We start from the raw sequence: 72,089 nt of genomic DNA on the forward strand, positions 1-72,089 counted from the left end.
ATTCTGACTGGTGTGAGGTGGTATCTCATTTAGGTTTTGATTTGGATTTCCCTGATGCCGAGTGTTGTTGAGCACTTTTTCATGTGTCTGTTGGCCATTTGGATATCTTCTTTGGAAAAATGTCTGTTCATGTCTTCTGCCCATTTCTTGATTGGATTATTTGTTCTTTGGGTGTTGAGTTTGGTAAGTTCTTTAGAGATTTTGGATACTAGCCCTCTATCTGATATGTCATTTGCAAATATTTTCTCCCATTCTGTCGGTTGTCTTTTGGTTTTGTGGACTGTTTCTTTTGCTGTGCAAAAGCTTTTTATCTTGATGAAATCCCAATAGTTCATTTTTGCCCTGGCTTCCCGTGCCTTTGGCGATGGTTCTAGGAAGAAGTTGCTGCGGCTGAGGTCGAAGAGGTTGCTGCCTGTGTTCTCCTTTAGGATTTTGATGGACTCCTGTCTCACATCTGGGTCTTTCAACCATTTGGAGTCTATTTTTGTGGGTGGTGTAAGGAAATGGTCCAGTTTCATTCTTCTGCATGTGGCTGTCCAATTTTCCCAACACCATTTGTTAAAGAGACTGTCTTTTTGCCATTGGACATTCTTTCCTGCTTTGTCAAAGATGAGTTGACTATAGAGTTGAGGGTCCATTTCTGGGCTCTCGATTCTGTTCCATTGATCTATGTGTCTGTTTTTGTGCCAGTACCATACTGTCTTGATGATGACAGCTTTGTAATAGAGCTGGAAGTCCGGAATTGTGATGCTGCCAGGTTTGCTTTTCTTCTTCAACATTCCTCTGGCTATTCGGGGTCTCTTCTGGTTCCATACAAATTTTAGGATTATTTGTTCCATTTCTTTGAAAAAAGTGGATGGTATTTTGATGGGGATTGCAATGAATGTGTAGATTGCTCTAGGTAGCATTGACATCTTCACAATGTTTGTTCTTCCAATCCATGAGCATGGAATGTTTTTCCATTTCTTTGTGTCTTCTTCAATTTCTTTCCTGAGTATTTTATAGTTTTCTGAGTACAGATCCTTTGCCTCCTTGGTTAAATTTATTCCTAGGTATCTTATGGTTTTGGGTGCAATTGTAAATGGGATCGACTCCTTGATTTGTCTCTCTTCTGTCTTGTTGTTGGTGTTTTGGCCAGCCTGCTTCTTAACCGAGGAAGTAGAGTTGTTGGTTCGTTTTGGTTTTTGTCTTTGTTTTTTTTTGTTTGTTTGTTTTTTAAAGATTTTATTTATTTATTTGACACACAGAGAGAGAGAGACAGTGAGAGGGAACAGAAGCAGGGGGAGTGAGAGAGGGAGAAGGAGGCTTCCTGCTGAGCAGGAAGCCCAATGTGGGACTAGATCTCAGGACCCTGGGATCATGAGCTGAGCCGAAGGCAGACACTTAATGACTGAGCCACCCAGGTGCCCTGGTTTTTGTCTTTGAAACAATGAATTCCAACTGTTTAAAAGAAAGAATATTGGTGAGGGGATAAGGTGGGGAGAGGTTAAGGCAAAAAAAAAAAAAAGAAAGAAAGAAAGAAGAAGTAAAAGTGAACAACAATCTGAATTTCTCTCCCAAAGTTCCTCCATTGACAAGGCATTCCTGACACTTTTTCAAAAACTAGCTTGTGGGGGGGGGGGGGGGGGGGGATAGGTAGGGGTTGAAAATGAATGCCGAACTTCTTGGGAATTGTGGAAATAAAAATGTGGGCAAACAGAGCCCAAGAGAACCTAAAGTTGTCTTCAGACTGTGAGGTTTCCAGATTTCTCCAGTTGGCTAATGAATACATTCAAAACCTTTTCTACATAAAACTGAAAAAATCATCAGGGCATTATACTAATCCACTTACCCTATTTTAACTCTTCAAATGTTCCCAGAGCCTCTGATTTTCTAGTGCAGAGAAAAGTCAGTGGAAAATTGCTTTTGAGGTGTCTTTTGTGCAATAATCTTGGGCAGTACTCACCTTGCCATGTCCTCGTGTGCACCTTGTAAATTGATTCCAGACTGCTTATTCAAAAACCCAATCCCCTTAGAAACCAGAAAGGAAATGAATAGAGGTGAAAGCCCATTTTACTAGTATTCAGGTCAAAACCTTCATTATACAAATATGTTTGTCCTTCAGTGCCTTTTAAGTCAGAAATATTCATTATGGATTGGTGTTAATCTCATATTTCTGCAATATTTTTTATGTAGATGGATCCCCAAGTTGGAGTTGTCTCACCCTTAATGACAAAAAAGAAAAAAAAAATCACTTCCTCTTCCTGCACCTAATAAAGGTAATTTTATTACCTTTCTTCTTTCTTTTCTTCTTTTTTTTTTCAGCAACACTTCCTCATAGTGTTTTCTGAAGGTTTATTAACTTTTTATATGGAAAAATGTGGAATGGAGGTGGTATTATTACTTTATGGGTCTTTGATCAGAGCTTTCCCCCCAAAGAATGCCTTTTGTTGGAAAATACTGAATGAGAGAAAAGCATGAGGCTCTACAGAGCCATCATTTAAGTATCATGCTTACATAGAGCCTGTCAGGAAATGGGTACTGCCTGTTTTCTTTCTAGAGGAGGAAAATAAAAGGAGTTTGAAACATAATCACCACATATCACAGTATTACCAACTTTTGAAGTTGGTGATAACTTTTGTTAATCTGGTTCATTGGTGAAAATACTCCTCACACTAGAATATGAGCAAGAAATGCTCAATGCCTTTGGTGTGGGTCTGAGATTCCCATAGGACCGTCCTTGTCTCTCCCTGTATCTTTACATCTTGAGTCACTAAAACCCTCCATGGGCCACCTGGTCTACCCTGGTTTCTGAGCTAATTCACAAAGCATCAGTCCCCCTCACTCCCTTCCTGTGCCAAATTATGACAGTGAGGCTGGAAATGAACTCCTGCTGTGAACAGGTCCAGTGGCTGGTGGGTCCCAGTGTTCTCCTGTGAACGTCAGAGTGCCCACATGGCCCCCCTTTTGGGTATGAGCCAGGAGTCTCCAATGAGTCTGGTCCTCCAGTCCCTGATAGGCCTTTAATCCCTGGCTCAGGGTCTTATATGTCTCCTCTCCCAAGGGTGATCTCTTGAACATCTGGTTTTCTTGCCTTCCCCGCATTGTTTCTCCTTTCTCTGCTATCAGCCAGTAGTTTAAGCCAAAATGCTATGTTCATAGTTTGTGTGGATGGGTAGTTGTGACATGTCAGCTCCAGCCCTAGCAGTTAACATGTGGCCCAAATCTGGCAAGTTGGTGTTTTGAATGCTTTGGCCATGGTGATTGGCCATGTGAGATGGCCATGAGATGACCATGTGACAAAAGTTGGTCCAATGAGAATCAGTCCTGGGACTTGGCTTAAAATTGTTGGTAGGAGGGGCGCCTGGGTAGCTTAGTCGTTGAGCGTCTGCTTTCGGCTCAGGTCATGATCCCAGGGTCCTGGGATGGAGCCTCGCATCAGGCATCCTGCTCGGCGGGAAGCTTGCCTCTCCCTCTCCCACTCCCGCTGCTTATGTTCCCTCTCTCTCTATGTCTCTCTCTCTGTCAAATAAATAAAATCTTAAAAAAAAAAATTGTTGGTAGGAGAAGCTCTTTTCGCTATAGCATTTCTCAGCCATGACGCAATTGACATATAAGTCCAGATAATTCTTTGTCGTGGAGGGGTTGTCCTGTGCATAAGAAGATGTTTATGGCCTCAACTCCCTAGGTGCTAGGAGTGACTCCCCCACCTCCAGTTGTAACAACCCCAAATTTCTCTTGACACTGCCGCATGCCACCAAGGGGAGGGGATAGCCAAATTGTGCACCATTGACAATCACCGCACGACCTGGCAACTGAGATGTGTGCCCAAAGCTGCTAGGAACTTCATGTGAAGAACATGTAGCTGATGGACATGCAATATACAGGAAGGTAGAGCCAAAAGAAGACACGGGTTGTTACCAAATGACCTTCTCTATGCTCCTAAATTTGTTGTGCTCCTGTGCAATAGGTTAGTTTTACTTTCCTTTGGGACTGAGAACAAGATGAAGATGCCCACTCTCACCACTTCTATTTAACATTGTACTCTGTAAGTTTTAGCCAAGGCCAATCATGCAAGAACTATGAGTAAAAGGCATAGAGATTGGAAAGAAAAAGAAGGTGTCGTTTTCAGACAATATAATCTTCTAGGTAGAATATTCTAAGAAATCTATTAAAAAACGTATTAGAACTAATAAGTAAGCTTAGTAAGCTTGCAGGGTAAAAATCAATATACAGATTTCAATTGTATTTCTATTACTAGCAGTGAATTTTACAAATTATAATTTAAAACAGTATTTAAAACAGTATCAAACATGAAATTCTTAGGGATAAGTTTAACAAAATACATGTAAGACCTGGATCCTGAAAATTATAAGACCCAGATAAAAGGAGAGCTATATTAGATTAATGGTCAGAAGACTAAAATTTATTAAGATATCAAATCTCTTCATGTTGATTTATAAATTCAGTGCATCCTAATCAAAAGCCCAACAGGGTTTTGTTTTGTTTTTTTAAAGAAGTTGCCATGTCAATTCTAAAATATATATGGAAATGCAAAAGATCTATAATAGCCAAACAATTTTACAAAAATTGGAGTTGGAGTACTGGTACTACCCGATTCAAGACCTTTTATAAAGCTATAGTAATAAAGACAATGTGGTACTAGAATAAAGATTGATACATAGATCAAAATTACAGAATAGGGAATCCAGAAATATACCAAAATTTATGTGGCTAAATGATTTTTTTTTTTTTTAACAGAGGTGTCAAGACAATTCAAGAGGAAAGGATCATCTATTTAACAAATGGTTCTGGAACAATTGGATATCTATAAGTCAAAAAGAAGGAAATCTCAGTTATGTAACATTGTATACAAAAATGGATCATAGATCTACATGTAAAACATAACACTATAAAATTCCAGAAGAAAACATAGGAGAAAAGCTTAGTGATCTGAGGTTAAGCAAACAATTTTAAAAATAGGACTTGAAAAGCATGAAGTATAAAATAAGAAGTGCTGAGTTGGATTTCATTAAATTAAAGGTGTTTACTCTTTAAAAGACCCCATTAAGAAAATGAAAAGGCAAGATACAGGTTGGGAGAAAATATTTGCAAAAACATACCAGCTAAAGGACTTGTATTCAGAATACATGAAAATTTCTTTCAACTCAAGAGAATACAAGCAACCGAGTAAAAACTTGGCAAAAGATTTGAACAGACAAAGAAGATATATGGATGGCAAACAAATACACGAAAAGATGCTTAAAACCATTGTCTTTAGGGAAATATAACCAAAATTAAATGATGTACTATCATATACCCACCAAAATAACTAAAATTAAAAAGACTGATAATACCAAGTATTGACAAGGGTGTAGAGCAACTGTTAATCTCATTCATTCTTGCTGGGAATAGTATAACCATTTTAAAAAAGAGGTCACCAACTTCTTCAAAACCAGGTCATTACTTTAGGAAATAGCAATTCCATTCCTAGGTAATTGTCCAAAAGAAATGAACACATATATCCACACAAAGATATATGTGAATATTCTGTTCAGTCTTACTAATAAGATCCGCAAACTGAAAATAACTCAGATGTCCATCAACAAGTGAATGGATAAACAAGTTGTGGTATATCCATATAATGGAATAGTATTTAGTAATTAAAATGAATGAACTAATGATACATGGTCTAATACTGCATTATACTAAGTTAAAGAAACACACACACACAAAAAAGACTATATACTTTATTTATATAATATACTGGGAAAGGGACAATCCTAGGAATATAAAGCAGATCAGTGGTTGTCAGAGGTCAGTAGATTGAGGACATTGACCTCAAGGGGTAATGCGACAACTGCTGGAGTAATGGAAATGTTCTGTATCTCTTTTGGTGGTAGTTACATGACTATCACATTTGTAAAAACTCATCAAATTGTACATCTAAAATAGATACATTTTAACATACGTGATACTATCTCAGTGATGCTACCTTTCATATATTGTATGAAAATGGGAAGGATGCTACGAACCAGGGGTCAACAAGCTTTTTCTGTAAAAGACCAGAGAGTAAATATTTTAGCTCTTGCAGGCCATACAGTCTCCATCACAATATTCAACTCTGTGTTTGTAGTGCTAAAGCAGGTATAGACAATAAGTAAATGAATAAGTATGATTGTATTCCAATAAAACTTTATTTAAAGACCCTGAAATTTAAATTTCATATAATTTCCACACATCATGAAATATTACTCTTCCTCTGATCTTTTCCCCTACCCATTTAAAAATATAAAAGCCATTCTTAGCTAGCAGGCCATATATAACAGACGGTGGGCTAGATTTGGCCCACAGGCTGTAATTTTCCAACTCCTTCTATAAACATGTGTTAGTAAAAATACAACAATTATAATGACTATATCAAAGAGGTGATGGTGCAGATAACATTTCTAATACTCCATTCATATTTACCTGTTAGAGATCTGTGTAGACTAGAAATAACAAACTTTATTTTTACTTATTCTTCAATAAGTTTCTTCAATAGTACATGTTTGTTTGCTATATTAATATTACTTTTAGAGTAGTGGCCTTAAAAAATCAAGACTTATTCTTGATTAAATAAAGTTCAACTTGCAAAACTTGGCACATACATATAAATTCATTTTCTCTTGTAAAATGACATTTCTGATGGCTTTAAATGACACTTCAAAGTTTTAATAAATGTCCAAACCCTATTCTTCCCACCCCCATCTGCTCCCTGCCTCTGTCTAATTCATAAGGTTATAATAGAGTCTTTCCACTTGCTCTACCTTCTAGAATGTTCTTCCCCCACATAACATCACTGTCTTTAGGTCTCTGCTCAAAAATCCTCTTACTGGGGGACACCTGGGTGGCTCAGCCAGTTAGGCAGCTGCCTTCGGCTCAGGTCATGATCCCAGGGTCCTGGGATCGAGTCCCACATCGGGCTCCTTGCTCGGCAAGGAGACTGCTTCTCCCTCTACCTGCCACTCGCCCTGCTTGTGCTCTCTCTCTCTCTAATAAAAAAAAAAAAATCCTCTTACTGGGGTGCCTGTGTGGCTCAGTCGGTTAAGCGTCTGCCTTCAACTCAGGTCGTGATCCCAGGGTCCTGGGATAGAGCCCCATGTTGTCGGGTTCCCTGCTCAGCGGGGAGTCTTCTTCTCCCTCTCCCTCTGCCCCTCCCCTTACTCGTGCTCTCTTTCTCTCACTCTCAAATAAATAAATAAATAAATATCTTTTTAAAAAAATATCCTCTTACTATCAGAGTCCTCAGTAGTAAGCCCCTCTCCTTGCCCTTTTACTTGGCTTTCCTTTTTTCCATAGCACTTACTACAATCTGTCACACTTTATGTTTACTTGTGTATTTGCTTATTTTCTGTCTCTTCTCAATGAGCTCCATGTAGGCAGAGACTTTGCATTTTTCAATATGTAATCCCAGTGCCTAGAAGAGTTGCCTGACAAATAGAGGGTGCTCAATATGTGATTTGATGGATGAATAATCTGGGAATGCAAAAAGGGGTATGTCTTTCATGGGAACTTCATCCAAAAACTGCCATGTAATGAGCAGAAAATTATACTAAGAACCACTGTCCTGGGACATCCAAGGATAGTGGGAGAAAACACCAATTCACACCAGGCAGATGACCATGCCAGTCAGGAAGGAGAGTAGGTCACACTAAGAGAGTGTGGCACTCATATCCCTGAGGACCCCAAATAGAAAGATAATTTCCTTACGAGGTTTTGAGCAACTGCCATATTGGAGAACATTCGGTAACCATGTCATCTGCTGAAAAAGTAATGGCCATGAGTTTTCCTTCCCCTTAGCTTTACTAAACTTCTAACATTTTCTTGTTAAAAATTATTGTAAATAAGGAGAACAAATTGTCTAGCAGGAGAGTATTTCCCAGGTTTCAGAGAGGAGGTTTGAATAAAGAATGGTGTGTTCAGTTCCCAGAAGGCAATTCAAGCCTTCTGAGTTACAGATGCCCATAGTACAAAGGTTATAATATAGCATATTTCTTCATAAAGTACACTTCACTGTCACAGAACTGCAATGTCCAATGTAGAAATCTATGTCTTTGAAGTTCTTGACATATAATGTTGACATTTTCAGACTCTCAGTTCCATGATGGGAGATTAGAATGATGGTAGTGAACAAGAATGACCTATAGAAAGACATTTTCTGAAGTGGCAAAAACATTTTTTTTAATGCATGGAGAATTTTTCTTTTAAACGATGAGTTCATCATAAAGGAAAAAAAGAGAAAACATGCAAATAGATTTTGATTTTCTTTACAAAATCTCATAGGAACTAACAGACAAAAACTTGGAAAAATTTGTGTTTGAGACATCTTCCTTTTTTGTTACAAAGTTGAAAATATTCTCATGGGAAGAATATGGTCCGTATTTTCTTAATACTTAATAATTGTGTCACAGTGAATCTGATGTTGACATATAACAATTAGAGATGGCTTAATTTGAATTCAAAGATAGTTGTCTATATAATACTTGTTTTGACTCTTGGCCTTGGAGGTAAACATTAATGAGTTCTCTTTCCTCTCTCTCTATGCCAAATATGATACTTATTTGATTCTAAGACACAATTTTTTTTGCATTTCAATATTTCTGAAATCAGAATATTTATATAATGTGTGGCATCTCCCAATTATATTTGTCAGCATGTTTTCTTTCTTTGTGGTACGTAAAACCATCTTGCATTGCACCGTCGTTACCATCCTAGATTCCCTGAAATAGGGTATGCATGAAATATATTTTATTATTTTTATTTTTATTCTATTTCCCATCAGGAACCATTTCTCCCCACCCCTCAATTCCTCATGAAGCTTATGGCAAAGCCCCTTACAAAAGAAAGGCTTTATACTGTTGATTCACTGGCTCCCTAACAATGATTCTTTTGCGATTATTAAGGCTCAGAACTTCTAAGTGGATAAGATTTGTCTTATATTTTCAGAACCTATACTTTTATAACTCACATGAACAAAGTTATTATTAGCAAGCACCTGTTTAGCATGAGTTGCTGTGAACGTCTCAGCCTTGATGTAATTCCCTTTCTTGGTTTCCCTTTCTTTCTGTAGCCAGAATCCTCACCTACTGATTGCTTGGATAATAAGTCTGAATTTAGTCCAGGATTTGGCTTAGGAAATGATATAATATATATGTCACATTCTACACATGTTTGGCTACTTACTCTCTTGCAAGGAGGATCAGCACCAATTAAAACGTTTAGGGTGGTGAGCCAGTGTTGAGAGCACCTTGCTTAAGGACCAGGCCCCCAGAGAGGAGGTCAGATCTCATGGGAAGAGCATGGGCTCTGGAGCCAGGGAGACCTGAGTTTGAATCATGCCTCTGCCACTTCCCAAGTGTGTGAACTTGTATGCAAATTTGGAACACAAATATCTACCCTGCAAGGTTATTATAAACACTGGATGTGTGTGAAGTGTTTGGCTTTAGGAGGAGCTTGAGAAATGGTGGTTAACAGTAGGGTTGATCTTTGAACAATGTGATGGTTAGGGGCGCTGACCCTCCCCCCCAGTCAAAAATCCACATATAACTTTGACTCCCCCCCAACTTAACTACTGGTACCTTATTGTTGACTGAAGGCCTTACCGACAGCATAAAGTTAATTAACACATATTTTGTATGTTACAGAGGTTCTGTATGGTACTCCTATGATAAAGTAAGCTAGAGAAAAGATAATGTAATTAAGAAAATCATAAGGAGGGGCACCTGGGTGGCTTAGTCTGTTCAGCATCTGCCTTCAGCTCAGGTCATGATCCCAGGGTCCTGGGATCGAGGCCCGAATTGGTCTCCCTGCTTAGTGGGGAGCTTACTTCTCCCTCTCCTACTGCTTGTGCTCTCTCTCACTTGCTCTCTCATGAATAAATAAAATCTTTAAGAAAAAATAAGCCATAGGAATAGAAAATGCCTTTATAGTACTGTGCTGTAAAACAATCCATGTGTAAATGGACCCATGCAGTTCAAACCTGTGCTGTTCAAGGGTCGACTGCATTGTTCAAGATCTCATATAAGAGGGTAAACCCAGGAGAAATTTGAGGTTGCTGCACCCTTTAGCCTCCCCCAATGTTCTTGTCTGTTCATTTTAGGTGTCAGTGTTCTGATATTTATACCTTTGCCCTTCCATAATCTAGAATCATAGAAGTCTAAAATTGCCCTCCGCTGAATATCTCTGATCACCTATTTACCTCTCACCAGGAATTTAACGTGACAAGCCAAGCTTGGGTTGGAATTCTGGCTCTGCTGCTCACCATCTTCAACACTGAGTGTGTGCTTAAGCTGGGCTCTCCAGAGAAACAGACCAATAGGATATATATGTATACAAACACATATATGAGATACATAAAAAGATTTATTATAAGGAATTGGCTCATGTGACTATGGAGGCTAAGTTCCAAGATCTGAAGTGAAGTTAGCAAGCTGCAGACCCAGGAGAGCCATTGGTGGTATTCCAGTTCAAAGGCCGGTGGGCTCAAGACCCAGGAAGAGCCAAGGTTTCAGTTCAAATCGAAAGGCAGTAAAAAGCCTATGTCACCAACTGAAGGCAGCCAATTAGGAAAAATTCTCTCTTACTCAGGGAAGGTCAGCCTTTTTTGCTCTTTTCAGGCCTTCAACTGACTAGACAAGGTCCACCACATTAGGGAGGACAATCTTGCTTCACTCAGCTATTGTTTTAAATGTTAATCTCATCCAAAAACACCCTCACAGACACACCCAAAATAATGTGTGACCAAATATCTAGTCACCATGGCTCCGTGAAGTTGACAGACAAAACCAACCATCATGATCTGTCTGCATCTCACTGTCTATTTTGTAACAAGGGGAGAAGAATCATGTTACATATGGAATTGTTATCAGAAGAAAATGAAACCAGGGGCGCCTGGGTGGCTCAGTTGGTTAAGCGACTGCCTTTGGCTCAGGTCATGATCCTGGAGTCCCCGGATCGAGTTCCGCATCGGGCTCCCTGCTCAGCAGGGAGTCTGCTTCTCCTCCTGACCCTCTTCCCTCTCGTGCTCTCTCTCATTCTCTCTCTCTCAAATAAATAAAATCTTTTAAAAAAAAATAAAAATAAAAAATAAAAAAAAAAAGAAGAAAATGAAACCATACATTTGAGGTTCTTGGTATTCAATAACGGCCAGTTTTCACTCTCATTTTCCTTCTATATTCAATAGTGTAGGCATCTGTGAGCAGGCCAAGGGGCTATCTTGGACTTGTGTTTTTTCCTTTGTCCCCCAAACCCCATTACACTCATGTTCCATTCTAGCTCAATTCTACCATTGAAACACAAATGTCAACAAGTCGCCTCCATAATTAAAGTGGTCCTTCTCCTGTAAATTTCTTTGTGGCATCTAAACATCAGATGGCCAGAGAATAGACCCAATTTTACACTTGGGGAAGAGCCTGTCCCATAAACGGTTGTATCTGTGTCCATCGCACACTGTTTTCTTCCTGGTCTTGATGTTCCTTTGTGAGGCATGGCAAATCAGCTGGCGGAAACAGTCAGCCTTGCCCCAGCCAAGAAGGGATTGTGAGCAGGCCAGCCGCCCTGCCTTGCCCTTCACCTCTCTTGCTCTGCAGATCACTTGAGCAAGATGAGCTGGGTGGTCCACGTGCTCAGTGTTGGGTGAGTGCGGTCATACGTCACTTCAAAGCCACTCCGTATTTTCTTCCTTGATAGCCCAGTGGGCCTTCTGATTATATGATTACCACATTTCCCCTCTGAATTGTTCCCTAACTTCCTTTCTGTTTCTTTCCACTATTAACGATTTACAGATTATAGTGATGTCTTTCTGGCGTGTTAAATCTTGAGTAAAATCAATATGGCTATGCTATTGCCCATCAATTTAATCTTAAGTGAATTGAATCTTGTTTTCATATGAGATGGGGTAGGGATGGGAAAGACCGCAGAGAGAACAAGAATGACTAACTATAGAGTGCTGGTCTGTGTGGTCCTCAGTCCAATAATACTCTTCACTTGGACCTTTGCTGGAGCCCCTGTAGACCTAATTCCTGGTGTTCAGCTCATTTTCAGGTCCATAGACCTATTCACTTTACCAAAATCAAAAGAAAAGGAGCAGTGGGTAGCCAAACATTTGACTTTTCCTAGTAACATTAAAATAACCACAATCCCTGCAAGAAAATACCCTTGTTTTTGTATCAATGCAAAGTAATTACAGATCTTGAATTTAAATCCAAATCATCCTGTCTCTCATAGTATATGCAACCCAACTGCACATGTTTCTTCCCTTTGGGCCCTTTTTGGAGAATGTGACATACACAGCTAAGGCTAACAACTGTTGTCAGAAAAGCAGCTCATAATGAGAAAATTTGGGCTTTTAGGAGACTCCTGGTATGCAACTTCTGCCTTCTTCCTACTTAAAATATAAACATAAAGGCTGAAGATAATTTTGATTAAAAATCAAAACAAAAACAGTCTCTTGGAAAGGAGTTACCCTTTGGCTGAATGAAATGGCCCTGCTTCTGCAAGCCAGTGTTTTCTGCCTTTTGTGGTCCCGGCCCCAGGGTAAGTAAGGTGCTTGGCTCCAGGTGTTGGCCTTGTGACTGGAATGGGGTGGTGGCGGAGTGGAGGGTGAAGGTCAGGGACAACACCACAGCTTTCTCTCCCCGACACTCTGAACAGGCAGGTCCCCCTGAGAAGTCTTTCCTGCCAGCAAAACTGTGCTCTCAAAAGACTTGACTCCCCACTTGCATTCAGGAACTCATCTATTTTGTTTCAAGAAAACGGGCCATATGGTATTCGTGTTGACAACGAGTCTTCGCTGTTTCCAGCACACAGGCTCAGAAAGTGAACCTTACTGCTGTAAGTGCAAAGGTCAAGTGTGAGGACTCTGCTTAGCAACTTCTGAAAGTTGAAATTGGCTTACAGGAGGAAAACAGGGTCTGGCCCAGATGAAACATCGAGTAATGGAAGGTGTGTAAAGGACACATTTAACCCCACGAGGACTAACCTCTGTGAGCAGCTTCCCTTCCCCACTGGCATTTACCCTGAGGATAGATTCTCTATGAGGATTCTACCTACCCAGGGTCTATGGAACAATCTTTTCACTACACACACACATGCACACACATCCTAAACCACATCAGGCACATCCTATGCTGGGTCAAATGTCCCATCCCTAGATGCCCTAATCCATGGCTGGCCATTTCTTCCCAAAACACCTACCTCCAAGCCTCTGCTGGCCTGGCCATTGCTTCTTGATTTTAATTGATGATTCAGAACTCACCATCTTCCATGGTCTGCCTGTGTTTTGCTCAACATAATTCACATAGCAGTTTGTGAAACCCTACTCCCTTTCTAACAGGGAAAAGAATTGTGTATCAAACAGATACATGCAGAGATGGCAACATCTAGCCTAGACAGCTCATTCAAATGGCTAACTCTAGCTAACTCATTCATTCCTTCATTCACTCACTCATTCATTCATCTATCAAATATTTATTGAAGCCAGACTTTGTTGTAGCTATGAGAATACAAGAGCAAACCGAATAGTTAAGGTCCAGGCTTTCAGGCAGGTGATGTTCACTTGGGGGATGCATAGTCAGAAACAAGTACACAAAGAAACAAGGACATTTCAGATTTTATCGGGATTACCGCTATGAATAAAACCCATCAGATCAATGTAGTAAGGAGGGAGAAAGGATTACTTTTTTAAAATCTTTTTTCCTTTTTTTTAAATGAACATTAGTTAAAAAGAAAAAAAATTCTTCCATTTTCTGTGTGTGTGTGTGTGTGTGTGTGTGTGTGTGTAGAGTAACAAGACTTGAGATCTACTTTCTTAGCAAACTTCAAGTATACAATACAGTATTATTAACTATAATCACCATGCTATACATTAGATCCCCAGACCTTATTCCTGTGTTTGTACCCTGTGAAAGTTTGTACCCTGTGACCAGTATCCCCCCCATTTCTCCACCCTCAACCCCTGGAAACCATCATTTTACTTTCTCACTCTGAGTACAACCTTTTTTTTGATTCTACATCTAAGTGAGATCATACAGTATTTCTTTCTGTGTCTGGCTTATTTCACATAGTGAAATGTCCTCAGGGTTCATCCATGTTGCTCTAAAAAGTAGGATTTCCTTCTTTTCTATGGCTGAATAATAAATATATCATAAGTTGTTTCCATATTTTGACTATTGTGAATATTGCTGCAATAAATATGGGGATGCAGATATCTCTTCCATATTCTGTTTTCATTTCTTCTGGATATATATATGGAAGTGGAATTGCTGGATCATATTGTAGTTCTATTTTTAATGTTTTGAGGAACCCCTATACTATTTTCCATAATGGCCACATCAATTTACATTCCCATCAATGGTATACAAGAGCTCCCTTTTCTTTACAACCCTAGCAAACACTTGGTATCTCTTATCTTTTTAACATTAGCTATCCTAACAGGTGTGAGGTTACTCATTGTTACTTTGATTTGCATTTCCCTGATGGCTAGTGATGTTGAACATCTTTTCATGTACCTGTTGGCCATTTGTCTATCTTCTTTGGGATGTCTTTTCAAAGTCCAGTTTTTTATTGGGTTGTTTTTCGGCTATTGAGTTGTATGAGTTCCTTATATATTTTGAATATTAACTCCTTGTCATATATATGACTTGCAAATATTTTCTTCCATTTGGTAGGTTGCCTTTTCACTGTGTTGCTTGTTTCCTTTGCTGTGCAGAATCTTGTGAGTTTGATGTAATCCCACTAATTTATTTTTCCTTTTGTTGCTTCTGCTTTTAGCATCATATCCAACATATCCTTGGCAAGACTGGTCAAGAAGCTTTTTACCCATGTTTTATTTCAGAAGTTTTATGGTTTCATGTCTTAACATTCTAGTCTTTAACCAATTTTTAGTTAATCTTTGTGAGTGGTTTAAGATAAGGGTCGAGGGGCGCCTGGGTGGCTCAGTCGTTAAGTGTCTGCCTTCGGCTCAGGTCATGATCCCAGGGTCTTGGGATCGAGCCCCGCATCAGGTTCCCTGCTCTGCGGGAAGCCTGCTTCCTCCTCTCCCACTCCCCCTGCTTGTGTTCTCTCTTTGGTTGTGTCTCTCTCTCTGTCAAATAAATAAATAAAATATTTAAAAAAAATAAAAAAAAAGATAAGGGTCGATTTCATTCTTTTGTATGTGGATATCCAGTTTTCCCAACACCATTCATTGAGGAGATGGTCCTTTCCACATTGTGTATTCTTAGTGTCTTTGTTGAGGATCAGTTGACATATATGTGTGGCTTTATTTACGGGCTCTCTATTCTATTTTATTGATCTGCGTGTCTGTTTTTATTCTAGTACCATACTGTTTGATTTTTATAGCTTTTAATAGTTTGAAATCAGAAAGTGTGATGCCTCCAGCTTTGTTCTTTTTCAAGATTGCTTTGGCTATTCGTGATCTTTTGTGGTTCCCTAGGAATTTTAGATTTTTTTTCTATTTCTTTGAAAAATGCCATTGAAATTTTGATAGGGATTGCATTGACTCTGATGATTGTTCTGAGGAATATGGCATTTTAATAATTCTAATTCTTCCAATCATGAACACAGGATATCTTTGCATTTATTTCTGTCTTCTTCAATTTCTTTCATCAATGTGTTATAGTTTTCAGTGTACAGGTCTTTTACCTCCTTGGTTAAATTTATTCCGGAGCATTTTATTCTTTTTGATGCTGTTGTAAACAGGATTCTTTTCTTGTTTCTCCCTCTCTCTCTCTTTTGAGAGTTTGTTGTTAGTGTATAGAAATGCAACTGATTTTTGTATATTGATTTTGTATCTTGCACTCTTACTGAATTTATTAGTTCTAACAACTTTATAGTGTAGCTGTCAGGGTTTTTATTTATAAGATCATGTCATCACCTGCAAACAGAAACAATTTAACTTCTTCCTTTATAATTTGGATGATTTTGATTTTGATTTTTGATTTTTTTGCCTAATCACCCTGGCTCAGACTTCAGTATTATGTTGAATAGAAGTGGTGAATGGGCACTCTTCATCTCAGAAGAAAATCTTTCAACTTTTCACTGTTGAGTATGATGTGGCAGTGGGCTTATCATATATAGCCTCTATTATGTTGAAGTACATTTCTTCTATGTCCAATTGTTGACAGTTTTTCACATAAGAGGATGTTGAATTCTGTCAAATACTTTTTCTGCATCTATTGAGATCATATGATCTATGATCATATTATTTTTAGCCTTCATTCTGGTAATGTGATATATCGCATATTTTGATTTTGTATGTAAAAACCACCCTTGCATTCCAGTGATAAATCCCACTTGACCATGATGTATGAATTTTTCAATGCGCTGCTGAATATACTTTGCAAGTATTTTGTTGAGGACTTTTGTGTCTATGTTCATCAGGGATATCAACCTATAATTTCTTTTCTTGTATGGTCCTTATCTGGATTTGGCATAAGGGCAATGACTGGTCTTGTAAATGAATTTGGAAATGTTCCCTCTCATCAATTTTTTGGAAGAGTTTGAGAAGATCTGGCATTAATTCTTCATTTAATGTTTGGTAGAATTCACCTGTGAAGCCATCTGGTCCTGGAGTTTTCATTGTTGGGAAGCTTTTGATTATTGATTCAATCTCCTTACTCATTATTGGTCATTTTAGATTTTCCATTTCTTTGTGATTAAGTCTTAGTAGGCTAGGACTTTATTTCTTCTAGTTTTATTAGCAGATAATTTTTCATAGGAGTCTCTTATGATCCTTTGTATTTCTGAGGTACAGGTTATAATGTCTCCTCTTTCATTTCTGATTTTATTTATTTCAGTCTTCTCTCTTTTCTTCTTAGTGTGGGTAAAGGTTTGTCAATTTTATTTATCTTTTTAAAAAACCAACCCCTAGTTTCATTGATCTTTTCTATTGTCTTTCTAGTCTTTATTTCATTTATTTATCCTCTAATCTTTGTTATTTCCTTCTGCTAACTTTGGGCTTAGTTTGTTGCTTTTCTAGTTCCTTGAGGCATAAAGTTAGATTGTTTATTTAAGATATTAGTTTTTTTTTAATGTAGGCATTTATCACTATAAAATTCCCTCTTAGAGCTGCTTTTCCTGCATCCCATTTCATCTTCTACTAGGCTACCTAATTTTTTCATACTAAATTTTAGCATGTTGTATTTTCATTTTTGTTTATCCCAAGATACTTTTTGATTTCCCGTATGGTTTCTTTTTCCATCTGTTGGTGGCTCAGGAGTGTGTTGTTTAATTTCCACATATTTGTGATTTTTACATTTTCCTTCTGAGGTGCCTGGGTGGCTCAGTCAGTTAAGCCTCTGCCTTTGGCTCAGGTCATGTTCTCCAGGTCCTGGCATCAAGCCCCATATCAGGCTCCCTACTCAGCAGGGAGTCTGCTTCTCCCTCTTCCTCTACACCCCCCCCCACCATGTGCTCTCTCTGTCTCAAATAAATAAAGAAAATCTTTAAAAATTTTTTTCTTTCTGTTACTGATTTTGAATTTTATACCATTGTGGTCAGAGAAGATACTTGGTATGATTTCAATCTTCTTAAATTTGTTAAGACTTATATTGTGGCCCAACATATGATCTATCCTGAAGAATGTTCTGTGTGTGCTTGAGAAGAATGTGTATTCTGCTGCTGTTGGATGAAATGTTTTACATATGTCTGTTAGGTTCATTTGATCTATAGTGTTATTCAAGTCCAGCGTTTCCTTATATATTTTTGCTGGATGATCTATCCATTATTGAAAGTAGGGTATTGAAGTCCCCTACTATTATTGTACTACTGTCCTTTTCTCCCTTTATCTGTTAGTATTTGCTTTATATATTTACATGCTCCAATATTGGATGCATATATATTTATAATTGTTATATTCTCTTGATGAATTGAGTCATTTATCATTACATAATCACCTTCTTTGTCTCTTGTTACAGATTTTGGCTTAAAGTCTATTTTGTCTGACATATATACAGCCATGCTGTTCTCTTTTGGTTACCATTTGCATGGAAAATCTTTTTCAACCCTTTAATTCCAGCTTTATTATGTGTCCTTAAAGTTATAGTGAATATCTTAAAGGCAACATATTGTTGGATTGTAATTTTTTTCTTATCCATTTAACCACTCTGTATCTTTTGATTGGAAAATTTAATCCATTTACATTCAAAGTAATTACTGATAGGTAAAGACCTGCTATGGACATTTTGTTAATTGTTTTCTTACTGTTTTTTAATTCCTCTGTTCCTTTCTTTCTTTTTGCTGTTTTCCTTTGTGGCTTATTGATTTTGTTATTGTTGTCATTTGTGTCGTTTTTATTTAAATTCTAGTTAGTTAACATATTGTGTAATACTGGTTTCAGGAGTAGTTTAGTGATTCATCACTTACATATAACACCCAGTGCTCATCACAAGTGCCCTCCTTAATCTGCATCACCCATTTAGCCCATCTCCCACCCACCACCCCTCCATCAACCCTCAGTTTGTTCTCCATCATTAAGAGCCTCTTATGGTTTGCCTCCCTCTCTTTTTTTCCTCCTTCCCCTATGTTTATCTGTTTTGTTTCTTAAATTCCACATATGAGTGAAATCATATGGTAGTTGTCTTTCTCTGACTGACTTATTTTGCGTAGCATAATATACTCCAGCTTTATCCATGTCATTGCAAATGGCAAGATTTCATTCTTTTTGATAGCTGAGTAATATCCCATTGTGTATATATGTGTATATATAAATACCACATCTTCTTTATCTATTCATCAGTTGATGGACATGGACATTTGGGCTCTTTCCATAATTTGGCTATTGTTGAAAATGCTGTTATAGTCATCAGGTGCATGTGCCCCTTTGTATCAGTATTTTCATATCATTTGGGTAAATACATACCTAGTAGTGCAATTGTTGAGTTGTAGGGTAGTTCTATTTTTAACTTTTTGAGGAAACTCCATACTGTATTCCAGAGTGGTTGCACCAGTTTACATTCCTACCAACAGTGTAAGAGGGTTCCCCTTTCTCCACATCCTTGCCAACATCGATTGTTTCCTTTGTTAATTTTAGCCACTCTAATAGGTGTGAGGTGGTATCTCATCATAGTTTTGATTTGTATTTCTCTGATGATGAGTGCTGCTGAACATTTTTTCATGTGTCTGTTAACCATTTGCATGTCTTTGGAAAAATGTCCATTCATGTCTTCTACCCATTTCTTAACTGAATTATTTGTTTTGGGGTTGTTGAGTTTGATAAGTTCTTTATAGATTTTGGATACTAACCCTTTATCAGATATGTCATTTGCAAATAACTTCTTCCATTCTGTATTGCCTTTTAGTTATATTGATTCACTTTGTTGATTACCTTCATTGTGCAGAAGCTTTTTATCTTGAAGTCCGAATAGTTCATTTTTGCTTCTGTTTTTCTTGCCTCTGGAGATGTGTCTAGTAAGAAGTTGCTATGGCCAATGTCAAAGAGGTTGCTGCCTGTGTTCTCCTCTAGGATTTTGATGGTTTGATGGTTTCCTGTCTCACATTAAGGTCTTTTATCCATTTTTTAATTTATTTTTGTGTATGGTGTAAGAAAGTGGTCCAGTTTCATTCTTCTGCGTGTTGCTGTACAGTTTTCCCAACACCATTTGTTGAAGAGACTTTTTTCCATAGGATATTCTTTCCTACTTTGTCAAAGATTAGTTGACTATATAGTTGTGGATCCATTTCTGGGTTTTTCCTACCACAGTGCTATGAAACTTGAAGTCAACCACAAGAAAAAATTTGGTAAGACCACAGATACATGGTTAAAGAACATCCTACTAAAGAATGAATGGGTTAACCAGGAAATTAAAGAAGAAATAAAAAAATACATGGAAGCAAATGAAAATGAAAACCCACTGGTCCAAAATCTTTGGGATGCAGCAAGAGGGAAGGAAATGTATAGTAATATGGGCATACCTCAAGAAGGAAGAAAAGTCTCAAATACGCAGTCTAACCTGTCACCTAAAGGAGCTAGAAAAGGAACAGCAAATGAAGCTTATTGATTTTTTTGTAGTGGTATGCTTTAATTCCTTTCTCTTTATCTTTTTGTATATGCTAGAGGTTTCTTCTCTGTGGTTTCCATGAGGTTTATATAAAATATAGTTATAACAGTCTATTTTAAACTAATACAAACTTAACTTCAGTCTCCTACAATGTACACTTTTACTCCTCCCCCACCACATTTTATGTTATTGATGTCACTTTTAACATCTTTTTATATTGTGTATCAGTTAAGTTATTATAATTATTTTTAATACTTGTGTCTTTTAACTTTTATACTAAACTTTAAAGTGATTTATATACCACCCTTACAGAGTTAAAGTATTCTAAATTTGACAGATCTAAACTTGATAAAATATATTTACATTTACCAGTGAGTTTTATACTTTCATGTTTTCATGTTGTTAAATAGTATCCTTTCATTTTGACCTGAAGAACTCCATCTAGAATTTCCTGTAGGGCATGTCTAGTGGTGATGAACTTTCTCAGCTTTTGTTTGTCTAGGAATGTCTTTATCTCTTATTCGTTTTTGAGAATCGTATTCTTGGTTGTCAGTATTCCTTTAGCTGACTAATTTCAAATGACCTGTCTTTGAGTTTGCTGATTTTTACTTCTGTGTGATTGAGTCTGCTTTTAAAGTACTCTATTGAATTTTTCAGGCTGTCTTTAGCTCTAAGATTTTGGTTTTGTTCTTTTTTATAGTTTCTTTTTTTTTTTTATTAAACTTCTCAGTTTGTTCATGCATTGTTTTCCTGATTTTGTTTAGTTATCTATCTGTGTTCTCTTGTGTCTCATTGAAATTCTTTAAGATGATATTTTGTATTCTTTGTCAGGCAATTCATAGATTTCCATTCCTTTGGGGGTCAATATTGTAGCTTTATTAGTTTCCTTTGATAATGTTAGTTTGCCAGATTCTTCATTACCCATGTAGCCTTGCATCAGTGTCTATGCATTTAAAGGGGCAAACACCTCTTTCGGTCTCTATAGACAGGTGAAGACCTTCTCCCGTTGGATCCCTGGGCAGATGGAATCACCTCTGGGATTGCAATTGAACAGAGTTGGAGCTCGATCATATGGCTGCTGCTGGGTCTGCAGTTGGTGAGTCTGTTACCAGGGGCTCAGGCAGGCATGGATTCTGTCTGGCATCTGGGTGGATGGGATTGCCTCAAGGACCTTGGGCAATTGCTGGGACAAGAGTCAGCTTCAGGGTCCGCAGACAGCAGGCCTGTTACCAGGTGTGCAAATGGGTATGTTTCCTGCTGGGTCCCTGGGAAAGCTCCCAACAGGTCACTAGGCAGGTCCCTGGGCAGGCAAGATCAGTCCCAGACCACAGCTGAGGGTCTGGGACTGATCACAGGGCTGCTTCAGGGTCCACAGTTGAGACAGAGGTCTACAGTCCTACCTCCAGAGCTACAGACAGGTGTGCCTCTGCCAGGTCCCTAGGTGGACAGGACCACTCCCCCAGACCACGGATGAGAGGGGCTGGAGCCGGGTTAGAGGGCTGTTTCAAGGTCTGCAGCTGGACTGAAATTGGCGAGTGTGCCTCTAGGGGCATAGACAAGAATGACTCCCTCTGGGTCCCTGGTTGGGAAGGCTATCCCTGCCTACAAGTGAGAGGAGTTGGAGCTGAGTTACAGGGCCTTTTCAGGGTCTTCAGACAGACTGAGGTCAGAGGGCCTGCTACAGGGGCACATGTGGACATGTCACTGACTGGGTCTTTGGGTGGGAAGGATTGTTGCCAACCTGTAGCTAGGAGGGGCTGCATCCAAGTTACAGGGCTGTTTCAGGATCTGCATTCTGACCTGGATCCCAAACTCCCACAAATTCACTTGTGTCAAGTGATTGTTGCTGAGGGGGGTATGAACAGGGGACCTCCTGTTCTTCTGTCTTGCTGATGTCCAGGATTACTGTAGATTGGGCATCTTGCTGATGTCCAGGGGAAGATTACTCAAGGTAGTGACAGTGGGCTAAGAATGAAAGCAAGAAGGGTCTAGCCAGATACATTGTATGTTGTCCACTGTAAAGGAAGCAGATGTGGGAAGGAGACAAATGTTCCTTTAGTATAATAATGTCATGGTTATTTTCTCTTAATAAGTAGGGTCAAAATCATACAAGTAAAAAGAATATTCTTGCCTTGTGTGAGATCCGACTGTGATTTGTTTATAACAGTTAATATGTGCCGTTAAGGAACTGGGGAGGATTCAGGCCCCAGCCTTTGCTGGTGCAGAGAGGAGTGGAATGAGATCACCCGTATCTTATCCCCCGCCACGGCACTAGAATCTGCTGCTCCCCTGTGGGGGCCAGCAGAAGTGTGGGCAGCCGAAGACCTCCATTAACATCTGGCGGCAGGCAGAGGCTGCAGAATTTGCAAGATAGAAGGCCCAGAACAACTTGTTCCTGAGGGAAGGGGAGGGACATCCCAAAGGAAGGTGAAAGGGAACCAAGGGGAGGACAGCACTACCAAAAAGAGAAAATGTTGGGCAGGCTGTCTACTAAAAGGAACTACTTAAACCTCCTCAAAACCATTGTGCTTCCACCTGGAGAAAATGGGAAGAGGAGGGGAGGGAAGTCATGTTTGGAGACCTGAGTGAGCGGGAGCTGGAGGGGGGGTTTGATGGGCACAACCGTCTGCCTCTACCAACCGGTGGAGTGACCTACACACTAGGACAGGAGACCCAGAGGGAAGCAGTGCATCCCTTGACTCATGCGAGGGGACGGGGAGAGTCCCCTGCGCCATACATATGCCCTTGCTCCCTGCTGCCTGAGCAGTTCTGGCCAGGGCTCAGGGGTCTGTGGTGAGTCTGTCACTCAGGGTTCCACACAGCAGGAAGGGGGCTGAGGGTGCTCAGAACCCTGGCTGTGCTCGACATCGCAAACCCAAATGTTGTCAAGAGGCCATGGAGTCCATGGTCACCCTCTTGGATCCAGACCCCCACTCTGCCATTACTTAGCTCTTGGTCTTTTGTAAAGTACTTCCTGAGCCTCAGGTTCCTTCAGTGTCACTAGGATGATGACAGCCCCTGCCCCCAGGGGTGCTGGGGGGGATTAAATAAGAAAGGACCTGTGAGATACCTAGCATAGAGCAGGTGCTCAACAGATGTTGCCTACTACCGCCTTTAGGAAGAGGGAATTCTTGTCATCTCCAAAACATCGACTTCATTTTCATTGCATTGTCGCTGATATCAATAGAGCTCCTGAGATTAAGATTGATGGATTGAATACAGGATAGCCAGTTAAATTTGAATTTCAAGTAAATGACGAATACTTTTTTAGTTTAAGTGTGTGCTGAATATTGCACAGGACATACGCTAAAAAATTATTTTTTATCAAAAATTCAAATTTAATTAGGCATCCTGTATTTTTAGTTGCTAAATCTGGCCACTCTACCTGTGACACAATTCATTTCAGACAGGCTCTGGAACATGGTCTCCCAGCTGGATTCACTAACATTATTCTTCTGTGCGGGGTCGGGGGTGGGAGGGACTGAGTCTAGCGCTGCCCAGATAATTGAGCAGATTATCAATGTCCCCAGAAACCAAGAGGGCTGGACATTCCGTTCAGGCTTTTCCTGGACACATACCTTCTTCTAACCAGAACCTTCTTCATCACTATTATGCTTGCCAGTGGGCGGCCCTTGTCATGCTCTTGTAAGCAGATATTTCCCAAGTTCACTCCTCTTCCATCTTTCATTTTTCCATCCATCCTTCCTTCCTTAACTATCCCACAACTGATTTCTCTGTTGTCTTCTGAAGTCACCAGTTACCTAGTAGTTTTTTCTCTACATCTGAAAAACCCATTTAACACTTTGTACTCACATTTCACCCCCTTGCCTGGAGCACACATTGTGGTCACACTGCTCAGAACCCACCTATCTAAAGCACATTGCTCTTTAGTAGATAGACATGACTGATTCTTCTAAATATGCTGTGGTTTCCTGGCAATGGTTAGTTGTTACCCTCTGTTGAGTTCTAAGGCTCAGGAGCTTTTACGCAATGGGCGCACATTATCTCACCGAAACCTCACTGACCCATGAGGTGGGTACTCTCATTAGTCCCTTCTTTGCAGAGGGGGAAAATCGGGCTCACATAAGTTAAGGAACTGGCCCAAGAGGACACAACTAGTAAGAACTGCAGGTGGGGTTCAAACCCAGGCATTCAGACTGCCAAAGCCACGCTGTAACCTGTAACATCTGGATTATTCCAACCAGGCTCTATGAGAACAATGGAGGAGCCAATTCTCATATTCTTGGATTTTTGCACTGTGGTATTTCTTTTTTTTTTTTTTATCAAGCCCCACATGAAGTTTTATTTCTATTACTTTTGTTAGCATTCTCTCTCAAATTGCTTTCATCTCTAAATCCTTATTATTACATTCCTTCCTCTTACAACTTGGCTTTTCTAAATATGCCTAATATCATGCCACGATTAAGGTCCTAACCCTAGCTCACGTGCCCAAATCCTGAAAGCATCAAAGCAAATTTGCCAGAGGCAGAAAGACAAAGAAATGAAAACTCAGTATTAGCATTTCAGCAATATATTTGGAGCCCCCACAAAGAACCAGATGCCATGTGGTGCCTACAAAGATGTCACCCTGTTCTCTAGATGGGGTCTGCTGATGACCCAGCTTTTAAAAAAGGATGTTGTGTTCTCATCGTGAATTTATCTAGTGATCACTGCTGTGAGATTATTGCTCTTGCAGATTGTTCTTGCCTGTGCGCATCTGTGGTGGGGCTGTCAGGAGGCACTTTAAGTCAGAGGGAAGGTAGGTTTTTCTCCACAATACTGTAGATTTTCTCCCCATGACAGCTCTAAGTGTCCCCAGGAAAAGGTCACTGGTTATCATGGCTTCAGCAGGCAAGTCTATAGGAAAGAATAAGCCTGAAGTTCTTTCCAAAGGTCACTTAGCTCTGGACCTGGCTAACCCCCCCCCCCAACAGCTGCAGGGCTTGGGCCAAGGACTCACAGAGCAGTGGAAGCCATCTGCACTGCTCTCGTTAAAGAACTGGGTCTTGGCTCTTGCAGGAGGCCGCAGGAGGCCACCAGAGGGGGGTTGGGGAGGAGGTAGTTCCATGGGCACGATGACCCATGTTCCCTTGGAATGTAATGACCAAGGATGTTTGCTAGTCACTTCAAACTGCTCAGCTTTCTCCGTGTAGTAGAAGCACAATTGCATTTAGGCCTGTCACCACGTTCATTCATTGTTCCTTCCTACCTTCCAGTAATTAATTTCATGTAACAAATATTTAATGACTGCTTACTCTAAAAAAGTGCTGTGCTCGGAATGTGAGATACGCGTGATGAATATGGTACTGTGTTTCCAGACCGAGCTGAGGGAGAAAAACAATAAACAAGTAAACATCTCAGTTGCTCATTATAATTAGAAGCATATTTACTAGGAAGTTAATGAAACGTAAGCTTCGGGGCTAGCTTCAGGGTCTCTGGTTTGCATAGATAGGCCCCTTCCAACTTCCTGAGGGGCTGTGTGTCCTGGGTGGCTAGAAATTAATGCATAAGCTCATGTGTTTTTGTAAACGTTGCAGAAGTAATATATTTGGGAATTCTCTTTCTTAAAGAAGATGCCCCAAATGTATAACCTTCAGCCTGATTACCATGTAAAGGGCTGTACATAGATTACCATCTACCCACCGAAGCAAAAAAAACTGCATTCTGGTCTTTTGTGGAAAAATAAATGTGAGACATGTCTGCAGTTGTAAACAAACCTGTTCTCATTTGCCTATTTGCTTTCACAATTGCTTCAGGTTTTCTTATATGCAAATAAAAGTTGATAACACTCAGCCTGGGGTGGCAGAGAAACTTCTCCATCATTCCAAAGTAGAATTTAAACGTAACCAGGAAAGCAGCCCATTGTGAACTGAACATTTGCCTGTTGATGAACAGAGAGGGAAACAGGGGAGAAGAGGGGCCAGCTGATCTGAAAGCAGCATGGAGGCGATTCTGAGGCCAGATGAATTAGGACCAGGGAAGCTCTTAAGTTGAAGGGCAACTGCGGGTAAATGCAAAGAAAGCCACGAATCGGGGCCTGTGAGGAGGCAGGACTGACTTCAGGTAGCGCACCGGTGGGAAATCCTGGAAGGTGACAGCAGGGCCACCAGGCTGGCCAGCAGTGAGCATCGTGGCAAAGATGGAGACATTCTCACCAACTCCCCAGCACGGAAACTAGCTGTGATCTGGAAATCTGCGGTGGGAAGTTATGAACCCATTTTACGTAAAGACGTCAGAGAGAACCGAGGTGAGCGGCGTAGAGGTGCTTCCATGGTGAATGAAGAGTTGCTTTCTGCTAGTATGCCACCATTTCTATAAAGGAAGAAAATGGGACCACAACAGGCAATGAGCAGCTTTCTGGGCTGAGTTTTGTGCCCCCCAAGTTTATGTTTTAAAGTCTTAACCCCCAGTACCTGAGAATGTTGCTTGGAGATAGGGTCTTTAAAGAGGGAATTAAGGTTAAATAAGGTCATTATGGTGGGTCTACATCCAATATGACTGGTGTTGTAAGAAGAGTAATTGGGACACAGATAGGTACAGAGGGAAGACTATGTGAAGACAGGGAGGAGACAGCCAACTACAAGCCCAAGAGAGGGGCTTCAGAAAAAAACCAACCTGCCAACACATTGATCTTGACTTCTATCCTACGGAAAAGACATTTCTGTTAGTTAAGCCACCCAGTCTGTGGTGCTTGGTTATGGAGATCCATCCTAGCAGACTCATATAAGCAGATACTGGCTTCAACATTCACTCTGTCCATCAGGTGACACTGGAGCATCAGCTAGGAGCAGCCCAAAGGAAAAGAACCCTGGATGAGTCCAGAAAAGAGGATTGTTCTCACCACCTCTCCTGGTACCTCTGCTCTGTGTGCACACTGGACATTACCATTTTACTTTAAAATGTCAAAACCTCATAATGTACCAATATGACTTTTGCGAGAGTGAAACCATTCAGAGACAATGCTTCATTCCAAAAATATAGATTTCCTAGCTATGAAAAGAGTAATTTGAGGACCAGGAGTACCAAAAATTTGACTGATGGATGGATAGACAGAAAGATATGATATAGATGTATTTTCCCATTTTATTAATAATATGATTGATTGTAGGAAATTTAGAACACACAGGAAAAATAGGAAGAGAAGCAAATCATGCACAGTTCACCAACCACATGTAACTATAGTTATAGTCTGGTGTGGGTCCTTTGGGGGGGGGTAGGGAAAAAGAACATTCTCAATAGTCCCAATATCAAAAGAAAGTAATTTTAGCATTTTGTTATATTTCCTCCCAGCTTTTTCTCCTTGTGTTTGTTGGAGAAGGTTGTGATCATACAAAATACACTGATGTGACAGCAGAGTTAATATTCTGAACATTGAGAAAATGAGCCAAGCATTTATACTCCTCTTCCTATATAAACTGTATTTTAAGGTAAATGAATAGGATGGTGCACAGATGGAGTACATTGGGGTGACTGACAAAGTTCGATTTCCTGTTCTAGTTGGCAATTATGAGGGTGTTCACCTTTTAATAATTCTTAGTCTCTACATTTGTTCTGTGTAGTTTTCTGTGTCTGTCTTTTATTTTATAATAAAAGTTGAAAACAAGAGTGGACACCAAGATTAGTTGGGAACAAAGATCATCCAGGCAAGAGATGAGGCTGGCGTGGACTAGAGTGGTGGTAGAAGATTGGGTGAGAAGTGGGCTGATTCCTGTTATGTTTTCTGGATAAGAGGATGCAGGGGAGCTAGGGGCCAAAATATCTGCCTTAGGGGTCAGGGGAGCAGGGGAAAGTGCAGATGAACCAGATCTGTCCTGAGCTGGACATGAAAGCTGGTGATGGGAACCTGAGCATTCATTATGCTAGTCTGCCTCCTTTTTATATGCTTGCAGTCTTCCATGTTAAAAAATAAAATGAGGGCAAGTGACAGTAAGAAACTAAAATAAAGTTGCTTTATCATTATTTTCTCTAAGCTATGCCTATTTAATATTTCAGTTGTCACTTCTTATTTTAGCCCGTTTTTTCCATGTACTTTTCTAGTCTGGTTTTGGAGAGTTTCTTTGCATCCTGTTGAAGATGTTCATCAAATTTCTAAAATGTTTCTCTGGTTCTTGTAACTTATCTTCAAGGTTTGCTATTCCTCTGAGTCTTTAGGTATTTAAAACTGTTTCTTCTCTGGTAATTTTTTATAGGCCTTATGTACACCCCCTTCCCCTTAAGGCTTCATCTTCAAATGCAGGGACACCTATTCAGACCCAGTGTTTTCAGAAAGAACCAGGTGTGAGGATGGTCATTGGCTCCACTCTCTGTTCGCCTGGATATTGAATCTCCTTGTCAGAGCTCCAGCTCAAGGGCATGATTACGTGATTGATTCCTAGGCCAGTCCTTGGTGTCTGTTGTTTTGGCCTTAGACCAGCCAAACTTGTATTCCAGCTAATACACTTGAGTCATTACCTGCTTCGTAGTTCTTATTTTTGCATTTTAGGCCTGTAATCTCTGATAATCTGCACGGTTGTCCCCTGATATGTACTTGGAGACCCCACACAAAGAAATCTTTTTTTTTTTCCTCCCTGGTGGTTGCACACAATTGGGAGCCGCTTTTAGCTTGTTTATTAGGGGCTGTCCCATTTCATCATGTTGCTGCAGGATTCTTTTTTTTTTTAACATTCTTAGTTTATTGATCCTCTCATGAAAAATCTGCACGACCACCACAGATAAAGCCACTGCAGCATCTTTACTCCTTCTGTTGTCCCATCTCCAGCTCACTTCTTTTTGCCATCGTTGGCTTTTGCAGTCCCCCTGACTTTCTTCATTCTGTTCTTGCGTTCCTTTTGCTGTTTTCTTGATGTCTTTTTCTTCTCATACAGGCCATGTCTTGCAAGTCTGTGTTTGGGTTCATTTTTCTTTGCATAATCCAAGGAATCATAAATCATGCCAAAGCCGGTTGTCTTGCCACCACCAAAATTGGTTCTGAATCCAAACACAAATATGACATCTGGTGTGGTCTTGTACATTTTGGCTAGTTTTTCCCGAATTTCTGTCTTAGGTACCGTTGCCTTTCCAGGGTGAAGAACATCAGTGACCATCTGTTTCCGCTGAAGTAGTCGGTTAGTCATGAACTTCCCGGTCCGGATGGTTACTGTGTCGTTCATGGTGGCGGCGAGGCTTCAAGCAGCCGGGGAGGAAAAGTTGCTGCAGGATTCTTAGGCTGCCTTTCTATGTGGCCTAAAAAAATGCATCTAGGATTAGGTAGCTCTAATACTATGCCTCCAGCATCCCCCACCTGGGCACCAATCACCCCTCATCAGACACTTTAAAACTTGCTTATAGACATTCTATCTCCTGAGTGTTTGCTTTTCCAGGGGTCTGGAGCCATGAGAATTTCCCCAGTCTGTTAGAAGGAGTTACACTGGTCCCAACACTCTAAGGATAGCAGAGAAAGATCCTGTGTGAAACAGGGTCTGCATCTTGCACAACCACTGGAAGCACCATTCACATTGGGCCACGTGGCCAAACACAGCAACCATGTTGTGGAAAACGTACAAACAATCCCTACCTCACCCTTAGCTCCCCATTGTGCCCATTTCAGAAACATATATCCTCAGAAACATTCATATCCTCAGCAGGAAACTCCGTGGCTATGTCTCTTTTACTTGGATGCTGCTTTTGAGGCAGCCAGACCACCATCTTCCCCCTCTCCCCGCAACCCTTTACACCTCCTCCCTCGTCAGGGACTGCAATTCTGTAAAATCGAATGAGCAGAAAGCAGGGCTTGGAGGAGGGAGTGGAGGAAATAGACTGTGACAATTTTGTCCTTGGACATGTAAATTAAATTTTTAAAAATTAATTTTATTTTAGTTTAAAATAAAATTCTGTATGGGGAGGAGAAAAACATGCCCTGAAGCATACTAGGCATTATAATTTTTCATCTACTGCATCTCTTAAATCTCTCAGGAGAGTTAGGTAGTGAAAGTGAGAGAAAATCTCATTTCAGCCTTCCAGAAGCTGAAGAAACGAGAGCAGAAGTGACATTAAAAATATTTAACAACTGGGGGCACCTTGGTGGCTCAGTCAGTTAAGTGTCTGACTCTTGATCTCAGCTCAGGTGTTGATCTCAGGGTCATGAGTTTGAGCCCCTTGTTGGGCCCCATACTGGGTGTGGAGCCTACTTAAAATATTTAACAATGGGTATGGCATGGACATGGACCATGCACAAGATATGCCATTACCCAATGTCACTTTGTGAGTGAGTGCTGCTTCAGTATAGTTTGGGTGAGAGCTTCTTAGACCCTCAGAAATGGTGTCAGAACAATCTTCTGGTCAGAGTTCACAGCACTCTGATTGATGGGACCTCATCCAACTCACGTGAGTGCCTGTATTTCAGTCCTTGTTCTAGCCTGTTCTTTAGCTTATGACTTGTCCCAGTGATTCTCTTCCTTGATGTAAGAGAGATGGCTTGTCATCACATGATCCATTCTCCCTTCCTTCTGTGGTTTAGAAGTAATGGAAGTTGAGAATCAAGTCACCCAACTAAGGACTGCATTTCCCATCCTCCTTTGCAGCTATGGCCAGGTGACTAGACCGTACCTAATGAGAGGTGAGCCAAAGTCATGACTTTCGAAGGAGTGGAACATCCCCTCCTCTCATTTGTCCTACCATCCCACTGCCTTGAATGTAGGTGTGGCCTTGAGGGCCGAGACCATTATCTTGTCCATGGAAAGGAACCCAGGGAAGGAAATGCAGAGCAACCATAGAAGAAACTTTGTTCTGGGAAGATGGGAGGGCTACCATATCCCTACCTAGTGGTTTCTTCTGCCACCCAATATGCTACCATTGCTCGACCCTCCTCAAGTGCAAGAGGGAATCTCAGCATATATAAACATGATACGAGGAAGACACACCACACTCTATGTGGCAAAGATGAATTTCTGTGTGCATATGAATCACCAAAGGGTCTTATTAAAATGCAGACCCTGTTTCCATAGGTCCGGGCTGGGACCTGAAATAGAGCATTTCTAACAAGCTGTGACACGGATGATGTGGGTCCCCTCCCGCTCAGAAGTGAGGATCCAGAGCACTGAACCTGGCTTCTAAGAGGTCCTCACCAACACTCCTCTTTCAGTGTGTAGGTCACTCCAGGTCCTTGAACCAAGCACATCTGCCCCTCGTCCCCTCCACCTGTCAAAGACCATGGTCCTTTCTGGTGTGGTTCCTGGTCTCCTTCTGTCTAGCTTCTGCATGACACTGATGACTCCATGTCTATCTTGGTCTAAGGCCAGGCTCTCAGGCAGAGCAAAAGGTGTGTCCAGATGTGTGGCTCCAGATAGTCCAAGAATTGAGCAGGTCGTATCAGAGAAGTTACCCCCAGGCTAGAATCTTTATCCAAACACCATCTTCTCAGAGAGACCTTTCCAGGCCATTTTCTCTAAATTTCAACCCTGCTGTGCCATTTCCCTGCTTCATTCCCTCACCCCTCACCCCATAAAGAACTTAGTACCATTTAACTATGTGCATTTTACGGGCTTATTTCATTTATTGTCTGTCTCCTCCCACTGAAATGTAAGCTACCATTTGTATTTATTGAGAGGAGGACTGACAGGCAGGTGACGCTCAGCAAACACAGATACGGGGGCTCTATGGGGATGCCCGCAGGGACAGAAGATGGAAATGCCGTCCCTGCGGGGTACCAACCAGGTGACCAAGGCAGGTGCTCGGACACCTCAGATAACACAGGGATCTTGTATGTAAGACCAGATCTCAAAAATTCCTGCCATTATCCTCCTACCACTGCTGTTACCCCTTATTTGTGGAAATCTTACTCGTGACAGCCATGATCCTCTCCCAAACTCTGGAGGGTAGGTATTATTACCCCTGTTTGATAGACAAAGATACTGAAGCTCAGAGGACGTAAATATTTATGTCCAAGAAGCAGAGGTGGGATCTAAATCCCATTCTACTTAAGTGCAAGGACACAAAGGTTTTGATGCAGGAGTCTCAGAGTGGAGCTGGGGCTGTAGATGGAGGCCGACCAGCCCCGGTTTCCAGAAAAGCAAGACTGCAGACCAGGCAATGTGTGTATCTTCCCCGGTTCTCCACCGCAGGGATCCTCTTCCTCTCATCTTTTCTCTGACCACTTGGCCTTATGCCTCTCCGCCAAGCAACGCCTCCAGCACAGGGCTGGTCGCTCTTCCCTATGTGAAGCAGATTGTTCTAGTGATACGACCCCCCCGCCCCGCCCCCGAATCCACCTTCAGCTCCGCACAACTGTCTCCTGGCAACGCCAGGCCGCAGGGCCCACCTTGGACAACCTGGCCAGGGAGTGCGAGCAAAGAAGCGTAGGCGCAGAGGGCTCACACCTCACCACCCCTCACACTTCCCAGGACGGTAGGCGACGCCCCTTCATCCCCAATCGTTTCACGTGCCAGTAAACACTCGACACAGGCAAAAGCTATGGCTCGTCTCGCGAAGATAATTTCGTTAATAAGTCACTTCCGTTCAGTTCCGCGAGCATCCCTAAATGCCGGCCAGCGGGCCTGTTCGGGATTCCCACCTCTGGGGCTCGGGAGATGGAGGAGGGAGTCCTTAAAGCCGAGAGAAGGATTTCCAGCTTCTGCTTCGCTCCCTGCCCCCAGGCTGTTAGTAACGCTTGCGCAGGTCATCCCCCAGAACCAGCGCCTGCAACCCGCACCTCGCGACCGGTGAGCGCTCGGCCTCCATTATGAAAGCGTCTCAGCCATTACCGGGGCAGGGGAGAGAGCCTGAGAGACGCGCCCTGGGCTCCCGGGCAGCCGCGTTCTCCCTCCTCCTGTGAGTGACACGGAATCATGCCCTGTCGTTACAGAGCACCCTTCTCAGGGGAACTCGAGTGGCCTTCTCGACATCATCTCATTCATTCAATCTCCCAAAGGCCTTATGTGGCCGACCGGAAACAGGTATCCTTTGTCAGTCCCGCCCGCCACACTTCCAGGGAGAGAACTGAGACCCAAAGAAATGAAAGTCCACGGGAGTCCGTGAGGAAGCTAGTCAGAAAACCTGAGGGCTGACCTCCCCACCCCCGCCCCGGCCTCCGCCCGGCTCCCGGGAGCTGCCCGGTCTCCCCCCTCCCGACAGCCTGCGCCCCAGAGGGGACTGGTGCATTCCTACCGCGCAAGGACTCAGGAAAAGGCTAGCTGTGGGAATCTGTGCTTCCTCTCAGAGTAGAACCGGTGAGCTAGCCTAAGTAAAAAGACAGACGGAGAATTCGGAGCTCCAGCTACACGAGAAGCACGGAGAAGGCTGAGTGGGAGCAGAAGGTGGCGCAGGAGCGGCTCCAGAGCGCTGAGGAGCTCAGATCTCAGCAGACAGCAGAGGCGTGTGCTCTACACTGGCCGCGAGACACAGAGAGCGAGGGTCCGCCACTTGGATGCAAGGACTGATGCCTTGTTTCCTCTTCATGGTTCACGGGTTTTGAAAATATTCAGAACACAGGCAGATGGCTGCGGGCGATGGCTCTGCTTCCCCAGATAGGGCTGCTCCAATGCCCAGGTTGCTGATCAATCAGGAAAAGGGCATGGCATCCAGGGGAAGAATGCTAATGACGAGAGCTACCGTTTATTGGCAGTTCTGGGAATTGACAGGCTCAGCGTGGCGACCTGGCTGAGTGGTTGAGTGGCTGCTGCTGAGCACCCTTCTCCCAGAAAGGCCTGGACCATAAAGGTGTAGAGCTGCGTTCTTCCACTTCTTGAGAGGGGACAGTCAGAGCACAGGGGACCACAGATGCACCCCGGGGGAGCAGGGAGCAGCCTATTTCTAGGTCGACATGCTTCACTCTCTTTGGATTTCAAGGGTTCTTTTTGCTGTGGGTAGCTCCTGCGCCTTGCGGGGGTCCCAGCCTCCTTATCAGAGTCCACTGTGGCAAATCTTGACAAAGTTATGGGAATTTTCTAGGGGTTCAAAACAAACTGAGGTGTCAAAAAATACACATTTCCTAGACAAAATGTTTTTCTATTCAGCCCCCAAACCATATGGCACCTTTGTGAGGACAAGAAAAACTGCTTCTTCTGGAGCAGAGCAGTAAGTGGAGGTAAAACAGGCAAGTGAAAGGACACAGCCAGATACAGAGGTTCTGGCTTGGTGAGCAGAGCAAGGCCTGGCTTTCAGCACCCATTGCACTATTCAGTTGGTGCCCCTTGTGCAGTGAACATTAGATACAACCATACCAGGTAACCAATCTGTTTTCCTCTTCCCTTTTTTTCCTAATCTATTGTTTATTGAATACCTCCTCTATGTTCCCTGCTCCCTAGTTCTTCTGTCTACACCCTTCTCACTCTGTAGGTAATGAACATCTAAAAATAAATAAGATATTGTCCCTGATTGGAGAGGCTTACAATCTAGGAGAGAAGGTAGCCGTGTGAACAAATAAACCTCAGATTTTGATACTTAGGACTAAATGGTTTATAAATGTCTAAAGTCAGGGAATTAGGTTGATCCATACCAGGAATAAGAACCTAGGAACTTACCTCCTCAAAGACCAATGCATAGTCATGGCAAGTCTTAGAAGCAAAACTAGAAAGTATCTGTTGTCTAGATTCCTGACTTCTCTCTAAGAGACATGGACAGAGTTAACAGAGAAGAGAATTTTGCTCCATGAGTGCCTTGATGGGTTTGCGACAGTACATTTGGGAGAAGGCTGAATTGCTCTGCTATTGAGAGAGGGAAATTTGAAACAGGTTGGGGATGCTAAGGGTTAGAGGAGGAGACAGAATGACAGAACTCTCTGTGGAAGAAAGGCCAGAGGAAAACCCCCACGGAGAATGAATTTTTCAGTTATATCTGCTCTAAGGGATGCTATTAAAATCTTTATAGCATGCCTCCCCCCTCCCCCGAAAAAAAAGCATTACAGTCCACTCATAATCCTGGACTGCCTGGGGTGAGGGGAGGAGAACAAGGAAGAATCTAGATCCTTTAAAGTTGTCATGAGTCAAAACCATAGGCGCTGGAGGCAAAGCAGACCATGGGAATATTAATCTCTGAGCATTCACACAGTTACTGGGAGAGTCTTAGCTTTCTCAGGCTAGGGGATTGGGGATTTAAGGCAATTCCAGGCATCTCTTGAGGCTCAGGGAGGCCCCCGCTGATATGTAGGTTGGAGTAATATCTAATAATAAAGTTGTCTGTTGGGCGTTCAACTCAGGGTCCTGTTCAAAAGCATACAGCAGCCAGGCAGGTAAAGGAGTAAAGCAGACTGGATATGAGACAACAGGGAGCGGTGGGGACTACAGCAGGCAAGCCACAGTGCACAGGTTCCCTCGGAAGGGGACAACTGCCACCCAGCTCTGGCTGCATATTGCCTTGCAAGGATGTAAGCCCCAAGGTGTCAGTCCACATTTTAAGAGAACCCAGAAATGTAAATGTTTGAGGAGATCCTCCATTAAAAAAACAAAATGTTAACTAATTCAGAAAATGATTTTAAACTTCAGGGGTCAGACCAAAGATGCCTGATGTTGTGTGTGGTTTCTAATTTGGAAGACAAAGAAGGAACACAGAGACAAGATCCATTTTCAGAGCAAGTACTGAAGAGCATGGCATTCGTAAGGGAGAAGTGGTAGGAAAGGCTCAGACCCATTAGTCCTAAATTCAGGGCTCTAGGCTCTGCTTTGCTATTAATTGTTCTTGTGGCCCCCAGAGAAGTAATTTATGACTCTGGGCCTTAGTCTCTTTTTCTGCAGAATAAAGGCATTAAATCCGACATTCCTTTGGAGTTGAAGTTCCCATTATCGAGGGGGCAGAAAGGAAGTTTAAGCAGTGAAAAAAACAAGGCCTGGGTGTGTTTCAAAAAGTATTGAATTCGTTGACATTTATTGCGTGTCTGAGAGGTGCACTGCATTGATCATGGAATTCTTGCTTACTCTGAAAAAGTAAACATACACTCAGAACGCACCTTAATTATTTTGCCTGCCCGAGAACAATGCTTTCAAAGAAGTGGAAGAAGAGCCCCACGCCGGGAGCTGTGTTTCTGACACTATCAGCAGGTGAGGTACAGAGTCTGTCAGTGATGATAAGAGCATTGGCATATTTCCTATTCAGACTGACACCGCTCTGAGACAGGATCCTAACTGATGTTTGTTCAATAATACCGAGATATGTCACCGAATCTGGGAGGGGGTGTCCGGTATCTTTTGTCAGCTTCGAGTAAAACCCTGGGGAAAATATGTAGCAGACTGTTGCAGATGTTCTGAGATTAAAGGATGTTTCCCTGAAAATGTATGAGGCACGGTCCACTAGTTTGCCTCTTGGCAAACCGCCTTCTGCTGCCTCAAGACCCCTCTGCCCCCTCCCCCCCAGGTCCCTTGGAAGAAGCAATGTGACATCTAGGTCTTGGAGCTTTAGGCTGGAGCCCGGGACAGCCCCACCGTCTTCAGGGATTGGAGGGTGGAAGCAGTCTGGTCTAAGGATTCCAAAACAATGGGATAGGGGAGCGGTGGGGGTGGCTGGGGGGGATGAGAAGCAGGAGCAAAGAATAAGTGGCAAGAGGGGAGACTCAGAGCGCTGAGATTGAGTAATTTTCGGAGGCAGTACTGTTTATGGAACATTTCATTCTTGATAGCTACTGTCACATTCTAGTCATTAGACTGCATTTACTCATGGGTTGTAGAAATTACTTCCCATGGGAAACGAAAGCAATCCCTTTTTCAAAGGATGCTTTGTTTTCTAGGAGAAGAAAGTAAAACAAATGATGGTGCAGCCGACGATAGCCTGCATTCCCTGCTAAGTCAACCCTGGTTCAAGTTCGCTACTTAGCATGAGCATGTGAATTAAGTAACCTATAACGGTGTTAATAGTAGCTACCACTTGTTGAGCACCTTCTCCCTGCTGGAGCCCTGAGCTGAATGTCTACATATGTATTTCAGTCAATCCCTAAAGATACCCTGGGCTCTCTCAGCAGCCCCATTTTATAGACAAGAAAAGTGAGGCTCCGAGAAGCTAAATATATTTACTCAAGATAACATAGCTAGGGACTCAAACCTGATCTGTCTGGCTCTGAAGCCCATTCCTGTAAGTACCAATCCCTGAACATAGTCCATTTGGGCCGAGCTGGTGCTTTGTCATTCCTGAAATAAAAACACTCCAGCAAATAGTGTGGGGATAAGGAGTGAATGAAACAAACAGGAGGGCACAAAACAGACAGTGGGGTTTCCGAAACTGGAGCAGTCACGTAGATTTCAGCTCTAATCCATTACACCCATTAGTAGGCACCTGCTTCCCTTCTGCTCTCCAGGTGTCGGCATCCAGAGCTTTGCACATCTGCAAATTAAAGTGAGACCATGCTGCTGTCCGAGGAAATGAGCTGCAGCTCTGGCTCTCCCGCCGCAGCCACGGAAATCCCATTCTTGCCTTGTTAGCATTTATATAAGACCTCTAGCTGTAGCACCAATATATTGTCCTTCGCTGCTCTGGGGATTCTCGCTTTGATTAGTTACTGGGAAGCGGGAAACACTGCCTTCACTTCTTCCCTTCACACCTGATAGAATCCCAGCAGCTCCCTGGGCCCTTCCTGTGGTCTAGCATCAAGCCAGGATCCATCCCACCTGAGCGGTGATGATTAATCAAATTCTTCCGTTCCTCGTAGCCATTTTCTAGTTTGTGAAGAGCTTTCCCACACGTGAACTTGTTTGCCGTGACATCGTTGGTTGATGGGAGAGCAGTAAAAAAAAAAGTCAAATGTGACCTGTGCATAGCACCCCGAGAGTCCCTCTTGTTTCTCTGGCGAGCAGGCCACATGGGCTGGACTCTGAAAGGGTTTGATTTAGGGCTATGGTGCTAGGAGGAGGGAGGAAACTCCTCCCCAACTCGTTTGCTGTTAAGAGAGTTTATCAGGGAATGGAAGGCAAGAGTTTAGTCTTTGAGGGAGCCAGAAGCCTGCCTCACGGGGGCACAGAGCAGGGAGCTCCTGGCCCTCTATGTCCTGCTTTACCTAACCCTCCCTGCACCGGACCCCTCTCTTTTTGCCACTGGACAGCAGTCTCTCCCTGGGCTCAGCACGTGGGGCCCTCCCAGGCCATGGATCCCAACCCAATTCCTAAACTGGGTGTTACTTCATCCTTACATAAAAGAAGAAAATTCTCTTCTTAATTCACCGCTCCGCCCCCCCCCCCACCACAAAGAGTGTGACACACTGTTTAGGAAAGCGTATTAATGAGGCTTTCGAGAAGGCAGCAGAAGCCAGAGCTGAGTTTGGAGATGGGGGCGTCCGGGGCTGAATTGCTCTGCAGAATGATTCCTGAAAAATGTTCTTGTGCTGCTGAGAGCTGAGAAGAGGGAAGGGGCGGGAGGCATGATTATAGAGGGAGGCAGATGCCCAAGTTGGCAGAATGGCAAGGTGGTTTGCAGAGACGAAAGTCCAATATTTAACTTTGAGTTGTTTGCAGTGCTGTGATGGGGAGTCCTTGCTTTCCTGAAGTCAGTGAAGTTTGACTTATTAACATATGCATGAAGTGAGCGGGTTTTATGCAAAAATCAAGGAAACCAAGGAGTTTCACAACCAGAAGCAGAGAAGAACAATCCCAGCAGAGAGATGTAAGGGGGACAGAGTTTTAATGAAGCCAAAATTTTCATGAAAACATAGTCCAAAAGGAGTTGCAGTCCTCTCCCCGGTGTGGGGTGGGGACGGGGTGTGAGGCAGCAGAGCGATGGTGACACTTGGGGGCTACTCATCAGCCCTACGAGGAAAACAGGGCACGTAGCAGTATACGCTCATTTGACAGATGAGAAAACCAAGATCCAGATAGGATGGACTTGCCCAGTGCCACACACCCAGGAAATAGGGAAGTGCAAATCAGAATGCAAAACTATGTTCTATTCCTAACCAATATTTGACAGGTACCAACAATTACTTGCCAGCTAAGAGGCAACCAGAAAAAAAAAAAAATCAAAGGTAAACGAGCACCTTCTGTATACTTCTATAAGTCATCACACCACCAGCCTTTTTCTAATGGGGTCACTTGGCTATAAACGTCTCTATCCATGAGGCTTGGGGCAGAAGGGAGGGAAGGATCATTTTGAGGTGAGGAACAGAAAAACTAGGTAGGACAGCACAGCAGCAAACACTGGGTGGCTAGGCAAAGGGTGGGAAATGTAACGAAGCAGTCGGGTCATTGGCCTCAACCAGGCTTGAGCTAAGCCCAGTGGGCTCGGGAGGCCTTACACATCCTGTGCTGTACACGTGTTCAGGAGATGGGCAGAGAGATCCCTACCCTCTGCACTTGCTTCCTCTGTAGAAAATCTCCTAGGACTCTCCTGGTTCAGCACAACACTCCGTCTGACAACCTGCCTGGGAAATGAAACCGTCCTTCTGCCTTGTGACCTACTCCTCCATTGACCATTTCCTCCACCGAGGACCCGTGATTGGGGCTTGTTTGCTTAATCGCTCACCACCAGTACCGTTTCCTGGGCTGAGTTGTTTGTGGGCACTTGCTTCCTGGGTAATTGCGGCTTGATTCATTGATGTTTTCACCATAAAACTTGTGATTCTCATATGATTCTGAACAGGAACCAGGAGGAACCCCAGCTGTCTGTCATTTGCAGGTGGCCTTGTGCATTTCTTCCATCTGTGTGCTCTAATAATTAAGTATGGTGCTATCTCCTGATGGCTTCTGTCCCTGGAACTGTTTCTGATGGCTGCTGTCCGCTAATGACTTCATTCTCTGAGGCTGCCCCTGATTGCTTCTGTCCCTCATGTTACTCCCAGAACTTGGCCTGATGCTGAGAAAGGGAAGAAGAGTCAAGCCATAGATGTATAGGCTAGAGAAGCAAAGGCCCTCAGAGCTGGAATAGGACTCAGTGTTTGGGTGATCAGATATCTCCCTTTATCTGGGATGCTCCCTTTATCTGGGATGCTCCCACTTAGGTCTGTTGCCCCAGTGTAATTATTACGAGCATCTCTTTTCCAATCTCAAAATGTCCTGATGTGGATGATTAAATTATGTATGATCACCCGACTTTAGTGATCACCTACAGTAGTTTTCAAGCTTTCACTTAGCCTGGAAGACCTTTCCTTCAGACACTTACCCCCTCTTCCTGATGTGTAAAACGGAAAAAAGGGAAGCTCTTCTGGCTGAAGGAAGTGGAAGGGGCCGAACCTCCCCACCCCCCAACATCACCTCCTTCACGACTGTCCCCACCTCCTGCTGTGGCAGCCCTCCCCTGCAAGAGCACAGTGCATCACCTGTGACACCCACACTTACAGATGAGGGAACTGGGGCCCATGGAGAAGTAGACAGATTATGGAAGATCATAACACTTGTTAATGGAAGAGCCCACGCTAGAAATCCATAGTGAGATCTCCACCATGCCAGGTTCCCTTCCAATTTGCCCAATGGGCTTAAAACCAAGTGGCTATAGACCCAACTTTGTGCTAGCTTTACACCCTATCTATCTGTCTATCTGTCTATCTATCTATCTATCTATCTATCTATCTATCTACCTATCTATCATCTATCTATCTATGGGTGTATCTCCTATAAAATTTATGTTCAATTTCCATCATGGGGAAAATGGTCATGAGTTAAAACTCATTCAGTTCATACCTGGAAAGTCCACAGAACACAATAGGAATTGCTCTGTGCTGAGGTAACGTGGTGTGAATTGTGTGTGTATTATGAAAGTAAACAGTGCTTGGGGACAAATGCCCTTTCTAGAGACTGTATCCTTGAAAATATTTGGATGGAGTTCATTAATCCCAACAAGCAGCCCTCAAAAAGTCAAACAGGAAGCAAACCTCATGCTGTTGTAGAAAATAAACCCTTGTCCTTCACGGGGACTCCTGAGCACAGAGTTCTGCCTTTGTCTCTGCTCTTCACTGGGAACAACAGTTGGCAAATCTAAACTGAAACAAAGCCCTATCTTGGAAGCACAGAGCTTCTCTAAGCCCCTCGTCATTTAAATAGCTGTCCACCTTCCCCTCGCCTCCCTGCTCCCACCTGCCCTCACCCGGCACCCAGCCAGGCCATTTGAACTTGAACCCTGTGTGGGAAAAAGCAGATACTAAATGCAAGTCAGAAAACGTTGCCACCATTTTATGGCCTAAGAAAGGCCAACAGGAGGCAAAGTCATGTGGAAGGCTGCCTACATCTAGCAGGTTTCCGGGTGCTGGGCAGGATTTTGGCTTTCTCTTTTAGCCTCGTTTTTAGTTTGATCCAAGCACTGTGTTTCTCAGGGGAACCAGAGCCTCTAACTCTGGCCCACATAAACCAATTTGTCCACAATCAGAAAGCAATTATTTCCCTCTCCTTGTGTAGAAGAGAAACAGCCTGCAAGGTGGGGCTAAGCACAGACTTGCCCTTGCCCTTCTCACCTGTTGAGTCAGACTATTTGCATAGCCAGGATTCTGAGGAAACAACCAAGTCCATCAGGGCAAAAGTTCTGGGTAATCTACGCAAAGTAGATTCTCCTGTTTCGAGGCAGAGAGAACCAAGGGCTTATGTTAGACACAATTACAGTAGAAATAAATCTAGCCTTGATGGAGCCCTGACTCTGGGCTTCTTTAATTCCAACCTGACCAAAACACTTGGAGATTGAAAGTATGACTCCCATTTCAGGAATGAGGAAACAGGGCTTGATAATGATGGTATAACTTCCCCAGTCGCTCCACAAGGAAGCAGTGGAATGAGGGTTTGAAACCTTGTCGTCGTCAGCTCTAGAGCCTGCCGCTTAACGACCAAACCCAGGAAAGAGCCAGACCTAGGCTGAGGCTTCCCAGACTTCTCTGCGTGTTCGCAAATCAGCGGGTGCTCCTGTCAAAATGCATGGTCTGATGCAGGAGCTCTGGAATGCACCAGAGACCCTGTATTTCTGAGAAGCTTCCCAGCAATGTCAATGCCATGAAGGTTCCAGGGCAGTCCTCCCCAACTTTTTCTGTAAAGGGCCAGTAGGAAATATTTTAGGCTTTGTGGTCCATGTACAGTATGTGTTGCATATTCTTCATTTACTTTTTTTTTAATAAAGATTTTATTTATTTATTTGACAGAGAGAAAGAGAGAAGGAACGCAAGCAGGGGGAGTGGGAGAGGGAGAAGCAGGCTTCCCGCTGAGGAGAGAGCCCAATGCGGGGCTCGATCCCAGGACCCTGGGATCATGACTTGAGCCGAAGGCAGACACTTAATGACTGAGCCACCCAGCCATCCCATGTTCCTCGTTTTCTTCTCCTCCTCCCTCCTCCTCCTCCTTCTCTACAACCTTTAGAGGGTAACGTCATCCTCAGCTTTGGACTCGTGGGCTACATTCGACCCGAGCAGCAGCACCCTGTTCCCTGACCAGAGCACTGTGAGTAGAGAAGTTGCCATGCCAGGCAGCCCAGGTCAGATTATCTCCAGTCAGAGTGTATTAGCTGAGTCTGGCTGTTCAATTAGGTATGGTCCTCAGGACAGTAAGATCCCAGACAGGCCGTCTCCACAGCGACCAGTTTGAGTGAGAGATCAGAGGGAGACTGACCTACACTGGAAGGAATCCGTTGGGATGGTGAAGGGCCCGGACTCCCAGGCATGCAAGAGAGGGGTCTGCAGGATTGGGGAATGGAGGTGAGTGGGGATTGCCACGCATGCTACTGAGCTCTCTGCCTCTGCTGGAGCAGGCAGAAGGCTATCAAAGGGGCTCCAAGGATGGGTGCGAGGTCAACCCCAAGACTCCATCCAACTCTGAGTTTAAGGTCCTGTGATGCTAACGTGCGGAGCTAATCTAATGCTGTCATGAGATAATCTGCACACACATGATCTCTTAGAGTTTATCAGCAGCCACATCTCAGAGTGGCTGCTGAGTTGGCCCCACTATCTCTTGGCCCAGCCAGGGGACAGGCGGCTGTTCACTCCAGGAGGGTGAGCTCCCACTGCCCTGGGGGACCAGGGAACGAGACCTGAGCTCCAGGCTCAGAGTGGTAGCTGAGGGTCCTTTGCTCATGGGCCTTCTCCAGCCCCTGGGGAACCCTGATGCTTTTCCATCTTTCTCATAAGTTAAGGATGAAGTGAAATCATCTTACTTCCAGGAACTCATTCTACAAAAATAATTATGAATATGAATAAAGCTTTTCCCCCTCAGGTGCAAAGGCCCGAGTAATTCATATGCCTTTGCACCCTAGTGGTCCTTTGAGGCTTCTCCCCGGGTTCATTTTCCTTTTCTTCTCTCTCCTTTCTACCATTCCCCTTCCTTTGACATTGACCAACAAGCTACTGTATCTCAAGTGCAGCTTTTGGGGTTTTTTGTACTCTTGCAAAATGCCTATTGCCTTGTCTGCACATATATTTTAATCTACTTCACCATATTGTGTACGTAACCTATTCACTTTCTCACTTCCTTACCCACCACTGTGTTGTTAAGATCTAGCCAGTAGTTCTGTGTAACATACGTTTCTTCTAAATGCTGCATGAACTCCACCTTTCCATTCTCCAGTAGATGTGCCCCCAGTTACCTCCAATTTCTCGTCATCAAATATAATGCTGTCATGAAAACCTCACACATGTTCCTTTAAGGACATGGGTAAACAAGTCCTTGTGATATGTCTCCAGGGGTGAAATTGCTGGGCTGGAGAGTACGTGCACATTTAATTCGACTTGATCTTGCCAGAAGACTCTCAGGGGAAGCTGTACCCATCCCCACCCTCACCCACCGTAATGCAGGGTCTTATCCTTACATATCTCCCAACACTTGACTCATCACCTTCTGATTTTTCCAGTCTAATACAAGTGAAGGGATACCTTGTCACTGTCACAGGTTGTATTTCCCTGATGACTCATGAGTTTGAGCATTTCTTTACATGCCTATCAACTGTTTGGGTTTTCTTTTTTGTTAACTGCCTGTTGCTACTTTTTATCTATTTTCCCAGTGCTGTTGCTGATTTTTTTTTTTTTTTGGATTGGCAGGAGTTTCTGGAATATTCTAGAATCTTGATATTAGTCATCTGTGAGTTTTAAGCATTGCCAATATCATCTCCTTGTTGATTTGTGCCTTGTTCATGGTATCTTTTGTTGAACAGAAATCCTTAAAATAGATATAATCAAATATATCAATTTTGGGGAAGCACCTGGGTGGCTCAGTCAACTAAACATCTGACTCTTGGTTTGGCTCAGGTCATGATCTCAGGGTTGTGAGATGGAGCCCCACATCTGGCTCTGTGCTCAGCAGGGAGTCTGCTTCTCTCTCTCTCCCTCCTTCTCCCTTTGCATCTCCCCACTCGCACACGTGCTTTCTCTCTCTAAAATGAATGAATACATCCTTTGAAAAAAGATATATATATATTTATATCAATTTTTTACCTCATGGTTAATATTCTTTTTAGTTTTGCACACTAAGTCCGTCTACAATCTCAAGTACAAGATATTCTGCTACATTATATCTCATTGTGTGATTTTACATGTCATATTTAGGCCACTACATTATCACCTGGAGTTTATTCTTGAGCGTAGTCATAGAGAGATTCTAGTATATTTTTTCCCATTTTCTCAGTGCCATCAACCTAACAAATCTGCCTTTCCTTATTGATTTGTGGTGCCAAGTTGTCGTATATGAAGTTCCCATATATGCATAAGTCTTGTTTCTGAGCTGGTAGCAAAAATTTAGTGTCAGCGATATTCATTGTAACATTATAACATTATTTTTAATAAAAATGAAAACAACCCTGATGGGCAACGGTTGAGAACTGATTAAATCAACCATAGAACATTTATACAAGTGGATTGCCACGCAGGGATTAAAACTGATATAATAGAAGGATGCACAGCATCATGGATAGTTGTGTTTTATTGCTAAGCAAAACTAGCAGATTCCAAAATAGCATATAGTGAATGATCTTAAGTTTGTAATAAACCATGGGTATATATGTATATAATTGGTAGAGAAAACACTCATATAGTATCGGCCGCTCTTTATGGACAATAGGATTCTAATCACTGTCGATCAAGGAGGGGCCTGGTGAGAGAACATTAGAAAAACCTGGCTTACCAGGGGAACCACATGCTCAGCCGCCATCCTATGATGCTCTACCATCGTCAGTGATAGGGTAAGCAGGCAGCAGGGCAGGGAGACCAGAACTTCTCCAACTTCAATGTGCATACCAATTACCAGGCAATCTTGTCAAATTTCAGGATGGATTCAGTGGGTGGGGAGGGACCTGAGATACTGCATTTCCAACAAGCTCCCAAGGGACGTGGATGCCCCTGGGGCAGGACCTCACTTTGGGTGGTAAGACCCTACCTAGCTGATCCAGCTCTGCTTTTGCTTATCTCACAGGAGGAGATGCTGAGAAAAGAAGCCAACAGCCTTTAAAGGTTACTTGGACTGGATGACCAAGTGTGTGTATTTTGCTATCTTGAGATTACAAAGGGGCAGAGCATGGAGGTGTGTCTATAAGAACTGGAATGTCAGAAGTGGGTATGGACTAGCAGACATCTTCTTGCTTTCTTCCTGTTCTCCTCCCTGAAGTTAGATGTGGCCACCCAATCTCCTCCCAGCAGTAAGGCCTGAGGTTGAAATAGGAAAGAGTGTAACAGCCATCTGGCATCAGGCATGCAGCTGGTTTCATGGACAGGACTCATGTGGGTGAGATGAGGGGCACCTGCAACACCCCTCAGGAACACGTTCCCTGTTGGCAAGTTTGACTCACACCAGCTTCAAGGTTAAGGTCCCCGTTGTTGCCGAGAAAGGCTCAGTGACCTATACCCACCCCAGATAGTTAGAAAGCCTCTCTCCCTTCATTTTGCACTGGCACCTGTCAGCTCTGACTCCATCCTGCTACCACCCTCCAGCCTTGATGCCCTGTTTTCAATAAAGACAACCACAGTTATATCTCCCTTACCAAACTGCTCGAAAATGCTAGTACAAGCAGATTCTTCTTAACAGGCCTGGAGATTTTAACTGGCATCATGGACAAAGGGAGCTCACACAGTTAAGTGTCTGTTGGCTGAGGGTCAGCTCACTGTGCAGACCCTACAAAGCCCCCTACAACATTCCCATTGTGTTCTTAGTGTGGGCATTTAAAACCTGGTCACCAGCATATACAAACCCCTGTTATCACTACTATTTAACCACTATCTATTTCACATTTCATATGCGCCCGGGACTAGGCTAGGTACTTTTACATTTGTTATATCACTGCATCCCTAAAACAATCCTGGAAGCCAGATATTACGATGAAAATACCAAGGTTCAGAGAGGTTGAGTAACTTGTCCAAAGTAACACTGGCTGTAAGGGAGACATCGCCAATGAGGAGAAGGAAGAAAAGAAGGTGACAGGGGATCATGGGGTTACACTGGAGATTTTGTCTTGAGTGGAGGCTTGGCTCAGAGTGAAGGAAAAGCTCTAAGAAGTTATGTGTTTTTATATTCCTAACTAGAATAGACCTCCAGTGATGTTTCTTAAGCTGTGAGACATTGTTGGTTTCCTAGGTTATGGAGGAACTGTTATTGCCCACCTACTCGGGTTTTATTCAAGTGGCAATGCATATTGCCCCAGGGGATGGGCAGCATTGATCTAAGCCAGTTGTGGCAATCTCCTTCCTTTTTACCAGTGTTTGACTTAATTGTGGGCATCTGACCAGATATGAGATGAAAAAAATCTATGGGGAGTTCTGGGAAAGCCTTCCTCACTAATAAGAAAGAGATCCATAGAGAGAAGTTCCTTTCCCACAACCAAACTTCCTGCCCGCCCGCCTAGGCGGTTGTAATATGAAGATGTGGTACTTTGTACGTAGACAGCCATCTCACCATGAGGAAAAGTGTAGCCTAGCACAGTGAGGATGGCAGAACTAGAGATGGAAAGAGCCTTGGGTCCTTGATAATCTTGTTGAACAACCCGATAGCCTTGGAACCTCTACCTCTATTCTTCTTAAAATGTGACATAATTAAGCATCTTTATAATTTAGCCTACTGTTAGCTGGACATTTTGTTGTTTGCGGGCAAAAGCACCATACTGATACAAGGAGGGTTCACTCAACTCTCCTCCTGGCAAGAGGCTAAGCATTCCCACACGAATCCCTCTATCTTAGATTGATAACTTGGTCTGGAATTGTTCTTCATCTGGTCTTCTCAGTATCTTCTTCCTTGGGCTTCTTTGTGTCCACAGTCGGCTCAGCCCACGAGTGGCTCCATCTGGCTCCGAGTCAAGGAAGTCTAGATTATTCTACAGTGGACAGTCTACTCTTCTACATTTTTTTCATCTTTGTAAACCTCAGCCCACCCCCTCATGAAAGCCCTCTCTGAACTGATAGGACTTAGCTGTGGTAGACAGCATAGTGGCCTTCCAGAGATGTCCAGATCCTGATCCCTAGAACCTGTGAAAGCGTGACCTTACCATGGTGAAAAGGATTTTGCAGATGTGATTAAATTTAAAGACTGAGACAGAGGGAGCAAGCTGGGTTATCTAGGTGGGCCCAATCAAATCACATGGGCCTTAAAAGTGGAAAACCTTTCCATATGGTGTCATTCAAAGACAGAGATGTGACAAGAGAAGGCCAAAGACGTGTGACATTCCTGGCTTTGAAGATGGAATGTGGGAAGGTTCTGAAGCCTGGAAAAGGCAAAGAAACAGATCCTCCCCTCAGAGCCTCCAGAAAGGACCTAACGTCGTGATTTTGGCATACTGAGGTCTATGTTGGATTTCTAACATAAGAAGTATAAAATAATACATTTGCATTGCGTAAGCCACTAAATTTGTGGCAATTTGCCACGGCAGCGATAGAAAACTAGTAACACTGGCCATGAGCGCATCTAGCACTCCATTTTCCTCCATGTCAGCACTTACCACACCATGGTAGAAGGTGTAGTGGGAAGGGTCTGGGTAGTGGATTTAGAAAGACCTGTGTGCAAACCCTGGTTCCATTTTCAAGTGGTCTTGGACAGGTAATTCTTAAATTCTCCTAGTCTCAGATTATCACCTAGAAAACAGAGATTAAGAAAAGTGCCTCTCTTGGGGCACCTGGGTGGCTCAGTTGCTTAGGCGTCTGTCTCCTTTTGGCTCAGGTCATGATCTCGGGGTCCTGTGATCCAGCCCCATGTGGGGCTCCCTGCTCAGCGGAGAGTCTGCTTCTCCCTCTCCCTCTGTCTCCCCCACCCCACCGCACTCATGCTCTCTCTCTCAAATAAATACATAAAATCTTTTAAAAAATGTCTCTCTCTTACAGGTTTGTTGTGATTTTTAAATGAGGCTATGTGCACTTAGTACAAGGCAGAGCAGTAAATGGTAGCCATTATAATATTTATCGGAGAGGGTTCAAGGGCCTGAGAAACTCCTCTGTGGTGAGGAATGCCTTTATTTTTTTCCAGCTTCATGGAGATATAAGTGACATATAAAATTGTGTAAGCTCAAAATGTACAATGTGATGATTTAATACACATAAATATTGCAAATGTTTACTACAATAAGATTGTAGTACACATCTTTCGCCTTACAAATTATCATTTTGTTGTTACGGTGAGGACATTTAAAATTCTACTCTCTTAGCAACTTTCAAGTGTACAATACAGTATTGTTAACTATTGTCACCATGCTGTGCATTACATCCCCAGAACTTATTGCTCCCATAACCAGAAGTTTGTACCCATTTACCTTTTACCAACAACTTCACCTTTCACCCACCCATAAGCCCCTGGCCACCACCATTCTACTCTCTGTTTCTACGAGTTTGGCTTTTTGAGAATCCACATATAAGTGAGATCATACAATATTTGTCTTTTTCTGTCTGAGAAAATTATTTCACTTAGTTTAATGCCCTCAAAGTCCATCCATGTTGTCACAAAAGGCAGGATTTTTTTTTTTTTAATGGCTGAAAAATCTTCCATTGTACCTGTATACCACATTGTCTTTATCTGTTCATCCTTCGATGGACACTTAGGCTGTTTCCATATTTTGGTTATTGTGAATATGGGAGTTCATGCAATGAACATGAGAGTGCAAATACCTCTTGGAGATAGGGATTTCATTTCCTTTGGACATATACCTAGAGATGGGACTGCTATTTCTAATTTTTTGCAGAAACTCCATACTGTTTTCTGCGGTGGCTGCAGTTTGCATTCCCACCAACAGTGCACTAGGGTTCCCTTTTCTCCGTACCCCTGCCAACATATGTTATCTCTTGTCTCTTTGATAATAGCCACCTAAACAGATTTGGAGTGACATCTCATTGTGTTTTGATTTGCATTTCCCTGATAATTAGTGATGTCAAACATCTTTTCATGTACTTCTTGACCATTATGACCATTATGTCTTCTTTGGAAAAATTCTACTCAGGTTCTTTGCCCAGTTTTATTTTATTTTATTTTTTTTAAAGACTTTATTTATTTATTTGAGAGAGAGAGAATGAGAGATAGAGAGCACGAGAGGGAAGAGGGCCAGAGGGAGAAGCAGACTCCCTGCTGAGCAGGGAGCCCGATGTGGGACTCGATCCCGGGACTCATGACCTGAGCCAAAGGCTGTCACTTAACCAACTGAGCCACCCAGGCGCCCTCTTTGCCCAGTTTTAAATCAGAATATTTTTTGGCTATTGAGTTGTGGGGGTTCTTTATATGTTTTGGGTATTAACCCTTTATCAGATAAATGAATTACAAATATTCTGTCCCATTCCACAGGTTGCATTTTCATTTTGTTGATTGTTTCTTTTGCTGCGTAGGATCGTTTTAGCTTGATACTGATTTTTGCTTTTGTTTCTTATGCTTTTAGTGTGCTATCTAAAAAATCCTTGCCAAGACCAAGATCAAGGAGTTTTCCTCTAGAAGTTTTATGGTTTCAGGTCTTATGTTTAAGCCTTTAATCCATTTGGAGTTAATTTTTATGAGTAGTGTAAGATAAGACCAATTTCATTCTTTTGCATGTGGAAACCCAGTTTTCCTAGCACCATTTATTGAAGAGACTATCCTTTCCCCATTGTATATTCTTGCCACCTCTCTTAAAGATTAGTTGACCATATACGTGTAGGGTTTTTTCTGGGCTCTCTATTCTGTTCTATTGACCTATGTGTCTGTTTTATGCCAAAAATATGGTGTAATTTCTACAGCTTTGTAATATAGTTTGAAATCAGGAAGTGTGATGCCTCTAGCTTTGTTCTTCTTAAGATTGCTTTCCCTTTTCAAGATCTTTTCTGGTTCTACAGGAATTTTAGGATTGTTTTTTTCCAATTCTTTGAAAAAAAATGCCATGGGAATTTTGGCAGGGATTGCATTGAATCTATACATGGCTTTGGATAGTATGGAAATTTGATTAATCTCCTTACTCGTTATTGGTCTTTTCAGATTTTCTATTTCTTCATGATTTAGTCTTGGTAGGTTTTTTTCTAGGAATTTATTAATTTCTTCAAGGTTGTTTAATTTGTTGGTGTATAATTGTTTATAGTAGTCTCATAATCCTTTGTATTTCTGTGGTGTCAATTATAATGTCTCTTTCATTTATAATTTTATTTATTTGACTCTTCTCTTTTTTTCCCCTTTGTAAGTCTTGCTAATTTTATCTTTTTAAAAAACGAAAAATTTCCTTTATTTTTTCCATTTTTTTTTAATTCTCTGTTTCACTTACTTTTGCTCTGATCTTTTCTGTTTCCTTCCTTCTGGTAACTTTGGGCTTAGCTTGTTTCTCTTTTTCTAGCCTTTTTTTTTTTTTTAAATGTAGATGCTTATTATCTTAAATTCCCCTCTTAGAATTGCTTTTGCTGTTTTTCACATAAGTTTTTGGTATGTGTGTTTCCATTTTCATTTGTTTCAAGATATCTTTTTTTTTATTTCCCTTGCAATTTCTTTTTTGATTCGCTGGTTGTTCAAAAGTGTGTTGTTTAATTTTCATATATTTATGAATTTACCAGTTCTCTTCCTGCTATTGATTGCTAGTTTCATACCAGAGTGGTCAGATAAGATATTTGATATGATTTCAGTCTTTTAAAATTTGCTAAGACTTGTTTGTGACCTAACTAATATATGATCTATCCTGGAAATGTTCTGTGGACTTGAGAAGAAAATGTATTCTTGCTGCTGTTAGATGGAATGCTCTGTTTATGTTTGTTAGATCTATTTGGTCTAAAGGATAGTTCAAGTCCAATGTGTCCTTTTGATTTTCTGTTTAAATGATCTATCCATTGTTGAAAGTAGTAGTACCCCTACTACTATTGTATTGTTGTCTATTTCTTCCTTCAGATCCGTTAGTATTTGCTTAATATATTTGTGTGCTCTGATGTTAGGTACATATGGATTTAAAATTGTTATATCCTTTTGAGGAATTGAATCCTTTATCATTATATAATGGCCTTAGTTGTCTTTTATTGGAGCTTTTAGGCTAAAGTCTATTTTGTCTGATACAAGTATAGCTATCCCTGCTGTCTTTTGGTTTCCGTTTGCATGAAATACCCTTTTCCATCCCTTCACTTTGAGCCTATCTATGTCTTTAAAGCTGAAGTCAGTCTTTTGTATGCAGCATAATGGGTCTTGTTTTTTAAATCCATTCAGCAACTCTATGATTTCTGATTAGAGAATTTAATCCATCTATGTTTAAAGTAATTATTGATAGGTAAAGACTCACTGATGCCATCTTGTTAATTGTTTTCAGATTGTTTTTGTAGCTTTATTGTTCCCCTTTTGCTGTCTATCTTTGTGAATTGGTGACTTTCTGTAGTAGTATACCTCGATTTGCTTCTCTTTGTCTTGTGTACATCTACTACAGGTTTTTGCTTTGTGGTTACCCTGATGCTAGCATGAAATATCTTATAGATACAATAGTCTGTTTTAAGCTGATAACAGCTAACTTTGATCACGTTCAAAAACTCCACCCTTTTAATCCCCCCTGCCACATTTTATGTTTTTGGTATCACAATTTATATTTTTATGATGTTTATCTATTAATAATTTATTGTAGCTATAGCTATTTTTAATGCTTCTGTTATTTAACCTTTGTACTAGAGTAAATTAGTAACACACTACCATATTATAATATTAGGGTATTCTAATTTGACTATGTACTTACCTTTATCAGTGTATCTTAGATTTTCATATATTTTCTTGTTATTAATTAGTGTCCTTGCATTTCAGCCTGAAAAGCTCCTTACAGTATGTCTCGTAAAGCAGGTCTAGTGGTAATGAACTCCCTTGGCTTTCGTTGGCCTGTGAGAGTCTTTGTCTTACCTTCATTTCTTTTTTTTAATTTTTAATTTTTTATTTAAATTCAATTTAATTAACATATAGTGTACTATTAGTTTCAGAGGTAAAATTTAGGGATTCATCAGTTACGTACAACACCCAGTGCTCATTCCATCAAGTGCCCTCCTTAACGCCCATCACCCAGTTACCCCATCCCCCCACCCACCTCCCCTCCAGCAAACCTCAGTTTGTTTCCTAGAGTTAAGAGTCTGAAGGACAACTTTGCCAGATAAAATATTCTTGGTTGGCAGTTTTTTCTTGCAGTACTTTGAATACATCATCCCCCAGTCTGCTGACCTATAAGGTTTCTTCTGAGAAATCCACCCATAGCCTTATATGGGTTCTCTTCTAGGTGACAAGCTTCTTTTGCCTTGCTGCTTACAAGATTCTCTTTTTGTCTTTGAGTTTTGGCAGTTTTACTCTAATGTGTATTGGACAGATCTCTTCAAGTTGAATTTGTTTGGAACCTGTGAGCTTCATGAACTTGGATATCCAAATGTCTCCCCAGTTTGGGGGAGTTCTCTGCCATCATTTATTTAAATGAGCTTCCTGCCCCTTTCTCCTTACTTTTTCCCTCTGGGACTCCAATAACACATAGATTGTGTCTTTTAATGGTGTTCCATAAGTCTACAACATTGACAACTGTGTGGTCCTTAGAGAGTGTTGCAGGGGTTCTTCAGTGCCTGCAAGGGCTCTTGGGGTCATCCATCTGGATGCTTCCAGGTTCAGTGGCTAGAGGCCAGTGCAGGGAGTGGTGGTAGCCAAAGCTGATGGTGTGTTACACACTCAGCTTCAGGAGCCAGCTTCAGGTAGTGGCAGGGGCTGGGTTCAGACATACACGTAGTAGTGAGGGCCAGGGCTGATAGCAAGGGCTGGGGCCACCTGTGAGCCTCCCAACAGACACAAGTGTCCTGGCATTACTGGCTACATCCATGCAGTGTGCCCTTCTATGGTGCAGGATCTCACCTTGGCACATGCATGGCAGGAGAGGCCAGTGACAGAAGCTGGGCCAGCAGGATGCCATTGTGGAACCACAGGGCCTTAGTTTTAGGGGAGCCCAGCCATGTGGGCCAGTGATAGGTGTTAGGGCCTGACCCAGGCCCACAGTGGCTACAGGGGCCCTGGCTATCAGTGTGCACTCCAGTGGCATTAGGTTCTCATCACGGGCATATGCATGACTGGTGGTGTGCAGGAGCACAACTGGAGGGACTAGCCCTTGATGTGCACACAGCAGTGGGGGACAAGCTGCAAGGGTCTGGGCTAGTGTCTTGCCCTCACATAGCCACAGAGGCCAAGGCCAGCTGCCAGCATGGGTCTGGGGCTCCAGTGGTGGGGAAGAGGAGGAGGTGGGGAGAGACTCAGGCTGCTGGTGTCTGAGAGTGGGAAAACCTGCAGTGGGAAAACCTCAGTAGCAGCATCTTCAAGGAGCCCACAGTGGCTGTGCTGGCCATTGGTTTCTTCAGTGGCAAAAGCTACTGGGGTCCTCTGCAGGGCAGGCCACTGGGAACTCCGGTCGCTCCCACTGCATGGCTGACACTCATGAGCCCTGGACTTCTTCCAGGTTCCCAGGCCTCTCTACACATCTCAACTTGGTGCTTCTGGGTGGGGTGAAACTGAGCTGCGTCCTTGTGCAGTGTCCCAGAAAGGTGGGCAGGTGGCCACTGACCCTGCCACCCCCTTCCCAGCCAGGGGAGCTCTTTCTGGCAAGGAAATTCATTCCTGATGCTGAGCAAAGCTGGCCTGAGGGATGGCAAGACACCAGAAGATGAAGCTGTCCTTCCTTCCCTTTCTGTGCAGTTCTTCTCAGATGTTGTGTTCCCCTGTGTTGCTGACATTCCTTAAGTGGACTCCTGAGCTCTCTCAAAGGTGTTTTTGTTCATGGATGCTATCTAATCATTGTTCTTCATTGGGGGACAGGGCTGGGGTCTCCTACTCCACCATTTAAATGGGTATACCTTGCATTCCATTTGAACTTGAGAGGCCATGTGATGAAGGGAGAAGGATCACAGACCCCAGGCCAGACTCTCTGGGTTTGAATCCAGGCAGTCATGTGACCTTGTACACATGATTCAGCATCTCGGTTTAGTTTTCCCCAGAAGCAGACCCTAAAATAGCCATGTGAGTGCAAGTAGTTTATTTAGAGGTAATTCCTGGAACCCGCATAGGGGAGGGGAAAGTGAGACAGGGAAAAGGGAAGGAGGCCAATGACTGTATGTGGGCAGCTAGAGCGTAAGCCCCCAGAGAAATTGGGGGACAGACATAGAACATGTGCCTCTGAGTTATGACATGCAAGGGACGAGGGAGCTGGGGGAATTCTATACCAGTTTCCCTCAGTCATTGGCTGAGAGCTGCTTTCAGGGGACAGTAATTCCCTGGCATGCCTGGCCTGCCACATGTGGGCAGAGAAAGCTCTCCGCATAGACACGGGACAGCTGGAACTAGGGCTGGCGTGTACGAAAATGGTGAGGGCCAAAGGGATATGGGGAGGGTCCCACAGTGTCAGCTACATTTAGTGTTCTTATCTTTAAAATGGGATAAAGACAGTATCTACCTCACCAGAATTGTTGGGAGGTTTATGTAAGGTTAACAAAGTCAAATGCATGGATCAGAGCCTGGCATAGAGTGAGCACCATTTAATTGCTGGTCGTTACCATTTGAAGTTGTTTGCTTTTCTGTCCCTTAGAAGCGTCTTTTTCCCTGCGATACCCCTCAACAAGGTCTGGGGAAGTAACTGAAGCTCACCCATGCTTTGGGGGAAGGGAGGCTCTGCGAAACAAGAGGAAGGGGCTAACATTCCTCCCTGGCCCGAGCTACTCCGACAGAGGCCGGCCCCTTGCGGACAGGAGTCACAGGGAGAGGGAGCCAAGGACTTAAATCCTCAGCTGGTGCTTTGTACACATTCTGGAAGGCTTCGGGCTTCAGTGGACCATGGACTTGGGAAATTTGAACCTAGCTCTTCTAAATCTCAATGGACACCAAGCCTCGATGGCCCTCTGGGCTATGTGCTAGATTGTAAGCTTCCTTGATCAAGGCGGAAACCCTGCTCATTGCTGGACTCTCCCTGCATCTTTCCTGGCTCCAGGTAGACTCTTGATAATTGAGTGTTGAGTAGTTGAGCATGCAAAAGGAAAAGCGCTTGTTTTCATCTAAAATCTCAGGTGACTGACACCGTTCCCATAAACGGCCCCCGCCCCCGGTAGTGGGTCTCATGCCTCCCTGGCCTCCCAGCCACCCGGACCCAGGAAGTAACTTGCACCTGAACCCAGCTCTCCTGAGCTCTCTGCTCTCAGCAGTGTCATTTAGAATACAAAGCACAGGCTGTAAGTGTTTATACTGACATGTTCATTTTAAATGGGCCCTCACGTCTTCCTGAAAGGAATCCAAAAGCTCTGTTGGAACTGAAAACATTTTATATTTATGTACTGCCAATTATTGAGGGAAGGCAAAGTGCTCAGCAAATATGATCTCAGTCCTCATGACTACCCTGAGGGAAGAAGTTGGCAAGAATTCTTATCCTCCTTGGACAGGTAACAGTTTGGCGGCTCAGGAGGCTGGGTGACAGATGCCAGGGCCACTACGGGGTTCTCCAGGGAGCCAGGATAATGGAAAGGGAAGGGGCAGCTCCAGCCAGAAAGTACAAGGACTCCTGCCTGATACCATGGATCAACAGGTATCATAAAGGGATGGCCTCCATGCTCACCGCAGCGTTGTAGGGACAAGCAAAAACCTGGAAATGGCCCAGTGCCCCTGAGTACAGGACTGGAGAGATGTTTCATGGGACACACCAAGAAATACTATTCAGCTGTTTAAAAGAATCTGTGTGTTCTGACATGGAAAGATGTCGAAGACATTTAAATGGGAAAAATGCAAGTTGCAAAAGAATGTAAACAATATAATCTCTGACTACTATAAAATAGATGTTGTATACTATTAAGGAAAAAGCCCAAAAGACCGTGTGCCAAGTTATATGTGAAATATAATTACAAAGACATTATGTGTCTTTGTGTGTTAGTATTTTCAAGGAAGGTCTAGAAGAATGTGCAACAGTGGCCATCACTAGAGGTTGGATTAAAGTTATTTTATTTTCTTAACCACACATTTGTTAAATGTTGACATTTTCTGCGACGCACCTCTTGTTCTCTGGTAATCAGATTAAGATTTTCTAAAAACTGGAAAAAGGGAAACCCTTTATGTCACCTAGAAAGTATTAAAAATAGAAAATAAAACTATTAAAATTCGCTGGCATTGTTTTCTTTCATTAAAAAAGAACCTAGGAGTGTTTTCCTTATGAGAAGGATTTGGAAAAATTCCACTAGAGTTTCTATTTAGTTTCCACTGTGCAGTGAAATCTGGATCAGATGTTATATTTTGTAAACATATGGTCCTGGGTCTGCGAAACCAAAATACAGAATCAAATCTTTCTGCTTTTTCCTTGATGTTTTTAAACACAAGACAGACCTGACTGTTTCGCACGCTGGATAATAAACTTTAGAAGAGCAAATGACGTCACCCCAGTCGGGGTGGGGGGATTCCAAACCATCAACAACTAGTTGTTTTCATGAATTGTTGGACAATAGACATAAATTGTTTTATGTCATTAAACTTTAAAAGCTCAGATCATTGTTTTCACGGCAATGTGAATGCACTCAACACTGCTGAATGGAACACTTAGAAATGACTAAGATGGTGAATTTTATGCTCTGTTTCTTACCAATAAGGAAGCAACCCCCATCACCTCCCCACCCCCAAGTACCCCAAAACTCAGATCTCTGAAGTCTAAGACATTATAGAGTGTAAAGAAAGGAGAGGATGGTGTCAAGCAGAGCTGAGCTCAGGTATCAGGTCTTAAAATCTGACCCTACTGTGCCTGGGACAGGTGGCATTTGTCTCCATCTCTCTGGGTAGCTGTCCTGAGCCAGGCCCAGGGAAGGCACTGGGAAACGGTAGCCAGCAGGACAAGAGAAGTCCCTGCCCTGTGGCATGAGCTCACCTCTCTCAACCAGAAGTGCCCCCTTGAAAATAGAGAAGCATAAGGCATAGGCCACCCATGCTTCGTGAGAGGGTAGGAATGGACTTCTGAGGCCCAAACTTGTCTGTGGCTCAAAAAAAAAAAAAAAAAAAATCCGCTTCACCCCACGGGAGACAGACAAACGGAGCAATGTCTGAGTCCAGATCGCCTTCCTCCTCAGGACAGGGTCTGTCCACGGTCTCCTGCCCTTCGAGCTTCTCGGCCACTTGGAAAGGAACAAGAACAAGGAAGGAAAGGTTGAGTGTTCTCATTTTCCCTTACCAGCGGGGTTGGATGAGGTGCTGGTTTAGGATGAAAACAAGGAAGGTCACATGGAATCTTCTGGTGAATTCACAGGGGAGGGACACTGGGTAATTACAGCAGGAATGAAGCCAGTGGGAGGGAGTTGCCATGTGTCAGGCACTGTGCCGAGCATGCTTATTATCTCCACAAATCTTCACGACTGCCCTTTGAGGCAGTGGGGATGATACTGTTGAAGGTGATGGCCGATGGGGCACTGTTCTAAGGACTTTGTGTGTATTGACTCACTTAATGCTCACCAGGCTCCCATGAGGGAAATGCTTTCATGGGTCCCTTTTTGTAAATGAGGAGACTGAAGTGCAGAGAGAATTAGGTAGCTAGTAGGTGGTAGAGTTGTGATTCAAAAGCAGGCAGTTAAAATATGGAGCCTAGGATCTTAACCACAATACCCTGTTATGCTTCCCTTTTCATGGATAAAGGACACTGCCCCTGAGTGAAGTTAAGTGGCCTGTGTAAGGACCCGTCGTAGAGAGTTTGGTTTGGCACGGGTCATTTCTAACCTCCAAGCCTGGACTCTGAAAAATATGACACTCTCCTACAATTCCCCGGGCAGTGAAAATCTCTGGGATAATGAGAGCCAAACCTCAGGCCTGTGACTGATGGGCAGAGCCACGGAACCAGCCCCACTCTGCTTCTGGCTCCCCTGGATACAGAGACTGGAGGGTAAAGCTTACTTGGCTCCCTGCCCACGGCAGATGGGGCTACTTCACCACCATCTGTGAGTGCCCTCACCCCCCTGGTCCCTGAGCCTTAGTTCTTATCTGGCTATTCAGTCATTCATTCATTCAACAAATATTTATTGAACTATTTGCCTGCCCCTGCTCTAGATACTGGGGATTCACTTGTGAGCCAAACCATCAGAAATGATTTTGTAATTGGGTCCCAGGGTCTGGGTTCTTGCCCTCTTCCTCTTTTCCCCTTCCTTTCTAGAAATGAGTCCCTTTTTGTTCTGCATGTCACTGACACCGTCCTTCTGCAGAACTCTGCTGGCTTGTGAGGTATCTTCGTGCAAATTAGAGAAAGCCCCCCATCCCCATTCCTCCCCAGGTGTGTGCACCCTCTGGGACTGCAGCAGGGAGAGTGGAGAATAGGCTGGAGGTCAGCCCCCCATGAGACCTGCAGGCCAGGCGCCTATTGGGCAGGGCACGGTCCACCTCATGGCACGTAGCAGTCCACTCTCCTAGACCCTCCAAGGGATGAGATCTTGATGCTCAAACCCAATGCCTTCAAGTCCTTCCTACCCCCGCCCCTACCTGCTTAGCCTGGTCCCCCATCCACCCCAACCCCTGGAAGCTGGGCCCTGCAGGCCTCCAGCTCTTTATTCCTCGCCCACTGCTGGACCAGGCAGACTTGCCCTGTCACCTCCCTGGACCCCTTCCACCTCCTCCTCTGTCAGTCACCAGGATGCCCTCTCCCAGCGGGCTCTGCCCCATCCCAGGGCTAGGGTCCAGCCACACCCGATGCAGGTATCACACTCACATCCCAGAGCCCTTCTGACAATGGGGCCATTGTGAGGGTGTGACAACCCCTCACTGTTGTTAACAAAAAGGCACCACAAACCTGTTCAATAGCAGGAGGGTAGAAACACGTAACTCTCAGGATGTCCTCATTCCTGACTCCATTCTGATATATTAGATGGAGACACCATTTAATCACCAGGAAGTGGTTTAGGGGTAGCATTCAAAATATAGAACAGATGTATTCCTTCTCAAAGATGAGAAGTTGTGGTTTAAAAAATATAGTTTTTACATTTATCTCATGACTGGGTAATTCACCTGCTCAGTGCTACTTATCCTCAGGTCACTTCTTCCAGGAAACTTCCTCTGATTATCTTGTCTCCAGCAGCCCTACCCCCGGCTAGGTGCCCTCCTCCATGCACTTCCCAGAGCACTGGAACTTGCCTGTCACTGCACTCATCATATCGAATGATAATTCCTGGTTTGCTTCTGTGCCATCCCGAGTGCCCCGCACGTTCTGTGATATCAAGGACTAAGCCTTGCTCACCTCTATATCCTCAGCGCCTAACACAAAGCCCAGAAGGAACTCAGTAAATGTTTGTGAAGTAAATAAAAGGTTATTTATTTGTGTGGGGAACAAATTGGCTCCATACCAGGAGTTTCCCTCGATAATGGAAATCCTGCCTTCTGCTGGGAGTAAGGAAAACGAGAAGCCTTGGCTGCTCTCAGGTCCCCCAGACAAATCCCTATAAATCAGAAATTAGTACACCGTGTCACAGTTCCCTTCATTCCTTCACTCATTCATTCATTCACTCATTCATTCATTGTAGGCATTTATGGAGCACTTCTACGTGTCTAGTCACTGAGGATTCTACAGTAAAAAATTCATCCAAGTCTTGCCCTCCCGGAGCTTATCTTCTAGAGGCAGTGGGAGGGTTTAGGTTGGGGAAGAATGGGGAAGGGGGGCGGGCAGACAACCATACATTCCCTAATTGGTGACTTAAACTTCAGGGGCCCTGGTAACTTGAATGACTTGCATTTGCCCCAGCTACTTGTCTGAATAGTATAATGGTAACTTGTCAAGCAGCAGAGTTGGACACTGTGGAAGCAAGTTCTTAATCTATGACTTCATGCACCATGAAGTTACCTTTGGGCAAGCTGCCTGACCTCTCCAAGCCTGTTTCCTCACGGGGCAATGATAGGAACAGTACCTACTTCCCACTTCCTACACGTCTGGCTGAGAGGAAGGCCAGTAAAGGTTAGCGATAGCTATTTCTCACCACTGAAGTGGTTTGGGAGAGGGTTCCGTGTTCCCTGGGTGTCCATGCATATGCACCATACCAATAGGAAAGCACTATTTTAATTTCTTTCATTGGCTCAAGCCGAGCTTTGCTAGGGGGTAACTGGCTTAATTTAGTCCTCTGGGTTGCACAATATTTGCATATGATCTTTGAGTCCAGGCTCAGTTCCCAGAGGCCCCTGAAGCAGCTAAAGATGCTGTCCATAAGCTTCAAGTAGAAACACAGAGAAGGCAGCAGTACGGAGCATGAAGGACTCTGCTTGGGTTCTGGCCATTAAAGTTATACTCCAAATGAGTATCGTGGAAGTCCTAGGGCTAATTTCCCCTTATTATTGAACTTGAAACAGCCAGGATAAATAAAGCAGATCTTAATCAAGTGCATTATAAACAAAAGGCACAGATGGCAGGGAAAGATTGACTGACAACAGCAAAGTGCCCTAGGCACTCTTGAACACCCCTGGGGCGGGGGTGCTAAAGACTGTGGCCCCCTGCTTTGTTGTACTTTTGCATTTCTCAATTCCAGGAACTCCTTTCCTTGAAGTATATAGTTGCCATCAACAGGATATTAGTGGGTGAATGTTCTTTGAAGCCACAGAGGAAAAAACTCTCAATTAGGGTCTAAACAGGTCAAGGGGACAATTGGCTGTCCAAAGGGCATGCAGCAGCTCCTCATCCTGCCAGGAAGAAAGATCAGTGTTTAAATGAACATGGAGAATACAAGCGTCCTTGTTGCTGAGTCTAGAAAAAAGGAATAACTTAGGGGGCAATAGGAGAGAGTGACGAGGGAAGTTCAATAAATCTTTTACCAGGAGATTCCAGATTCTTCTCACTTCTTCTTATCCTGCTCTCATACAAAGCACACACTTCACACACATAACGCACCTGCCTTGTGACTTAAATTTCAAACAACTTGCACATACTCCTTACTGAATCACGATGCCGCGTCACCCTAACACATTAGCCACTGCTGGGTGGTCCAGAGGGGGTCATCTGAAGGCGTCATCAAGACAAGGCCAATCATATTCCCAAATCTTGACCCTCATCTTTAACCAGAGTGGATTGGCCTAGGGGAAAGGAATGAGGAGTTTGGAAGTAGAACTAAGAAAGCAAGTTATTTGTGCATTGCATGGCCTGAGTACATGAGGGCGTAAGTCGGATATTGCAAAGTCGGGAAGGAGGACTTTGGTAGAAATGAGTTTGAGATGCAAAGAACTGAACGGAATATTAGGGTTTAAATAAATTGGATCCTCTGGGCTATCCAGAAATGGATGGATCCGCTGTAAAATCAAATGTTCCAAAGAGCTTATTTCCTGAAACTCACACAATTGTGCGTGTGTGCATGTGCGTGTGCATGTTAGAGAAAGGATGGTATACAGTAGAGCAGTGGTTCTCAAAGGCCACGGAACCCTGGGTGGGGGGTGCCAAGACCTTTGCAGGGGATTTAGAAAGTCAGAGCCATTTTCATAATAATATTAAGGTATTATTTGCCCTTTTCACTCTCAATTTCTTATGAGCATACAGTGGAATTTTCTAGAGGCTACATGACACGTGACATGTGATATCACAACAGACTGAACGAAAAAGCAAATATAAGAACTCGATTGTCTTCTATCAAGCCAAATATTAGAGATTTGCAAAAATGGTAGAGTGATGTGACTTCTTGCATTTTCTGGTTTTCAAAAATAGTTCTTTTTTTTTTTTGTCGGAAACCAGCTCATGTTTAACTGTGACATTTTAAAATTGGACAAGTGTTTTGACATCTGCCTCCCCCATATTTAGTCTCTTTAAAATGACAGGAAAACACCAACCAATCACAGGGTTACTGGGTTTAATAAGTTTACCCCTTCAGTTCCTATTTGCAGCACCCAATATTCCTTTTGAAATATCAGACAGACCTGGCAATGGCCAGCAGTACATGCCAGACTTTCAGAGTTCAAGTTCAGGTTCTCTGAGCATTCAGCGCTGCTCTGGCATTTGTCCAGAACTGGCCCCTCCCTTTAGCTGGGGAACTTCATATGTACCAGTGGAAAGCTTTTTCCCCTTCAACGGGAGGAAAGAAAATCACTCCTCAAAACCCAGCAGATCTGGCTGTGAGGTCTTTCCTCCTGTCCATCTCCCCAGGCTTGTTTTTTTGCCATGGAGTCAGAGACACCAAAATCTAACCTGAGGGGCGTCTGGGTGGCTCAGTCATTAAGCAACTGCCTTGGGCTCAGGTCGTGATCCCAGGGTCCTGGGATCGAGCCCAGCATCGGGCTCCCTGCTCCGCGGGGAGTCTGCTTCTCCCTCTCCCACTCCCCCTGCTTGTGTTCCCTCTCTCGCTGTGTCTCTCTCTGTCAAATAAATAAAATCTTAAAAAAAAAAAAATCTAACCTGAGTTACAAGAAACACTAGACATTGATGACTATAAAAGGAGTGACCGGGAGCAAATGAGATACTGCTTTCCCTCCCACATCCAATATATGTGCTTCACAGAAAAACAACAAGTCCACAAAACACAACAGCTAGAATTACAAAATCCGCTCATCCGAGGGTGGTGGAAGGCAGGACGGGGAGCTGGGAGGGTCGATGGCACAGGGACAAAAACAGTATTCCAATCAGTCCAGGCATGGGGGCTGGCAAGTGCCAGAAAAGAACTACAGAAAAACCTGTGGTCCATTCAGACTCACCGGTGTTAAAAATCCACACGCGGGTGTCAGGAAGATTCTGCCTTAAGTGCACTAGAGACAAAAGTCCCAATTCCTCAGCGAGCAGGGAATACGCAGAGGGCCCTCGGCAGAGCGGGTCCTGCCTTCCCTGGCAGAGGCGGGGACAAGGGAAAGAGCTGCTATGGCCTCTTCCAATCCCACCCATCCCCTCTGGATGGCAGGCGACTGAGTGGCCTGAGGCAGCCTTCAGTCTGGCAGCAGACCGATGCCGTGTGAAGGGAATTTCTCTGTGGAGGTTGAGCTAGTCAGCGCGGACTGCAGGTAGACCGTCCTGTGGAAAAGTCTGTTGCTTAAGAAAACCGCCAAAGAGAAGAGGGGCAGCTGGGAAAGGTAGGCTTTGCCAGGGGTCTTCGCTTCCTTGGCGCTGATAATGAATAGAAGACAGAGGATGGGGAAGAGGCAGCCACTGATAATGCATGAGGACTGCATCGCTGCGAGGAAGGCGGAGGGCAAGCCAAATCCAAAGTCGTAAGGCCAGTTCCTTTCTATGTTTGACCACCGCTGGTGCATTTCAATTCCTTTACTGAACCAACGGTATTCAAAGCAGTCCAGCGAGTAGAGAAGGGCCATATGCAGACTAACCAGCTGAGCAACAAGGTGCTGGGAAAGAGACTCACAGACGTGCCCTGGATGAGGCAAAGAGCCTGCAGCAAAAGGCTGAAGAGCATGTCAGCAATTATTTTGCTGACACCAGGGAATGGGTGAGGCTTCCTCCCCCATACCTCAAATGCCAGGTCAGCTATGTCTTGAAATCCACTGGCATTTACAGCTTTGCGAAGCACAAACAGAGGGAGCACCCAAAGAGCACTGAAAATGGACATAAGGAAGAATTCCAGCCACGACCAAACATCTCCATGTTGTGAGGGGTCGCCAATAATTTGGGCTGTCACTGACTGCAGTACAGGAAGAAACACTCAATAAAACGAGAGGCTTAACCAGAATATTCCACCGTTCCAAGCGTAACACTGGAAATCTCTACTAAGCATACGTGGCTCACTCTCTTGCTTCCTTTCTGTACTCTGCGCTCTCCTCTGTGCCAGCACGGGGCTTGCCCCTCTTCCACGCTGCTCCTCTCTCTTGTGCCGAATCCGAGCATCTAGCTCTGAGATGGTACAAATTCCCCACAGGGAGTCTTTGATGCCCCTGGCAAGGTCCTGGAGAAAGGTTTTGACGCTGCCAGCCATCTCTTCACCACCCAAACTACCAACTACACAGAGGAGAGAGAAGCGGCTCAAAATCTTTCATCACTAAGGACCCGACCCCTCGCCCACCGCGGGCCCACTCGTCTTGCCTTGGACCCTCCGCGCCCGGCCAGCAGCTCCCGCCTGGATGCTCCCAGGGCTCGGGCCACTGCGCCCGCACTGCGCATGCCCGGACTGCCCGTTTTTGGGGGGGGCGGGGTGGGCGAAAACAATTCTTTTCATAAAATTGTATTTATGTTAACACACAGCATGTTTATTATCGTTATTCCTAAATAGATTCATGAAGTATTTTTAAATTTTTCATTTTAGGTTTCTAAAACAGCAAATACTCTTAGACATATCAACACAAATCAACAAAAGCTCTTTGGTGTCCCCTGTTGTTTTTAAGAGTGTGAAAGGGTCCCGAGACCAGAAAGTTTGAGAACCACTTCACTAAAGGATTTGAAAAATGTGGCAATGCTCCCCCCGCAGCATTAGAAACAATGTATAATAAACCTAAATACTCATCTTTAATCCGAATCAGACATGGCAAAGAAGGACATTTAAAAGGGAAGCAGAAAAAGACCACACAGAAAAGACCCGTATTTCAGAGCCATGATGCGAGCCCAGATCATATCACCTTCACTCAGGTAAAAGATGTGTTCTTGAATCATAAACAATGGTCTTGGGAAAAGCCTGATTTCGAATGGTTCTTGTGGAGTTGGGAATGATGCAACATCAGAAAGCAGGCTGATGGCCTCCTTCTGCCTGGTCTAGTCCTTCTGCTGGGCATCACTGGTAATCAGACCCAAACCCACTTGCTGTTTCAAAAATAAGTAATAATAATAATAGCTCTGTTTGCTGGGGAGCTCTCCCACCTGTGGAAAGGTACAACCCAGTTGACTCCCTAGGTCAAGTGGAAACCATGTGCCTCATCATACAGGGACAGGCTGTGCTCCCAGCTGATACCTCAGGCCCTGGTCTGGGGCCAGCAGGGTGGCTCTGCCCTTTGCACAGAGGGATGGGGTCTGGACCTGCCAGAGCTCCCTGCTTTCATCTGGGTGGGCGGGTCGGAGGCTCTCAAACCTCTTTGGTCCTCTGCCCATGTGCCCTGGCCCTGGCCCTTCTGAGGCAAGCCTGTTAGAGAAATGAGACAGGTGTCCTACTGAGATCTCAGAAAACCCCTCAAGAGACGTAAAAGGGATCAACAACCTACATTTTACTGGGCTTTTTATATTTCACATATGGTAACAAATTATTCACATTGACGGTTCGGAAAAACAAAATGAAGGCATTTTTTAGGTGTCGTGCGCATCTGCTAGTGGATTAGCCAAACCAGGAAACGAATCACAGACTGGCAGACAGACACAGGATGAGTCATTTTGTTAGCAAAGTCATTAGTTGCTGTATTTATGTTTTACCTTCTCAAAGGAGTTTAAGTTAGCTTACAAAAATACACAACAAAATATTTGAAATAGAGGAAGTTAAGCGGATTACTTTTCAAATATCCCGAACTCTCAGACTGAATGAAAAGAAGCGAAAAGGAAACCTGGGGGGTTTCCAATGGAGGAAGGCATTTAGCTCCAACAACAATCACCAGCACTTCTGTGGAATCATAAACTCGGAGCCAGAAACTTTTGTGAAAGTGGAAAAGAAAGTTAACCTACAATAAGGGAACATATACCCACGTATGACTCTGTAGATTTCTGTTGGAATCTTAATTGTACAGTCTTGCAAAATACTTCCATATCCTTGCAACCTTAATTTTAAATGTAAAAAAATGGGGGGAGGACTTAATCTCAAATAAATGAATAGATGAAGCAATCCGACCACAGGGTCAACAATGTCAGAAAATAAGAGAAAGTTGGGAGTAAGGTCGGTGTACAAACCATTTGTAGACAGAAGGCTACAGTTTTACCTTGAGCTCTCTAGCATCCAGCACAGGCAAATGGATGTGATAAACCAAATATTTCTTGAGGTCCACCCCCAAGGCAAGGAGGCATGGGGGCAAGGAGGTTCAGCTGCTTAACGTGAAGACTTTTTTGCCTGAATTAATTGAAGAGCCTTTGCGAGGTGACTTTAACAACGTAGTAAATGTAGTAAAGTCCGAAAACAATGATCTAGCCAACTAGCGGTCATCAGATTTGAGTATATGATTTCCCCCTACTTTCTCCCTGGTAATATTAGTAATGTTAGTTGCCTACATCTAAATGGAATCTGGTGAAAATGAAAAGCCTCTGAGAAAAGGAAAACAAACTAGTCAAATGAAAGGCATTATTAGAACTAATATTGAAAACTTGAGAGCCAGGAAGATTTGAGTTAAAGTTTGGCACTAACTTGTTGGCTGTGCCATCCTTGGCATGTTACTGAACCTCTCTGAGTTTTTGCTTCATCATCTGTAAAATGGAAACTATAATAGTACCTACCTCATAGGGCTGCTTTGAGGATTAAATAAAATAATGCACATAAAACACTTAACAGAGTGCCTTGTCTATAATAAGCACTCAATAAACATCAGACTATGATTCAAGGAACTCCTGCTACACAGACTCATTAAATCCTCACCATAACCCTGTGGAGTAGGAGGGCATTTATTATTACCTTATTCTGTAGACTGAGACAGAACTGTAGTTTGCCTAACACAGACAGAACCATTTGGTGAAAAGAAGGGTTTACCTACATGATCTAAATAAATGAGCTACTCTGGAGGCCCTCTGATTCTATCTATCATTAGAGATTTCTTCCTTTGCATTAATCTCTGGCTTTCAATATGAATAATAACCCGTGAGTGGTGGCACATTAAGAGTTTATGATTTTACGGAGGAGGGCAGATGTGGGATGCTCACCACATACAGAAGACATAACTAGAATGTAGTAATTTGTTTTGCTTTCATTGTACTCATTTTTATAGCTAACTTCTATTAATGACAAGGACACTGGTTGTTTATTTACAGTGATAATGTATAATTTCTTTTTTAAATAAAGATACTTGAGTTTTAGAGGTGGTTGACTTAAAGAAGAGCATTAAGTTTTGTTTTTTTTTAAAGATTTTATTTATTTATTTGACAGAGAGAGAGAGACAGCGAGAGAGGGAACACAAGCAGGGGGAGTGGGAGAGGGAGAAGCAGGCTTCCCGCCAGCAGGGAGCCCAATGCGGGGCTCGATCCCAGGACCCTGAGGTCATGACCTGAGCCGAAGGCAGTTGCTGAACCAACTGAGCCACCCAGGTGCCCAAGAAGAGCATTAAGTTTTAAAAATGCAGTTGGTGAATGGATATGGCAAAAGTCATGGTGGCCATTCCAAACATCTGCAGTTTGGAAATTGCTACTTGATAGGGTAAAATACATACTCGTGAACCCATCTCATGCAGCCTTCTCTGCTGTGGCCTCAGCTTGTGATTCCAGTGTCTTTCTTCAATATTCCTGATACTCTAGTCACATGGAGATTGATTGATTGGGGGGATTGATTGATTGAATTATCACTTTGGGGGACTGATTGATTGATTGATTGATTGATCTATCTCTTTAGAAGCTAGTTCCCCTCATTGGAATTCTCTTCCCTTCCTCACCTCCTTGAAAACTAAATTTCTTCAAATCCACTCTAGAAAACCTTTCCAGATGCCAACTGTGACAGCACCCCTGAGCCATTCTCACCACGCTAAGCAGAGTGGAGCTTTCATCCATTCATGCTTCTCATTCAGAGGATGACCCTAGAGTATGATACCTTCCAGGGTCCCTGCTCTGTGTGCTTCTAAATAAGGTATAGTCTTCATTTAAGTGTGGGTTTTTTAAATATTTATATCAAGCTTGTAATTGTGTTATTTAAGCTTTCTGTATCTTTTCCAAATTGTGTACTCTTAATCTACGAGTATATAAAAATCTTCAACTATTATGATGAATTTGTAAATTTCCCTTATAATTTAACATGTTTGCTTTCTATTTTTCCATAGCATGTTATTCAGTGCCTACAAGTTCACAATTATGGTATCTTTTTGGTTGGTTATGACTGTGTCCTGTATTCATCAGTAGCTAGATGTTGAATCAAGGGCAGAATTTGATAAAAAGTGGGTTATAAAAGAGGTCCAGAGAGGCTTGGGGTCACAGGAGAAAGAGAATACCCCGATGGTGGCAGGGCTATATCCCCTTTCGAAGTTATAGGCTGGAGGCAAGGCCACCCAGCTTTGCAAGGGCCTATGGAGATGAGGAACCTGAAAAAAGAAAAAGTGTTGGCTCCCCAGTATATAGAGAAAAACTGTAAAACCAAAATTAATCAGTATTTATTATCTTCAATAACAGTAAAATGTAATACTCATAAATTTTATTATAGATTGAAAACAATCTTTAGATTAACTTTTCTTACCTTAGCAGAATTCCCAAGGATAAACAATGATTTGCCAAAAAATTATAACCAATTAATTATAAGTTAAAGAAGTTTTAAAAATTATAAATAATATGATACACAAAGTTATACTTTAAATTTTTACAGCAAAAATATTGTGCTTAATGGGCATTTTAATATCTTTGATGGGAAGCAAGGTGGAAAAGTACATGGGACTAGGAGAGTCTTAAAATGACTCAAGTTAAGGGGATCTTAGAGATGTCTTGAAAGAGGCATTTAAGTGGGACCCTAAAGAATAAGGAAGTTTTTCACCAAAGCAGTGGCAGAGGAAGAGGACATTTCACATAGAGATAATAATGTAGTGGCCAAAATGCACACAAAGATTTGGAGGACAGAGAGGAACTAGGCTGGGGTAGAGGGGATGGGGGCTGAAACCCTCACACCCTGACTGTCCTTGAATGCCTTGAAATATGAGCCACAGAGGACAACTCCTGAGTTTGCAAATGCCTCCCAGGGTCATTACTCACTAGAAGCATGCTCTAAGGTTTCTCTTCCCAAAGTGAATTCGTTTTCATTTCAGTCTGGGCCATCTGGCTTCCGACAAGGGATACAGTAGTGAGAACTAAAGAGGCCAAGAGGCCAAAATATGCAACTGCTCCCTGCTCCCTTGCCTGCCCGGGCTGCCCCCTAACCCCTGTACATCCATCCATTAACACGCAATTAATCCCCTGGCTTTTTCAAAGCCTGGACCTCCCACCTCTCCCGCCCCTTGGCAATTAAATCCCTGCCAGTTAGGAAGCTAGAGAGAACAGGTGTGTTTCACACTCGGTTTCACTTTCCTGCAAGGTGCCAGACGGGCAGCCCCAAAGACCACAGACCTCTTTGTTCATTTAACAGTATCAGTTGGTAGCCAGACAGTCTCGGCCTGTTGGTAGCCTCAGGTGTGACCAGGAAGGGCAGGGAAGCCTCACTGATCCTGCTAATTCCTCTACTTCAAGGTTTGGCATATTGACAGGAGCCCCACCTGGATAGGTGGCATTGGGCAAGTTCTGCCCTAGGAATTAGGGCACTGCTCTGCCCTAGGAATCCATTCATTTGTTCATTCATTCATTCAATAACTCAGTCAGTCAACACCATTCACTGAGCCAGGACGAGCCAGCCGCTATGCCACTACGTGAGAGATTCACTGTGGTTAGTAAGAAATGGTCCTGCCACTTCGGAGATTACAGCCTAGTAAGGAGACACAGACACAGATCAATGTAACACAGGAAGTGTAGCCATAAAGACACTTACTTGAAGCTTATTTATATATTGGTTGATACATAGATTACAAACTTGGGACATAAATGTATATAGTGCTTATTGTGCATCAAGTCCTGTTCTGAACCCTCAACAAACATTAGCTCATTTAATCCATGTAAAAACCCTAGTCGGTGACTAGGTATTACCATTATCTTGATTTTACAAATGTGGAAACAGGTCTTCACAGTTTGGGGAACTTGCCCAAGTTTAGCCAACTCGTAGGTCAGGGTGCCAAGATTTGAAGCCAGACAATTCAGCTCCCAAGCCCACGATCCTGACCATGCTTCTGCGCTGCAGGGAGCCAGAAAAGTGATTCCGAGAGTGGAAATGGCATGTCGGTTGGCAATAACATAACAAGGCTAACAGCAGGGCTGTATGCTAGGTGATTGACATAGGGTGTCTCACTTCGTTTTCGCAATTCTGTGAACTATTGTTTCAACCCGTTTTATAGCTCGGGAGAGTGAGGCTTGGGCAAGATCAGAAACCCACCCCTGGCTCATAGCTACACAGTGACAGAACTGAGCTTTGGATCAGGCAACCGGACTCCAGTCTCCAAAGTCTTGACTGTCATGGAGGCCTGCGAGAGACATATTTGGGGGCGGAGGCTGCTTGGCACCCCTTAAATGTCACCATTCAGGAGAGAGTGTGTCTCTGTTTTCTTGATGCATTGCACTCAAGGAGCTCTAGCCCCAGATCCCTGCTCTGTTCATTCCGCCAAGTGAAAGCACACACAGGTTCCAAGGATTTCTGGACCTTGAACAGAAAGGGGCTGATGGACATTAATTCTGTGGAGCCCAGACCTCAGGTAGCCCCCTTGTATCCCTTAGCCCAACCCCAAATGGTCACCATTCACCAAAAGTAAACCAAAGGCCCCAGTCAAGGGTATCTTGGCTGCAGGAGTAAGTGGGGGCGAAGATCCAACCTGGCTCTGATTGAGGCTCAGTGGCATCAGCCTTTTAGCAACCTGTCCTTAAAGGGGCACAGTTTTCTAACCCATACAAAGACACCATGTGTGCCCACCACCGCGAGGGATGCAGACATGCCTTTGATTGTAAGACCAGGATATGACCAAAAGCTGCTCTAGGGAGTTGAGATAATAAGCCAGTGTTTCCTGACAACTTCTCTGGCCTTAGTTGACCTCCTCCCCCAAGCCAGCTAATCCCAGCTTCATTACGGGGTTTGGGTTTCATTGTTCAACTGGCAGAAGAGCAATGCCCAAACAAAGAGGAGTGGCTAAGCTCTGAGAAGAGAGGCTTTGTCAGGAGTCATCCTTGGTAGACATCTGAGGTGGCAGCACTGCACCCTTAGGAAGGATAAATTAGGGGCACCTAAATAAAGTGGGAAGGACTGCTTGGAAAAATGTATAGGTGACAAGGACCTAGGGTGTGGCCATCAAGTCTCCCTAAGGTTCTTTGAGGTTGTGAGCAGGAAAAAAAAAAAAAAACTGTAAAAGCTGCTGAGTATTGTAGAGGAATGACAGTTCTCAACCCTCTCAGAATCTGTCTCAGAATACCAGAGTTGGGAAGGGGGTGCTTATAACAATAATAACAATAGACATTTATTTCTCACAATCTGGAGGCTGGGCAGGCCAGGATCAAGGCACCGGCAGATTCAGTGTCTGCTGAGAGCCTGCTTCGTGGCTAATAGAGAGCTGTCTTCTTTCTGTGTCCTCCCATGGCAGAAGGGAACAATAGAAATCTTTCTAGAACCTCTTTGATAAGGGCACTAATCCCACGCAAGAGGGCTTGACCTCATCACCTCATGACCTAATCACCTCCCAAGGGCCCCACCTCCTAATACCATCATGTTGGGGATTAGGCTTCAACATATGAATTTATGAGGAATAGGGGACAACATATTCAGTCTCTAGCAGACTCAAACTCTGTATTAATACAAATATCATAGAACTCCTCCTTTATTATCTTGAAATGAAATATATGGCTAATATAACCACCTGAACATGTACTTAAAATCAATATAATACTCTAATGGAAAAGAGAGAAATGAAAGGAAAGAAATTTATAATAAACTAGCATGTATTTCGGTCCACAAATGCTTAGGCACAACACACCAAGATGTCATGAAATCAGCAGGTGCTTATATCTTTACACAGAAGCGCTATGGATGCAGGATCACAAATGCTGACAAATTCAGCTGAGTTGTGTTTTGGCAACTTGTATACCATGAAGGGTACATTAGTGACATGATTTTTGAAAATGGTGAGCAATTCACGGTAAAGTTCCCAAACAATTAAAGTACGATTACCCCTCGCTTCACAGGATCGTTACATTCCTGAAACAACGAGCATATATTAAAGTGATGCCCAGGGG

At 43.2% G+C, this 72,089-nt stretch overlaps 1 long non-coding RNA gene and 1 pseudogene across 1 annotated transcript; one reads left to right on the forward strand and one right to left on the reverse strand.

The window, feature by feature from the left end:
• Nucleotides 1-32,210: 32,210 nt before the first annotated feature.
• LOC141372456 (uncharacterized) lies at nucleotides 32,211-34,202 on the forward strand. Its single transcript, XR_012377713.1, has 3 exons — nucleotides 32,211-32,399; nucleotides 32,857-32,947; nucleotides 34,007-34,202. It is a non-coding gene; the product is annotated as an uncharacterized lncRNA (long non-coding RNA).
• Nucleotides 34,203-62,753: 28,551 nt separating this feature from the next.
• LOC112836020 (etoposide-induced protein 2.4 homolog pseudogene) lies at nucleotides 62,754-64,158 on the reverse strand (annotated as a pseudogene).
• Between the last annotated feature and the right edge of the window lie 7,931 nt (nucleotides 64,159-72,089).

The sequence above is a fragment of the Callorhinus ursinus genome, unplaced genomic scaffold (genome assembly GCF_003265705.2).
Source record: "Callorhinus ursinus isolate GAN/ISIS: 27379988/994484 unplaced genomic scaffold, GSC_fseal_2.0 scaffold4, whole genome shotgun sequence".
Classification (NCBI taxonomy): Eukaryota; Metazoa; Chordata; class Mammalia; order Carnivora; family Otariidae; genus Callorhinus; species Callorhinus ursinus.